Source organism: Phyllostomus discolor, chromosome 8 (genome assembly GCF_004126475.2).
Source record: "Phyllostomus discolor isolate MPI-MPIP mPhyDis1 chromosome 8, mPhyDis1.pri.v3, whole genome shotgun sequence".
NCBI lineage: Eukaryota > Metazoa > Chordata > Mammalia > Chiroptera > Phyllostomidae > Phyllostomus > Phyllostomus discolor.
Genome location: NC_040910.2, coordinates 59,558,073 through 59,630,161, shown reverse-complemented (window position 1 = coordinate 59,630,161; position 72,089 = coordinate 59,558,073). Strand labels below are relative to the sequence as shown.

General features: G+C 42.8%; 1 protein-coding gene across 1 annotated transcript; it reads left to right on the top strand.

Annotated features, from left to right (window-relative positions):
- Positions 1 to 46,892: 46,892 nt before the first annotated feature.
- On the top strand, positions 46,893 to 57,098 carry CHIT1 (chitinase 1). The gene is given in 15 exon segments (XM_028534682.1): positions 46,893 to 46,917; positions 47,834 to 47,860; positions 49,780 to 49,981; positions 50,510 to 50,566; positions 51,688 to 51,853; positions 52,089 to 52,187; positions 52,189 to 52,217; positions 52,751 to 52,874; positions 54,397 to 54,582; positions 54,859 to 54,868; positions 54,871 to 54,971; positions 56,182 to 56,305; positions 56,854 to 56,868; positions 56,871 to 57,019; positions 57,021 to 57,098. Coding segments are annotated over 15 exon segments (1,392 nt in total).
- The last annotated feature ends 14,991 nt before the right edge of the window (positions 57,099 to 72,089 follow it).

Here is a 72,089-nt window from a genome sequence, read left to right as displayed (position 1 = left end):
CTTGAACCTGGGTCTCATCAGTCTTTTGTGGCTAGAATGAGTAGGTCAGGGACTGTGAACTCTGTGGCCACTTCTCCCACAGAGGAAGGAAGTCTAGTTCTTTCGTTGGAGGCCAATGGACAGTCAACCTTCCAATGTCCTGTCTACTTGCAGAATGGACATGGTCCGGAAGGTAGCTGTGGGTTCAAGTAGAGCCTCACCCAATGTCCCTCCTTTCTGCACCTGTAACAGAGATCCCGGGAAGCCTCTGCCTGGGTAGGTTTCTTTCCTTTCCCTCAACCTCTGGGGGTTTGTTCCTGGAGAGCAGTGACAAGCATTAGGTATCTTGTGTTGTCTCTTTCCTGCCTTTCCTTTTCTCTGGCATTTTCTCTTTCTTTCTCTTTATCTCTCTTTTTTTTTGTTCTAGTTTATTCTCCTCCTTTCTGTTGTTGAATACCCAGAAAGTCATTTTAATTAGGTCCTCCAGATTTTGGAGCTTTTTCTGAATATCGGGTGCAAATTGACTTATGAAATGAATGTGAAGGTATAAGCTCCCTTCTGCAGAGGACTGGGTCCAGATGGTGTATTTGAGAACTGCCTCACTGAGGTGGCTCATGGAGGCCACAGGATTTTCATGTGGGTCCTGGGTGATCTCTAGAATTTTGTCATATTTTACACCCTTAAAACTAGCCTTCTTCATGCCTGCAATAATGCAGGTCAGGAAGTGTGACATGTTTCTAATATTGGGTAAATCTGGTCGATAATCCCAGTTTGGAGGGGTAGTATGAACTGCAACTATGCCCTGGGGGCGGGATGGGTCCTCAGCTTATATCTCCATCTGCATAGGTTGTAGCTTCAGGTAATTTCTCCTCTGGGGTTTGGGTTGAGGTGAGGATGACATTCATATCCTGATATGTAAGATCATATGTTTGAGGAAGTTATTAAACTCTGTAACATAGTTTGGGGGTGGTCCCCAGAAAAAGAGCCCAGCTTGCACTCAATTTGTGCTAAGTCTGAGAATGAAAAAAGGAACATGAACCCAAATTACTCCCTCTTGTCCTGCTGCTTGCCTGAGAGGAAACTCCCAAGGAGGCCTCAGTGAGGACAGACATTGAGGGGTTGAGACAGGCCCATGCAGAATGAGTGTGAAGCTGCCAAGGTAACAGGAAGATATGAGGGCTTTGTTCTGGGGGGTAGAAGAGTTAGGGATGGGAGGCTGTGCAGGTTTCCAAGTCCCCTGAAGGAGATAGGTTGCCTAAGAGTAGGGGAAGGACCTGCATAGGGCTGAGGGTGATTGGTGTGGTCAAAAGAGTGTGGCTGTTAAGGAGGTCAGGAGGGACTGGGGAAGGGGTTAGGGAGCTCAGACTGCGTGCCATTGCCACCACATGAAACTGTCAGATTTGTGAGGATGTTGAAATTGACGTTGAAAAGTGCCATTTTCTGGCTATCACTACAGTGCTGTTTTCTGGCTATGAAGAGGAGAGCAACGGTCAGAGTGAGGGTGGGAAGAGACCCAAACAGGGGAAAGACTGAGCAGCAAGATAGGTGTCCCTGTGTTGCTGCCGTAGGCTAGTGAGAAGAACAGCGTCTTCCCAGGTGTCCCTGGGAGTCATCTGCCTTGGCAAGAGAAATGAGGAGAGCTCTGACTGAACATTCATATTTTGAATAGTGAGTACCAGCAGACTGCTGTGGAAAGAGGAGACAGAGACAGAGTCCTCAGAGAGGCTGGTGGGAGGCTCAAATTCACCCTGTGGATTTGTGACCACTGTTGTCTGTTGAAGAGAGGTGCAGTGGCTAGGTGGTTCTGGATAGAGGAGATACATGGGATTAAGCAGCCAAGTGGAGAGCCCAAGCTGTGGACTCATGAGACCCTCAGCAGCTGTTGGTCCAGGAGTTGAATCTGGATCCAGCGGGGCCCAACTGGAGGGGGACTGCCTGGGAGACCTTGAATCTTGGGTTTCTGCACCAACAATGTGAGATCAGAGCCACTGAGAACCTATGAGAAGAGAGCAAAGCAAGTTGTAATTGAGAGCGCGGTCCCTCAAGAATAGCGGAGGAGGAGCAGCCCAAGCTGAGGCCAGTTCACAGCTTATACCCAGTTCTTGTCCTGGTGGTTCCCTGCAGGGTTTTTAAGACACCCTTCCCCCCACCCCCGCACTATTGAGTAGTCTTGTAAGTGGTTACTTTGAAACTGCTCTACTTTCTCTTATGAGGTGTTTTATCCAGTGGCTCTCTAGTTCTTGGGACTTGTTCCCATGGCTTTCTAGCACCTGGAACTAGTATATCCCTGACCAAAGTATGTGGATGCTGTCCCACCCTGGTCTCTTTGTTCTGGTATCCTGTCTTGCTGCTCTGGTGCTTCTAGACAAGGTCCAGCCTCTCATTACTTTTTTTTTTCTAACTTTTTTTAATTGTTCAAGTACAGTTTTACCTTCCCTCAACCTCGCCCCCACCCCCACCCCAGACCTACCCACCTCCTTGCCCTGTTTCCACCCACCTTGTTATTGTCCATGTATCCTTTTTTTTAAGAAGTAATTTTTAAAGTTTATTTTAATTGTTGTTTAAGTACAGTTTTCCTCCCTTTTTACTCCATCACAGACTCCCCCCAGTCCTTCCCCACCTCCCTCCCACTTCCACCCCCTTTGTTTTTGTCCATGTGTCCTTTATACTTGTTCCTGCAAACCCTTCCCCTTTTCCCTTGAAATTCCCTCCCCTCTCCCCTCTGGTCACTGTCAGCCTGTTCTCTATTTTAGTGTCTTGGTTATATTTTGCTTATTTGTTTGTTTTTGTTGTTTAGATTCCTGGTAAAGGTGAGATCATATGGTATTTGTCTTTCACCACATGGCTTACTACTTCACTTAGTGTAATGCTTTCCTGTTCCATCCACACTGTTGCAAGGGTAGGAGCTCCTTTCTTTATGCTGCATAGAATTCCATTGTGTAAATGTACCATAGTTTTTGATTCATTCATTTACCGATGGGCACCAGGTTCCAGCACTTGACTATTGTAAATTGTGCTGCTGTGAAATTGGGGTGCATAGGTCTTTTGGCTTGGTGTTTCAGGGTTCTTAGGATATTATCCTAGCAGTGGAATTGCCTGAGTCAAAGGCAGTTCCATTTTTAGTTTTCTTAGAACGTTCCATACTGTTTTCCCATAGTGGTTGTACCAGTCTGCAATCCCACCAACAGTGCACTAGGGTTCCCTTTTCTCTACAACCTCTCCAACACTTGCTTGTTGCTTGTTGCTTTGACCATTCTGACCAGTGTGAAGTGGTATCTCATTGTGGTTTTAATTTGCATCTCTCTGGTAGCTAGCAATACTGAACTTTTTCTTATGTGTCTCTGGATCCTCTGTATGTCCCTCCTTGGAGAAGTGTCTGTCAAGTCTTTTGCCTATTATTTAATTGGGTTTGCTTGTCTTCTTAGGGTGGAGTTATGTGAGTTCTTTATATATTTTGAAGATTAAACCCTTGTCTGAGGCATCATTGGCAAATATATTTTCCTGTACATTTGGTTCTCTTTTTATTTTGATACTATTTTCTTTAGCTGTGCAGAAGCTTTTATTTGATGAGGTACCATTTGTTTATCCTTTCTGTTTATGTCCCTTGCTCTAGGGGACATATCAGCGAAAATTTGTGCTGCATTAATGTCTGAGATTTTCCTGCCTATGTTTCTCCTCTAGGACTTTAATGTGTCACGACTTATATTTACATCTTTGATCCACCTTGAATTTATATTTGTGTATGGTGTAAGTTGCTGATTGAGTTTCATTTTTTCATGTAGCCATCCAGTTCTTCCCAACACCATTTGTTGAAGAGGCTATTTTGACTTCCATTTTACGTTGCTGCCCACTTTGTCAAATATTAATTGACTGTAGAGACTTGGGTTTATTTCTGGGCTCTCTGTTCTGTTCCATTGGTCTACGTGGCTGTTTTTATGCCAGTACCAGGCTGTTCTGATTACAGTGTTCTTGTAATACAGTTTGATATCAGGTATTGTGATCCCTCCTACTTTGCACTTTTTTTTTTTTGAAAATTGCAGCAGCTATTTGTGGTCATTTATGGTTCCATATAAATTTTTCAAGTGTTTGTTCTATGTCTGTGAAATATGCCACTGAACTTTAATAGGTATTACATTGAACCTATAAATTGCTTTGAGTAGTATGGACATTTTAATGATGTTAATTCTTTGGATCCATGAACACGGTATATGTTTTCATTTGTTTGTGTCTTCCTTGATTTCTTTTTTCACTGTTGTGTAGTTTGCTGAGTACAGGTCTTTATCTCCTTGGTTAGGTTTATTCCCTGGTATTTTATTTTTCTTGTTGCTATATCAAATGGGATTTATTTCTTGATGTCTGCTTCTGCTGTTTCATTGTTGGTGTACAAAAATGCCTTTGGTTTCTGAATACTGACTTTGTGTCCCACTCTTTTGCCAAATGCATTTATTAGGTCAAGCAGTTTTTTGGTGGAGTCTATAGGATTTTCTATGTACACTATCATGTCATCTGCAAACAATGACAATTTTGTTTCCTTCTTTACAATCTGGATGCATTTTATTTCCTTTTCTTGTCTGATCGCTGTGGCTAAAACTTCCAATACTATGTTGAATAGAAGTGGTGAAAGTGAACAACCTTGTCCTGTTCCTGACCTTAGTGGAAAAGATTTTAGTTTTTGTCCATTGAGTATGATGTTGGCTGTAGATCTCTCATATATGGCCTTTATTATGTTGAGAAATGCTCCCTCTATTCCCGCTTTGCTGGGTGATTTTTTTTATGAACAAATGGGGATGCTTTTTCCACATCTATTGATATGATTATGTGATGTTTGTCTTAGCTGTTTCTTTATGTGATGTATTACACTTATTGATTTGAGAATATTGCACCATCCTTGCATCTGTCGCATGAGTCCCACTTGGTCATGGTGTATGATCTTTTTAATGTATTGCTGGATGTGGTTTGCCAATATTTTGTTGAGGATTTTGGCATCTATGTTCATCAGTGATATTGACCTGAAGTTTTCTTTCTTTGTTGTGTCTTTATGGTTTTGGGATTAGGATGATGCTGGCTTCATAAAAAGAGTTTGGGAGTCTTCCATCATTTTGGATTTTTTGGAATATTCTGTGAAGGATAGGGGTTAGCTCTTCCTTAAATGTTTTATAGAACTGTCCTTTGAAACTGTCTGGTCCAGGGCTTTTGTGTGTTGGAAGTTTTTAGATTACTCCTTCAATTTCATCAGCTGTTATTGGTCTGTTCAGGTTTTCTGCTGCTTCTTCATTGAGTTTTGGAAGATTATATTTTTGTAGAAATTTGTCCATTTCTCCTAGGTTTTCAATTTTTTTTTTGCATATACTTCTTCATGGTAGTTTCTTACAATCCTTTGTATTTCTATGGTGTCAGTTGTAATCTTTCCTCTTTCATTTCTGAATGTGTTTATTTGTGTCCGTCTCTTTTATTCTTGATGAGGGCTGATTAAAGGCTTGTCAATTTTGTTTCTCTTTTTAAAGAACCAGCTCCTGGACTGATTGATCCTTAGAATTTTGCTTTTAGTCCTCTATGTCATTTAATTCTGCTCTGATCTTGGTACTTCCTTCCTTCTACTTGCTCTGGGCTGTCTTTGTTGTTGTTCTTTAGTTCTTGTAGGCATAGGACTAGGTTGTTTGTTTAAAATGTTTCTATCTTTTCTTGGTAGGCCTGTATGGATATGAACTTCCCTCTCAGGACTGCCTTCTCTGTGTTCCATAAGTTTTGGGTGTTGTGAATTCATTTTTGTTTGTTTTCAGAAACTTTTTGATTTCTTCCCTAATTTCATTCTTGACCCATTCATTGTTTAATAGTATGCTATTCAATCTCCATGATTTTGGGTGTTTTGGTTTTTTTCCTTTGGGGATGGTTTCTAGTTCCAGTCCCTTGTGGTCAGACAAAATGTTTGATATGATTTCAATTTTCTAGAATTTGTTGAAGCTTTTATTTTGTGTCTTATCATGTGGTCTATCTTTGAAAATGTTCCACATGCATTTGAAAAGAATGTGCATTTAGCTTCTTTGAGATGAAGGGCTCTATATATTAGGTAAAACTATTTCATCTAAGGCATTGTTCAATGCCACAATATCTTTGTTGATATTTTGTTTTGAAGATCTGTGTATTATTGACAGTGGGGTGTTAAAGTCTCCTACTATAATTGTGTTGCTGTCAATATCTTTCTTGAAGTCCTCTAAGAATTTCTTGATGTATTTGGGTGTTCCTATGTTGGGTGCATATATATTTACAATATTTATGTCTTCTTCATGGATTCTTCCCTTGAATATTATCAAGTGACCTTCTGGGTCTCTTTATGGCTCTTTTTCTTTTTAAGTCGTTTTTGTCTGATATGAGTATTGCTACCCCAGCTTTGTTTTCCTGTCTGTTTGCTTGTAAATTTGTTTCCAACCCTTCACTTTCAGTCTGTGTAGGGTCTTTTGTTCTGAGGTGTGTCTCTTGTAGGCAGCATATTTGTGGGTCATGCTTTCTTTTCCTTTCAGCTATTCTATGTCCTTTGATTAGAGCATTTAATCCATTTACGTTTAAGGTTATTACTGATAGGTACTTATTCATTGTCATTTTCCTACCTGTGTTCCAATATCACTCCTCTCCTCTCTCCCTCTCTCTCCCTCCCTCCCTCCCTCCCTCTCTCTCTCTCTCTCTTTCTCTCTCTCCCTTCCTTCCTTTACTTAAAGCAGTCCCTTTAGCATGTCTTGCAGAGCTGGTTTGGTGGAGGTGTATTCTTTTAGACTTCTTTTGTCTGGGAAGCTCCTTACTTGTCCTTCTATCTTGATTGAGAGCGTTGCTGGGTAAAGTAGCCTTGGTTGCAGGCCTCTGGCTCTCATTACTTGGAATATTTCTTGCTATTCTCTTCTGGCTTAGAGTGTTTCCTTTGAGAAGTCAGCTGCTAACCTTATTGGGGCTCCCTTGTATATTATTTCCTGTTTCTCCCTTGCTACCTTTAAGATTCTCTCTTTGTCTTGAAATTTTGCCATTTTAATGATGATGTGTCTTGAAGTGGCTCTCTTTGGGTTCCTCTTGGTTGGAACTCCCTTTGTTTCCTGGATTTGTGTGACTCTTTCTCTCATCAAATTAGGGAATTTTTCCATCATTACTTTTTCAAATGAGTTTTCTATCCCTTGGTCTTCTCCTTCTGGTATCCCTATTATACAGATATTATTATGTTTCATATTGTCTTGTACTTCTCTTAATCCCTCCTCATTCTTTCTGAGCCTCTTTTCCTTTTCCAGCTCTTTCTGGGTGTTTTTTTCCACTTTGTCCTCCAGCTCACTGATCCGATCTTCTGCTTCATTGATGCTGCTTTTGATTCCTTCTACTGTGTTCTTCATTTCAGAAATTGTATTTTTCATTTCCTCTTGGCCTTTGTTGATAGTTTCTATTTCCTTTTTCATGTTGACATAGTTTACAGCGAGTTCATTGTAATTTCCCTGTCATTTCTAGTAATTCTCATTGAGCTTTCTGATAACCATTGCTTTGAACTCTGTATCTGATAGTTGAGTTGCATCTATTTCATTTAGCATTCTTTCTGAGGTTTCCTCCTTTCCTTTCATTTGGGGATTGTTTCTTTGTCTTCCCATTGTTTGTGAGACTCTTCTTGTTAGCCTCAGCTTCTTAAATTGATCTGTTCTGTCTCCCTGGGTTTATCGTGTGAATTTCTATGGTAGTATACCTGTGAGATTCAGTGGTGTCGTATCCTTGATCTACCAAGCTCACTGGTGTTGGGCTGTCATTTATGTTGGCTCTGTGTTTGTCTTTGGGTTTTGATTGTTGTTGAGTCTTTCTTTGGTGGGTCCTTCCCACCAGCTGGTTAACTGAGGGTCACTCTGTCCACCACCTCTTGTATTTTGTTGTGCTGGTGTGGGCAGGTTGTGTTGAAGCTGTTTCTTCAGTGGGTACAAGGTTTTGAGGATTCTCTCTTGCTCTTGTTCAGTTGTTTGTTGTGGCTAATTTCTCTGCTATTTAGTTGTATTTCCAGATAGGTCCTGGATTGAGGTTTGTGTGGTTTCCATTCCCTCCTTCACCTTCTTCTGTTGTTATCTGTTGGTGGTTCCTTTGTTGGTGGGTTTCCTCTTCCAGTGGGTATCCTGGTGTTCACAGCTTCACCTGTTGTGGACTGCCCTGCCTGATCTCAGGAAGCTGTAAACCCCCATGACTTAGGCTGAGTGAGAGACCTCTGGACCAGGAGCCACTAAGGAGACAAAAACTTATTTCCCTGGCATGAACGCTGCCTGTTCTGTGCCTGACCTCCTAAGCTTGATCAGTTAGCCAATGGTGGGTAAGATTTCCCATGGAGGGAATCGCCTAAGACAGGCATGATCACATGGAGGCTTCTGGGAAGAGTCTCAGGGCTGTAGAAATGAAGGAGTGATGGACATCAACCCCTGCTACCTCAGCTTTGTCAAAGCCTGAGTCCTTGTTCTTACATGTGAGAAATCCAAGTCTCCTGGCTGCCTTTGTCTTCTCTGTTAACTTAGGCCTGTGGAAATAGCAGGGCCGATGCAGCCCAGACCAGAAATGGGGGACCCCTGGGGTAATCACACCTGGGATATAGAATATGCAAGATCCTGTGAGATCTGTTTGCTGGAGGATGTTATTAGATTAGAATTTGAAGGCACAGACAGGAAATCAAAACTAGACCTTTGAGCCCTGTTAGACCTTTCAAATGATAAAATTCCAACCTCTGCCCAGAATCACAGCATGAGTTCTGTTTGTACCTTTGTAAGTCACCTACTTCTTTTGATCTTTTCTGCCAGACTGTGAATCCACAAACTAAATCTGTTTTCTCAATAAAAATCTGCTTGGGAATGGTTATGTGACTCTCCCCACTAGAGAGAGTGGCCATTCTGTCCCTATTCCCCCACAGGACCTGGTTGTCTCTGTGTATGTTTTTCTCGTCTTCTGATGAACATCTGCAGCAGAATGGATACTGCTGGCTAGTATCCACCACATCCACCTACTCTTTTTTGTGATCACTTGGAGAGGGAAGGCAAAATGGTTTAAGACAAGAGTGTATGCTATGATAGTTACAGTAGCAGCCCATAGAGAAGAGATGGGAGATCCTTTGGCTATGTGTAGTGTTAACCATGATCTTCCACCCAACTAGCCACTTTTTAGAAAGGATGGGAAGAAAGTAAGACTCTTGTTGGGGAGGGAAGGATTGTGAATTGGATCAAGAAAGCAGTGAGTTTGTGGAGGCCAGATTCTGAGGTTAAATAAGAGTAAATCATAGTAAATAGGTGTAGTGTGTGAGAGAATAGAGTTAAGCACTATAGTAATAGAGTTCAGGAAACCATGAAGTGGGCTAAGATCTGGGAAGGGTGTTATGTAGTATTTACAGTTGTATGGAACAGCTATTATTTACAATAATAATGGAGCAACAATCACATGACAGAACCTATGTGATCTGGATAACAAGAATACGGAGTATAGTACCTTGAGCAAGTGTGCTAATGGAACACAACTGAAGTGAAAGACAGTAAAGTAACAATACACTATGGAAAAGAGAACAAAGGAAATCAGTCAAACAATACAATTTAACCAGCCAAACAAAGAAGACTAAACAGAAAGAAGAGGAATACAAAAATACTATTAAAATTGAAGATGTAAGAATAATGAAAAAATAATAATACAAATATGCAGTAACTTGCAGGTTCCCTGTAATCAGAAAGTGAAATTTCTCTCACTGTCTCAACTGTTGGGATGACTCCTTTTTGGGTCCAACTCTGGTCTTTTCACAGTTCCAGGTTTGTTTGTTTTTTTCTTACTTGTGGGAATTAAAAAAAAAAAGAAGAAGAAGGAAGAAGAGACAAAAATGGAAAGAAAGAAAGAAGAAATAAAACAAGAAGGAAGGAAAGACAGGAAAAAGGAGTTGAAAGATAAAAAAATAATAACAATACAAAATAAAGAATTACATTAAAAAATCCTCTTGCTGGTTTCAAACTGGTGAAACCAGTTTTGCTGGTCTTGGTGGCTGCAGTAGGCTGAGGGGTGATTGGTTTCACTTTTCTCCCTTCCTGATCCCCCCACCACTCAGTCAGCTTTGGGTGCATACTCTCCCCAGGGCTAGCCTGGTACCTCTCCCCGGGGCTTTGGGTGTGGGGTCTAGGCCTTCTGCAGAGCATTCTCTTCCCAGGTTGCCGGCTTGCACACTTGGCCAGGCCATCTCCAGTCCTACAAGTTCAGGCGCACACTCTTCCCAGGGCTATGGGGGCACTCAGGGCCTTCTGAGCCACCTCAGGATTGCTGCCTGGCTGGGTGACGAGGACGCCAGAGTGGCTGCTGCAGGAGACTTCCCCAAACAGTGCCTCTTTTTTCACTTTTTCTTTTTGAAAAATTCCTCCTACTCAAGCCTGCTTGTCTGTACAGAGGCCTGGCCTCTCACACAGCCCAATTCTCCAACCAGTCTGGGGACTATCTGCATCATGGCCTGTCACGACCCAACTCTCAACTCTCCCCAATTCTCAACTCTCCCCAGTTGGCATCCACAGACTCTGTGGGTGTTCACAGCCCTTGTGTGTTTGCCATTTAGTTCTTATTCCCCTCTCTGTGACTTCAAGCAACCAGGTCTCTCCCAGTGCTGCTCAAACCTTGTTTAGCTGGGGAGGGAGCCATTGACCTGGCTCTCTCCCAAGAACCCTATGGCAGTTCCAGTGTTGGGCCTGGGGCTGCAGCTGCCATGGTCCCAGGGACCTTATTGTCCTGAAGCACTCTCCTTACCATCTGGTTTTTCAATGTCCACTACAATTTTTGTTCTCCTATCTTCATGTATGCTGGGGTACTGTTGTGTGTTCCCCTGTAGGTCAGCTAGGTTTTTCTCCCATGTATAGGGGGGAGGGGAATCCACTCCATCCTACCTCGCCACCATTTTCCTCCTTCCTGTCTAAGTGTATTCTTCCCCATGTGCCCTTTATAATTGTTCCTGTAAACCCTTCACCCTTTCACCCCCACAATCCCCTCACCTCTCTTCTCTCTGGTCACTGTCTGCCTGTTCTCAATTTTAATGTCTTTGGTTATACTTTGCTTGCTTGTTTGTTTTGTTGATTAGGTTCCAGTTAAAGGTGAGATCATATGGTATTTGTCTTTCACTGCCTGGCTTATTTCACTTACCATAATGCTCTTCAATCCCATCCATGCTGTTGCAAAGGGTAGGAGCTCCTTCTTTCTTTATGCTGTGTAGTATTTTATTGCGTAAATGTACCACAGATTTTTGATCCACTCATTTACTGATAGGCACTTAGGTTGCCTCCAGCACTTGGCTATTGTAAATTGTGTTGCTATGAACATTGGGATACATAGGTTCTTTTGGCTTGGTGTTTCAGGGTTCTTAGGATATAATCCTAGCAGTGGAATTGCTGGGTCAAAAGGCAATTGCATTTTTCGTTTTCTTAGTACATTCCATACTGTTTTCCATAGTGGTTGCACCAGTCTGCAATCCCACCAACAGTGCACTAGGGTTCCCTTTTCTCCACAACCTCTCCAACACTTGTTTGTTGCTTTGTTTATGATGACCATTCTTACCAGTGTAAAGTGGTATCTCATTGTGGTTTTAATTTGTATCTCTCTGATGGCTAGTAATGCTGAGCATCCTTTTACATGTCTCTGGATCCTCTGTACGTCCTCCTTGGAGAAGTGTCTGTCAAGTCCTTTGCCTATTATTTAATCGAATTGTTTGTCTTCTTAGAGTGGAGTTATGTTGAGTTTTTTTTTTAATATATTTTGGAGATCAAACCCTTGTCTGAGGTATCATTGGCAAATATGTTTTCCTATACATTTGGTCTGATGCAGACTCTGGCCCTCCAGAGTCTGTGTTTTGTGGATGTGGTACATAAATTCACATATACAGCACGACCACTCTTTCAAGGGGAGAGCACCTTTGAGTGTCTTGACCACTTTCTCAAGAGGAGAGCACCCCAAACCTTGCCTGGACAGGCTTTTATTTGTTTCCAATTGTATTACATGAAAGATGGTTCTCATTATTTCTAGATTTAGTTAACTGATTACTTCTTATAGATAACAAAAAAGAAGGAAAAGTTGCAAATGCAAGGGAATGATAAAAGTGATTGATTTGGTTACATTTCGTCGTTGGGACGTCTTAGCACAGACTTTAGGGTGTTGCTTCAGAGATACACATTAAACATCTGCAGTCTTAACTCAGAGTGAGGGCGTTTTAGCAAAAGCAAGTCTAATAGCAGCCTAGGAACAATGCAGGCCTGATTCTCCATGGGAAAGCCAATCTGCACACCTGGCTCCTGTGTGCCGCCTCACACTGATCAGTTTTCTGGATCAATATTGGGCTACACTGGCCATTGCCATGGTGATGGGTTCCTTATATTGGTCCTCTTTTCATTTTAATACGTTTCTTTAGCCACAGAGAAGCTTTTCGTTTAGATGAGATCCCATTTGTTTATTCTTTCCTTTATGTCCCTTGCTCTGGGGGACATAGCAGTGAAAATATTGCTGTGTGGATATCAGAGATTTTTGTACCTATGTTCTCCTCTAGGACTTTAATGATGTCACAACTTATATTTAAATCTTTTATCTACCTTAAATTTACTTTTGTATATGGTGTAGGTTGGTAATAAAGTTCCATTTTTTTTTTTTTGTATGTAGCTGTCTAGCTCTCCCAACACCATTTGTTGAAGAGGCTATTTTTGCTCCATTTATTCTGCTGCCCACTTTGTCAAATATTAATTGACTGTAGAGACTTGGGTTTATTTCTGGGCTCTCTATTCTTTTCCATTGGTCCATGTGTCTGTTCTTATGCTAGTACCAGATGTTTTTATTACAGTGGCCTTGTAATACATTTTGTTATTAGATACTGTGATCCCTCCTACTTTGTTCTTCTTCCTCAAAATTGCTGTAGCTCTTCAGAGTCATTTATGGTCCCATATAAATTTTTGAAGTGTTTGTTCTATATCTGTGAAATATGGCACTGGTACATTAATAGGTATTGCATTGAATCTATAAATTGCTTTGGGTAGTTTGGACATTTTGATGATGTCAGTTCTTCAGATCCATGAACACGGTATATGTTTCCTTTTGTTTGTGTCTTCCTTGATTTCTTTCTTCAGTGTTGTGTAGTTTTCTGAGTACAGGTCTTTATCTCCTTGGTTAGGTTTATTCCCTGGTATTTTATTTTTCTTGTTGCTATATCAAATAGGATTTTTTTTCCTGATTTGTGTTTCTATTTCATTGTTGATATGCAAAAATGCCTTTGATTTCTGGATATTGACTTTGTATCCCACTTTTTGCCAAATTCACTTGTTAGGTTGAGCAGTTTTTTGGCACTCTATAGGATTCTCTGTGTACACTGTCATGTGATCTGCAAACAATGACTGTATTGTTTTCTCCTTTTCAGTTTGGATGCCTTTTATTCCCTTTTCTTATGTGATTGCTGTGGCTAGGACTTCCAATACTATGTTGAATGGAAGTGGTGAAGGTGGACAAACTTGTCTTGTTCCTGATCTTGGTGGGAAAGTTTTTAGTTTTCCTCATTGAGGATGATGATGGCTGTAGGTCTCTCATATATGGCCTTTATTATGTTGAAGAATGCTCCTCTACTCCCACTTTGCTGAGTGCTTTTTGTCATAAATGGGTGCTATACCTTATCAAATGCTTTTTTCACATCTATTGATATGGTCATGTGCTCTTTGTCTTGGCTTTTGTTTATGTGATATATTACATTTATTGATTTGTGAATATCATATCATCTTTGCATCCCTGGGGTGAATCCCACTTAGTCATGGTGTATGATCTTTCTAATGTATTGCTGGATGTGGTTTGCCAATATTTTGTTGAGGATTTTGGCATCTATGTTCATCAGCGATATTGGCCTGAAGTTTTCTTTCTTTGTTGTGTCTTTATGGTTTTGGGATTAGGATGATGCTGGCTTCATAAAAAGAGTTTAGGAGCCTTTCATCATTTTGGATTTTTTGGAATATTCTGTGAAGGATAGAGGTTAGCTCTTCATTAAATGCTTTGTAGAACTCTCCTGTGAAACTGTCTGGTCCAGGGCTTTTGTGTGTTGGGAGTTTTTAGATTACTGTTTCAATTTCATCAGCTGTTATTGGTCTGTTCAGGCTTTCTGCTGCTTCTTCATTGGATTTTGGAAGATTTTATTTTTCTAGAAATTTGTCCATTTCTCCTAGGTTTTCAAATTATTTTGCATATACTTCCTCATGGTAGTTTCTTACAATCCTTTGTATTTCTATGGTGTCAGTTGTAATCTTTCCTCTTTCATTTCTGAATGTGTTTATTTGGATCCTGTCTCTTTTTTTCTTGATGATGCTGCTTAAAGGCTCATCAGTTTTGTTTATCTTTTCAAATGACCAGCTCCTGGATTTATTGATTCTTAGAATTTTGCTTTTAGTCTCTATGTCATTTAATTCTGCTCTTATCTTGGTTATTTCCTTCCTTCTATTTGCTCTGAGCTGCCTTTGTTGTTGTTCCTGGAGTTCTTGTAGGTGTAGTATAGGAGAATGCCCTGCATTGTGTGGGTCCAGTTCCCACTCAGAAAGTCTAGTGGAAAGTGAGTTCTGGTACACAAGACCCATGCCCACGGATAGGTTTCCCCACGGGGAATCAGGCCTGCATTGTATCTAGACTGCTCGAGACTTGCTTTCTGCTAAAACTCCCTCACCCTGAATTGAGGCAGCAAATGTTTACTCCATATCTTTAAAGTAACTTCCTAAAAATCTATGCTAGGCCTTCCAAGTATGAGTGTAACCAGTTCAACCACTTTTCCCTCATATCCTTCCTTTTTGATGTAATTAGCATCATCCTCTCCTTTGTGTTCTGTGAAAGGTAACCACCTAAAGTGAACCTGTGCATAGTAAATGAGGACCATCTTCAATGTAATGTGCCCAGAAAAGCAATAAAAGCTTGTCAAGGCAAGAGTTGGGGTGTTCTTCTCTTGAGAGAGTTTTTGAGGTGCTCTGAGGTGCTCTCCCCTTGAGAGAGTAGCCTTGCTGTCTCTGTCCTCCACAGGACTTGGTAGTCTGTGTGAATTTTTGTCGTCTCATCCACAACGCTGTGGACACTGCAGGCTGATGTCTGCATCAGTGTAGGGTTAGGTTGTTTATTTGAAATGTTTCTACCTTTTTTAGGTAGGCCTGTATTTCCATGAACCTCCCTCTCAGGACTTCCTTCTCTGTGTCCCATAAGTTTTGGTTTGTTGCAAGTTCATTTTTATTTGTTTCCATAAACTTTTTGATTTCTTCCATGATCTCATTCTTGACCCATTCATTGTTTAATAGCATGCTATTCAATCTCCATGACTTTGGGTGTTTTTTTTTTTTTTTCCCTTGGGGTTGGTTTCTAGTTTCAGTCCCTTGTGGTCAGACAAAATGCTTGATAAGATTTAAATTTTCCTGAATTTTGGGGGACTTGTTTTGTGTCCTATCATGTGGTCTATCTTTGAAAATGTTCCATGTGCACTTGAAAAGAATGTGTATTTTTGGGATGAATAGCTCTGTGTATATCAATTAAGTTCTTTTGATCTAGGGCATTATTCAATACCACAATATCTTTGTTGGTATTTTGCTTGAAAGATGTGCCCATTTTTGTCAGTGGAGTGTTGAAATACTTTACTATAATTGTGTTGTTGTCAGTATGTTTCTTGAAGTCCTCCAAGATTTTCTTGATGTATTTGGGTGTTCCGATGTTGGGTGCATATACATTTACAATGTTTATGTCTTCTTGGTGGATTCTCCCCTTGAGTATTATGAAGTGACCTTCTGGGTCTCTCTTTATGGCTCTTTTTTTGAAGTCTATTTTGTCTGGTATGAGTATTGCTACCCTGGCTTTTTTTGCCTGTCTGCTCTCTTGGAATAATTGTTTCCAGCCCTTCACTTTCAGCCTGTGTAGGTCTTTTGTTCTGAGGTGGGTCTCTTATAGGCAGCATGTGTGTGAGTCATGCTTTCTCCCATCCAAGTACTAACCAGTCCTGACTCTGCTTAGGTTCTGAGATTAGATGAGATCAGGCACAGTCAGGGTGGTATGGCCATAAACTGGGTCATACTTTCTTATCCATTCAGCTATTCTGTCTTTTGATTGGAGCATTTAATCCATTTACATTTAAGGTTATTATTTACAGGTACTATTCACTGCCATTTTTTCATATGTGTTTTCCTTTCTCTCTCACTCTTTTCCCTCCTTTCCCTAATGCAGTCCCTTTCACATTTCTTGCAGAGATGGTTTGGTGGAGGTGTATTCTTTTAGACATCTTTTGTCTGGAAAACTCCTTATTTGGCCTTCCATTTTAATTGAAAGCCTTGGTGGATAACATAGTCTTGGTTGCAGGCCTCTGGTTTTTATTACTTGGAATATGTCTTGCCATTCTCTTCTGGCTTGGAGTGTTTCCATTGATAAGTCAGCTGCTAGTCTTATCAAGGCTCCCTTGTGTGTTACTTCCTGTTTCTCTCTTGCTGCCTTTAAGATTATCTCTTTGTCTTGGAATTTTGTCATTTTAATTATGATGTACCTTCAAGTGGGCCTCTCTGGCTTCCTCTTGGTTGGTACTCTCTGTGTTTCCTGCATTTCTGTGACTCTTTCTCTCATCAAATTAGGAATGTTTTCCATCATTACTGATGTGGATCCTGGCCTGCAGGATCCCTGTGTTGTTGTTGCAAGACAAATACACATGGACTACAGAAATCCTTTGGAGAAGAAGGGATGACATGGCCACTCTTTGAGATAGAGATAGAGATAGAGATAGAGAGAGGGAGGGCCCTGGCCCCTGCATGGACAGGCTTTTATTTTTTTTCTGGGCACATTACATGGAGGGTAGTCCTCATTTACTATGCACAGTTCACTGCAGGGGATTACCTTTTACAGATAACAAAGAAAAGAATGCTGCTAATTACTTCAAAGAGAAAGATGTTGCAGACCAAGGGGAAAAGTGGTTTAACAGGTCACACTCCATACTTGGGAGTTTTAGCTCCAATTTTAAGAAGTTGCAGTAAGCACTTGATGCCTCAATTCAGGGTGAGTGAGTTTTAGCAAAAGCAAGTCTCATAGCAGTCTAGGTACAATGCAGGCCTGATTCTCCATGGGAAAACCTCTCCATGGGCATGGTCCTGCATGCAGTCACTCCCCACTGATTTTCCACATGGAGGCTGAGCTAAATTTCCATACCATGTGAATGGTTCCCTACACATTACTTTTTCAAACAGGGTTTCTATGCCTTGCTCTTCTCCTTCTCCTTCTGGTATCCCTAATATACAGATATTGCTACATTTCATGTTGCCCTGCACCTCCGTTACCACCTGTTAATTCTTTCTCAATCTCTTGTCCTTTTCTTGCACTATCTAGATGCATTTTTTCTACCTTGTTCTCCAGCTTGCTGATTTGATCCTCTGCATCATCCTGCCTGCTTGTAATTCCTTCTCATGTGTTTTTTATTTCTAAATTTTTATTGTTCATTTCTTCCTGTTTTTTTTGTTTATAGTTTCTATTTCCTTTTTCATGCTGATGTAGTTCTCATTCAGTTTCTTGTAGTTGTCTGTGAGTTCCTTGAGCATCTTTATAACCATTATTTTGAACTTTATATGTGATAGTTTGATTACCTCCATTTCATTTAGCTCTTTTAGTGGGGAGTCTTCCATTCCTTTTGATTGCATGTTCTTTTTTATCTCCCCATTTTAGGTGAGTCTTTTTGTTTGTTTCTGCATTTCCTGACATTTCACTTTGCTAGCTGTCTTTGTGGGGTGAACTTCTATGGTAAGAATTCTATGGGGTTTAGTGGTGTGGTCTCTTTGATCTCATTTCCTTGACACTCTAGGTTTCCCCTTTCTTCTGCTTGTGTGGGCTCTCTTGTACTTAAGTTTTTACCTTTTGATGGTTCCTTTGTTGGTGGTTTTTCTCCTCCATCAGGTCTAGTGATGTTTGCAGCTCCCACCTATTCTTGTATGTGATCAGTGGCAAGGGTTAGGCAAAATGGATGAATACAGCAGGAGAGTATTTTATGTGATTTAAAGTACCAGCAGGTAGAGAAGTGATAGGAGATTCTTTGGATAAATTTAGCATTATCTGTGATGTTTCACCCAACTACCCACTTTTTGTGAAAGGTGAAAGAGAGATAAGACTCTTGTTAGAGGGGAGGATGATTTGTGAGCTGAATCCAGAAAACAGAGCCTTGTGTAAGGTTAGAAGATGAGATATAGTGAGATTAAAGCATAGAAAGTGGGTATAATGTGAGAGAGAATAGAGTTAACCACAACAATAGTAATGTTCAGGATTAAAGTGAAGTGGACTTAGTCAAGGAGGGTTGCATCTGTTTTTCAATGTCCTCTGCAATTTTTGGCCTCCAAAGTTCATATAAACTGGGATTCCATTGGCTGTTTCCTCTGTTCCTCAGATGATCAGCTAAGTGTTCCAGTTGGGCACAGGTAGAACTGGGCTCTGCTACCACCTGCCTTATCATCATCTTCATTCCTTCCAGACTGTCATTACTTAAAACAAAGAATCTTACTCTGTGAGATTCCAGAATTCACCATTTAAAGCTCTCCTCTTGGAAAAAGTGGACATTTGCTATATTGTGTCTTCCTCAGATTACCTACATGGGACACATTTCCTCTAAAAAAATACTTGTGATCCCTGGCTGGTGTGGCTCAGTGGGTTGAGTACAGGCTTGTGAACCAAAGTGTCACTGGTTTGATTCCCAGTCAGGGCACATGCCTAGGTTGCAGGCCACATCCCCCATTTGGGGGTGTATGAGATGCAACCAGATATCGAAGTTTCTCTTTCTCTTTTTCCCTTACCCGCTTTCTGAAAATAAATAAATAAAATCTTAAAAATATTGAAAAGAAGTACAATTATACTGTCACCACCACAACCCACATTCTTTCATTTCTTAGCACTTTGTATTGCATAACACATATTTTCACATATTTGTGTTTGTTACTTATCTCTTCCATAAAAATAAAAGTTTCCTGAGCACAAGCATTTCTCAATTGGTGCTTTACTATTGTAAATCCAGTGAAGGGAGAACTACCACACTCACACTGGACTTTAATCAACTCTTGTTCAGTGAAATAAGTCATTTGTTATTTTTTAGTTTTTTAAATTGTTGTTCAAGTATAGTTGTCTGCATTTTCACCCCACCATGGTCCCCTGCCCCACCCATTCCTGCCTCCCACCCTCAAACCTACCCCCTTTGGCTTTGTCCATGTGTCCTTCATACATGTTCCTTGATGGACCTTCCCCCATTATCCCCGTTCCCATCCAGTAACTGTCAGTTCATTCTTTAATTTAATGTTTCTGATTATATTTTGCTTGCTTATTTCTTTTGTTGAATTGGTTCCACTTATAAGTGAGACCATATGGTATTTGTCTTTCACTGCCTGGCTTATTTCACTTAACATAATGCTCTCCAGTTCCATCCATGCTGTCGCAAAGGAGAAGAGATCCTTCTTTCTTTCTGCTGGGTAGTATTCCATTGTGTAAATGTACCAGTTTTTTTATCCACTCATTTACTGATGGGCACTTAGGTTGCTTCTAGCACTTGGCTATTGTAAATCATGCTGCTATGAACATTGGGGTGCACAGATTCTTTTGGATTGGTGTTACAGGGTTTTTAGGGTATAATCCCAGCATTGGTATTGCTGAGTCAAAAGGCAGTTCCATTTTTAGCTTTCTGAGAAAGTTCCATACTGTTTTCCACAGTGGGCTGCACTATTCTACATTCCCACTAACAGTACACTAGTGATCCCTTTTTTCCACAACCTCACCAGCACTTGTTTTTTGTTGCTTTGTTCATCATATGGCCACTCTGACTCGTGTGAAGTGGTATCTCACTGTGGTTTTAATTTGCATCTTTCTGATGGCTAGTGATGCTGAGCATCCTTTTATATGTCTCTGGGCCCTCTGTATGTCCTTTTTGGGGAAGTGACTGTTCAAGTCCTTTGCCCATTTTTTAACTGGGTTGTTTGTCTTCCTGTAGTGGAGTTGTGTGAGTTCTTTATGTGTTTTGAAGATCAAAATTTGCCAATTATGCCATGTTATTTTTTTATGTGTTTTTTACTCATGTTTGAATACAGTTGTTTTCATTTTCCCACCACCACTTTCCTTGGCCCTACCCACCCTCAATCCTACCCCCCTTTGGATACCTCATTCTTAAGTATATTCTTGAAAGTTCCAAATGCCATTACCTGCCTAGCCAAAACATATATGGAAATATTTATTAGTAATTATGACTAGTAATCAAAACAAAATTAAATAACACTTTGTCTTACCAATGATCAAACTGAGAAATGTATGAAGGACACCATAATTTCTTGTAGACATATTCAAGAGAATTTCATTACCTGCAAAAAATTTCATGGCTAACTAAATTGGATCTCTGAGGAAGCAACTATTTGTTTTAGTTGCAAAAAATTAGAAACTATGAATGATGACATCAAGAAGAAGTTGGACATTTGGAATGTTGCAATATGTTATTTGCCTAGAGTGATTATCCTACCATTTACTAAGACTTGATTTAGATATGCTTTTGAACCTCTCAAAGTGTTTGAGAGATTCATATTATATTGGCATGTTTCCCCACATTATTGATGTTTATAAAATTTGAGACACTTGGTAGTGCGTTCCAAGAACACTGCTTTTGTTTATCTGGGAAACTATTAAAATATTTTAAAACATGGAGTAAACTTCCTAAATAATTTATTTATAGACTCAAAATATGTGATTGAGAAAGCTTATGAAAACTAGAAGGCTTATGTGAAAGTGAATATCATCATTCTAGAAATAAGATAAAAAATTCATTGTCAACCAGACAAGTATTTAATAAAATAAGCACTAAATATGTATTAATTCCAGTGAATAACTCTTCTTCCAATTAAATACCCCCTACCTAATAGATACTAGACAATAGCAGAGGTCTGTGATCTATGATATCATTTGTACACACTAAATCTAAGCATAACTCAGCAAAGCACCATCAAGGAGAAAAGAAATACATTACAAATTAATGCAAAAGCACTCCAACTCATATCTATAATGATTGCTATATAGTAACACCAGTTTCATAATTATAAGTTTGCCCACATATCATCATTAAGGCTGAGGAATATTAGCCTCTTCAGTGTCCAACTAATTTTTAGATGAACCTTTTCCAATTATAATACTGATATGTCATTAACTATGACTTAATTTTGCACAAAAAAATAACTAAGAAGCAAATACTTGGCTCAAGTTGAAGTGAGTTGATGAATGAATGAATTCATCTATAATAAAATAACACTTGTCTTCACAATTTGGCCTGCTGTTATAACAGAACTGCCATATATCTGGTGGCTTATTAGCAACAGATTTTATTTCTCACAGGTTTTGAGGGTGGAAATCCAAGATTAAAGTAAAGCATCAGCATGGTCAAGTGAGAGTCCTCATCCAGGTTGCAGGCTTCTCTTTCTATCATCAAATGGCAGAAGGGACAAGCTAGCTCACTGGGTCTCTTTTATAAGGGCCCCAATTCCAATAATCAGAGCTGTGCAGTTATGACAGAATCACCTTTCAAAGGCTCCACCTCCCAATATCATCATCTTTGAGGACTGGGGTTTCAACATATGAATTTAAGGAAATACATTCAGACCACAGCAATATTCTTCTCCCCTTTTAATTGCATTTATTGGGGTTATACTGGTTAATAAAAGTGTATAGGTTTCAGGTGCACAATTCTACAATGCATCACCTGCACACTGTATTGTGTGTCACTCTCCCAAGTCAAGTTTCTGTCCATCACATTTTATTTCTCCTATAGTCTCCTTCACTTCCCCCACAAGCCTTTTGTCTGGGACCATGAGTTCTTTCTTTCCATTTTTCATTTTTCCCAATCCTTCTCTCCCCTTCCTAAATAACAGTGTCAGCTTATACTCTATGAGTCTGTCTCTATTTTGCTTTTAGTTTATTTTGTTCATTAGATTCCACACAAGAGTGAAATCAATGTACTTGTATTTCTCTTACTGGTTTATTCCACTTAGCATAATGTCATCCAAGTCCATCCATGCTGTCACAAACAGTAAGATTTCCTTCTTTCTTACAGCCAAGTAGTGTTCCATTGTGTAAATGTACCACAGCTACAGCAATACTCTAATTTGTTTTTTACAAAGCATTTTTTTATCTTATCCTATAACATACTATGAGACAGTGAACTGATTAGAGAAGACTCATTCTCTTTCTCTGTTGAAGAAATAGTGGCTTGGAAATGCATCTCAAAAGTATCAATAAAATAATTATTAAAATTCTCCCAGATATTTAAAGGTCTTTTACTGTTATCATTTTATTTTTATTTTTTTAAGGCCCAGAAATGAACTTTAATTTATTTTTATTATATATTATTGATTATGCTATTACAGTTGTCCAGATTTTTCCCCCCTTTCCCGCCCTCCACCCAGCATTCCCCACTCATCAGGCAATCCCCACATCATTGTTCATGTCCATGGACCATGGTTATAAGTCCTTTGGCCTCTCCATTTCCTATACTGTACTTTACATCCCCATGGGTATTCTGTAACTACCTATTAGTACTTCTTAAATTCCTCACCTCTTCACCCATTCCCCCACACCCTTCTCCCATCTGGCAACCATCTTATATCCATGATTCTGTCTCTGTTCTTGTTTCCTTACTTTTTTTTATAGTCCATTGATGACATATATTTATTGCCATTTTATTTTTCATAGTTTTGATCTTCTTTTCTTCAATAAGTCCCTTTAACATTTCATATAGTAATGGTTTGGTGATGATGAAATTCTTTAGTTTTTTCTTGTCTGGGAAGCTCTTTATCTGCCCTTTGATTCTAAATGGTAGCTTTACTGGGTTGAGAAATCTTGGCTATAGGTCCCTGCTTTCCATGACTTTGAATATTTCTTGTCAATCCCTTCTAACCTGCAAAGTTTCTTTTGAGAAATCAGCTGACAGTCTTATGGGTCCCCTGTAGGTTAACTAGCTTCTTTTCTCTTGTTGTTTTTAAGATTCCTGTTTATTTTTAACCTTTGGTATTTTGATTATGATGTGCCTTGGAGTGGTCCTCTTTGTATCTATCTTGTTTGGGACTCTCTATGTTTCCTGGACTTGTGTATCTATTTCTTTCATCAAATTAGGGAAGTTTTGAGCATGTCAGTGGCACTGAGATACTTCTTCCTGGCCATGCACAGCTCCAGCTGTTGAGGCACTTGCCTGATATTCTCAATTTCATCCAGCAGGTTCAGTACATGCTTACATTCATTTCCTTAAATCCACAATTTCTGAAGCTCATCTTGTTTGCCATGCAACAGCATCTTGCATGAAAGCAGATTTTCTTTGACTTGCTTTATTTTATTTCAGGAGTTGGTGGTGCACTCTATGATGATCTGGTATGTGTGAATAGCTGTTGTTAATTGTGTAGTGCTGCACAATCAATTCAACCAGGCCACAGTCACATTTCTTCTAGGTATCTTCCAAAAGACCCTTCTCATTTTCTCTGTCTTCAACATCATCACTGGTAGACAGAGTCCTGATGACAGAGATGAGCAGCCCTGATGAGCCTTTGATCTTGCTGATTGTGCTTCTGTACTTCCTACCAGCTGCTTCTGCCACTGTCTTGGCACTGGGTCTACTGTTATAATTTTAAATTAGTATGATTACAATTACATATTTTTAAGTATTTTATTATTTATTTATAGAGAGAAGGGAAGGGAGGGAGAAAGAAAGGCAGAGAAACATCAATGTGTGGTTGCCTCTTATGCATCCCTTATTGGGGACCTGGCCTGCAACCCAGGCATGTACCCTGACTGGGAATTGAACTGGAAACCCTTTGCCTCGCAGTCCAATGCTCAATCCACTAAGCCACACCAGCCAGAGGTAGTATTATTACAGTTATATTTTATAATCTATGCCTGACTCTATATTTGTGGGAGGAGCTCCATCTCGCAGAGCCCTCCTGGCCACCATGAATGAGAATAAATCTACCAAGACATGATCTACTTGGGGAGGAAAGGTGGCCAATCTCTCTGAGGAGAAGGGCCTTGAGCCTCTTTCTCAATGGGCTTTTACTGGGTTTAGTTTGCATAGGAATACAGGGCATGTACATAGGGCTCATCAGTCATTGTCAGGCAGTAATGATCAAGGAATAGATAACATTCAAAGAACTATAAGGGCTTATTCTAAGTCAGGGTCAGATAGATAGAGTGATGCCAAAGGGCCATAAAACTTTGGGAAACAAACTCATTTTATGCTTGGACCTTTAACATTTAAATTGAGGGTATTCTTAGCAAAGAAGGTTTCACAGGACTTTATTCATTCTTTGTTAGGCCTGATTACCCCCCTGTCCCCCACCAGGAACCGCCTGTTCTGGCACAGGGCTGCACCTCCCTTTGCCATTGTTTTAGGCCTGAATCAGGTGGGCAATGCAGAAAACCAATAGATTAGGAGACTTTTTATAGATAGAATGAGGACTCAAGCTATGACAAAGCCTAAGGGTGAGGGTCTTTTTAAAAAATTTTAAAATATATTTTATTGATTTGCTATTACAATTGTCCCATTTCCCCCTTCACTCCCCTCCACCCTGTACACCCTCTCCCACCCACATCTCCCCCTTTAGTTCATGTCCATGTGTCATACTTACAAGTTCTTTAGCTTCTACATTTCTCATACTATTCTTACCCTCCCCCTGTCTATTTTCAACCTACAATCTGTGCTACTTATTCTCTGTACCTTTTCCCCCTCTCTCCTCCTCCCACTCCCCTGTTGCTAACCCTCCACGTGATCTCCATTTCTGTGGTTCTGTTCCTGTTCTAGTTGTTTGCTTAGTTTCTTCTGGTTTTGCTTTAGGTGTGGTTGTTAATAATTGTGAGTTTGCTGTCCTTTTACTATACATTTTTTTAATCTTCTTTTCTTACATAAGTCCCTTTAACATTTCATAAAATAAGGGCTTGGTGGTGATGAACTCCTTTAACTTGACCTTATCTGAGAAGCACTTTATCTGCCCTTCCATTCTAAATCAAAGCTTTGCTGGATAGAGTAATCTGGGATATAGGTCCTTGCCTTTCATGACTGGGTATACTTCTTTCCAGTCCCTTCTTGCCTATAATTGCCTATAATCTTGCCTATAATGATTTCTCTTTTGAGAAAGCAGCTGACAGTCTGATGGGAACTCCTTTGTAGGTTACTGTCCCCTTATCTCTTGCTGCTTCTAGGATTCTCTCCTTCATTTTTACCTTGGCTAATGTAATTATGATGTGCCTTGGTGTGTTTCTTCTTGGGTTCAACTTCTTTGGGGCTCTCTGAGCTTCTTGGATTTCTTGGAAGACTATGAAAGGCCAGGAATAATGTTAGGATTATTGGGACAAAAATGAGGACCTAAGCTTAAAGTAATCGCCTACTTATTTCAGCAGCCAGACCCTACAGTTTGAGGCTGGCCTACACGCCTGAGGGCCCTGGCTGCCGCATTACAGCAGAGACCCAAGAATTAGAGGCTTACTTATTCTCAACCTGTAACTGTCTACTCCCCCCATGCAATAGCAGACTTAATTGCCAATCAGGAAGAAAAATTCTTGCATCCTTCAAGGCTACAGCAATTCTTCCTAACTGTACTCCAGGCATCTCATGTAAAAGTAGCTAGATGCACCACCATAAACCCTGCTGCACTCCTCCCCCTACCAGAAACCACAGGAGAGGAACATTCCTGCACTGGATTCCTGTCCACCATCATTTTGCCTTTTCCACATATTTCTGAATTGCCTCTTTTCCCCAGAAGACACCTGGTTCATACATGGGAGTTCATTTGTGAACATGAGTCAGCACAAGGCTCCATGTGCTATTGTATCCTCCACCGAAGTCATTGAGGCTAGCCCCCTTCTACCAGGGACATCCTCACAATGAGCTGAGCTCGTCACCTTCATTCAGACCCCCAGCTTGGCAAAGGACAGAAAAACCAACAATACACTGATTCCAAACATGCCTACCATGTTTTATACTCACATACCTCCATATGGGCAGAGAGGGTTTTTTTTTCACATCCAAAGAATCCCCCATCACCAATGCAGACCTCATCTCTAAACTCCTCTTAGCAGCACAGCAAACTTCTGAAATAGCAGTCATTCGTCGCAAAGGACACCAGGGTGACACATCTGCCATCCCAATCAGTAATGAGTGGGCAGACAAACATGCTAAATAAGCAGTCACCCTTCCCGCCTCTAAATACCATCTCCTAGCTCTCCCTACTCTAACACCAAGACATCCTCTGGAAGAAATTAAAAACTTGTACAAAAAGGAGCAGCCTGGGAAGGTGTGTGGCTCACCAAAGGAGGGCGATTAATACTTCCCCTAAACCAAACAGAAGAATTCCTCTCTCATTTCCACAAGGCCCTCCATGTAGGATTCCAGCTTCTCCTAGAATTTCTATAACCTCTAATTATATGCCATGAACTTCCCTCACTTTTCCAAACCATTACTCAGCAATGCCACATATGCACACACACTACCACACAAGGGGTAGTTAAACCTACCCCATCCTTTCCCACCCACCAAGCCTGAGGCCATGAACCAGGACAAGACTGGCAAATTGCTTTTACCTAAATAGCCCCTGTTAAAAAATACAAATACCTGCTGACAATGGTAGACACCTTTTCAGGGTGGGTCAAGGCTTACCCCACCACCTCAGAAAAGGCAGCTGAAGTTACCTGGGCTCTCCTTGAATCCATCATTCCCTGCTTTGGTTTGCCAACCACTCTGCAGTCAGATAATGGCCCTGCCTTTATATCTCGAATCACTCACGAGACAGACAGAGCCCTGAACATCCAATGGAAACTCCATATTCTGTACTGACCCCAGTCCTCTGGCAAGGTTGAAAAGGCCAACTCTATTCTTAAAACACACTTAATCAAACTAGTTCTAGAGCTCCATATAGACTGGATCTCTCTTCTTCCACAGTCACTAGCCAGAATAAGGTCCACTTCACAAGCCCCACATTCCTCAGCAGTTTTGAGTATGGCAGACCTTTTCTACCAGGAAACTTTCCTAACTCCCTGTCTCCCTTGGGAGATTACCTGCCCCACCACTGTTGACCTGATAAGACAGCTACTGCATGACCATGTAGACAGGGTACTACTCAAACCAACTAATAACACATTGGCTCCAACTTCCCTAGAGCCTGGGGATTGCATACTTTTAAAAACTCCCTTGAACTCAAAGGGGCCCCTTGTCCCTTGGTGAGAAGACCCCTTATGGCCCTCCTCACCACACCCATGGCTACCAAATTGGGGAGACTATGTCAATGGATTCTTTCTTCTAGGATCAAAAAGTCTTTACCACCTGTTATGAGTCCTGACACTAGCATCTCATCAAAGTCCAGTCTCCCGCAGTTCTAATCCAGCATCCTAACCCCCACATGCTCTGACTCATTTGAATACCAGAGGAAGACCAAAATAGCTTAGTACCCATGAACCCTCTGATCTTAGACTGCCTTCTCCTCGTCTTTCTCCTGACTGTTGTCCTTATCATAATATCCTCTAAAGATTAATGACTCCCACTTCTTCTCTCTCCCCACTGACTTCCCCAACACCTCCAGTAACCCTCCAGACATTCTTCTCCCTTGTCCTCAGTTTCCTTGCTCAATGCCCCACTCCCATCATGACAGAGAAGGACCTACTTACCTTTCTGTGGGATGCTTTTCTTCAGAGGGATTTCCAGAACTACTCCCCAAAACAGATTAAAACATGGCTTGAGCTCAGTTAGCCCTAACTGGCATTTCCCCCATTCTTCTGCCTAGATTTGTCTAAAACTCCCTTTAATCTGGTGGCTTGCTTTGCCCAATCCCTTGAACTAGTAGAATCCCGACTCCTGCTGGCTTTTCTTTTCTACCCGCAGCTGGGGACACATCCAACCCCTACTACCATCTCACTGCAAAAATATTTCTTGTAACCTCAGACTTGGCAACAATCATACACACATACATGGGGCTCTGGAATTCTTAATAGCTATGAGACCACATTATGGACAGGGCACTAAATGACATCCCTAAATGACATCCTCCCCAGGTCCCAGTGTTTTCTTACATCATTAATCACCTGGAAGCTAGCTATCCCTTCTGCATCAGGAATCAAAGGGGCACAGGAGTCCCAGTTGGCTTCATCAACCAAAAACTCAGTGAGGACCTCAGTGGCATAAGACAGATCTGGTCAGAAACAAAGGAAACACTAATTGAGATAGGAAACAAATTTTTCTACAATTAGGTCAATGTGTGTGTGTTGTGGTTGTCTGTTTATTATCTCACTAGACATATACATATATATTTTTCATTAAATTTTGGTTTTAACCTAATACTATATGCTTCCCCTCTCTTGCTCCATTCCTCCTTCCCTCCTCCCCTTTTTAGTTATGAAGTAAATTTTATTTTTTCCTGCTTTGCCTTGTCTCTATTCCATGCTCCTATTATTGTTCCTCCCTCTACCCTCAAAAAATATCTTCCTTTCAAAAATAAATATCATCTAATATTTATTTTTCTTTTCTTATAATAGTCTTACTCTTTTTTAAACCTTTGTTAATACTAGCTCATCTGCTGTTGATAGTGTAATTGTGGGTGGGGGTTATTTTTGTGGGTATAGGTCTGTTTCTTGGACTGTTTGGTTTTTGTTCTTACAGCACCTGTGCAACATTATACACCAGAGAGTCCTTATAAAAGGCTTAAGGGACAGCACAAGAATATCAAGCTCAGGTGATAAAGGAAACTGCACAACTGAGTCCCACAGGTCTCCTAGGAAAGAAGATTGCACCACAAAGACAGTGTCAAAGCAGATCAACTAACACACAGTAACAAGAAAGAAGAGTCCTATAAAATGGGCAGACAAAGGAACAACTCCCAATTGAAAGGAAAGGAAAGGAATCCCCAGAAAGACTGCTAAATGAAATCAAGGCAACCAAACAATTAGACATGAAGTTCAAAATAATGGTTATAAGGAGGCTCAAAGAGCTCAGTGAGAACTTCAAAGAACTCCAGGGAAGCCTCAAGGAATTTATTGAGAACTACAGCAGCATTAGAAAGGACATAGAAATTATCAGTAAGATCCAGGAGGAAATAAAAAATACAATATCTGAAATGAAGAGTACAGTGGAAGGAATTAAGAACAGGTTAAAGGAACCAGAGGGTTGAATCAACAAGCCGGAGGACAAGGTAGAAAGAAATACACAGGTAGGGCAACAAAATGAAAAAATACTCAAAAAGAACAAAGAGGGGTTAAGGGAACTGCAAGACAACATGAAACATAAAAATATTCATATAATATGGATTTTAGAAGGAGAAGAAGGGGAGCAAGGAATAGAAAACTTGTTTGAAAAAGTAATGACAGAAAACATCCGTAATTTGATAAGACAAAAAGTCATGTGAGTCCAGGTCCCAATCAAAATAAACCAACGTAGCCCACACCAAGACAGATAAGAATTAAAATGGCAAAATTCAAAGGCAAAGAGAAAATCTTAAAGGCAGCAAGGGAGAAACAGGAAGTAACATACAAGGAAACCTCAGTAAGGCTAGCACCTGACCTGTCAACAGAAACACCATAAGACAGAAGGAAATGGCAAGGAATATTCCAAGTAATGATAAGCAAAGGCCTGCAACCAAGACTACTTTACCCAGCAAGGCTCTTATTTAAATAGAAGGCAAAAATAAGTACCTATCAATAATAACCTTAAATAGTTCTGGCTGTTATGGTTCAGTGGACTGAATGCTGGCCTGTGAACCAAAGGATCACTGGTTTGATTCCCAGTCAGGGCACATGCCTAGGTTGTGGGCCAGTCCCCAGTAGAGGGTACATGAAAGGTACCACACATTGATGTTTCTCTCCCTCTCTTTCTCCTCTCCCTTCCTTCCCCTCTGTCTAAAAATAAATAAATAAAACATTTCAAAAAAAGAATAAATAGAAAATAATAACCTTAAATGTAGATGAATTAGGTGCTCCAGTCAAAAGACATAGGGTGTTTCAATGGATAAGAACACATGACACACACATATGCTGCCTACAAGAGACCCACCTCAGAACAAAAGACCTACACAGACTGAAAGTGAAGGGCTGGGAACAAATATTCCAAGCAAATGGGTAGTAAAAAAAAAAAGCCATGGTTGCAGTACTCAGACAAAATAGATTTCAAAACAAAGGCCATAAAAAGAGACAAAGAAGGACACTTCATGGTACTCAAGGATACATTCCATCAAGGAGATATAAACATGGTAAACATACATGCATGCAACATACAGCACTCAAATACATAAGGAAAATCTTAGAGGACTTCAAGAGTGACATAGACAGCAACACACATGCTAAGGGAATTTAATGCCACACTGTTAACAATGGACAGATCATCCAAAGAAAGAATCAGCAAGGATATTGTGGCACCGAATGACACTTTAGATCAAACTTTAGACTTAATTGATATATATAGAGCTTTTCATCCCGAAGGGGCATAATATACATTCTTTTCAAATGCACATGGAACATTTTCAAAGATAGGCCACATGATAGTACACAAAACAAGCCTCAACAAATTCAAGAAAACTGAAGTCATTTCAAGCATTTTCTGAGATCACAATATCTTGAAACTAGAAACCAACATCAAGGAAAAACATAAAAACAGTCAAATTCATGGAGATGGAATAGCATGCTATTAAACAATGAATGGATTAATAATAAGGTCAAGGAGGAAATCAAGTTTCTGAAAATAAATGAAAATGAACACAAAGCAGTTGCAAACCTATGGGATACTGCAAAGGCAGCACTGAGATGGAAGTTCATAACAATACAGGTCTATCTAAAAAGGATACAACCCTGGCTGGTGTGGCTCAGTAGATTGAGCACTGGCATGTGAAGCAAAGGGCTGCTGGTTTGATTCCCAGTCAAGGCACATGCCTGGGTTGTGGGCCAGGTCCTCAGCAAGGGGCGCATGAGAGGCAACCACACATTGATGTTTCTCTCCCTCTCTTCCTCCCTCCTCCCCCTCTCTCTACAAATAAATAAATTAAAACTTTGAACAAGTGTTAAAAAGATAGATACATTTAAAATAAACAACCTAACCCTATATCTATAAAAACTGGAGGAACAACAACAAATAAAGCCCAGAGTGAGTAGGAGGAAAGACATAATCAAGATTGGAGTAAATTAAATCACATAGAGACTAAAAGCACAATTCTAAGGATCAACAAACCCAGGAGCTGGCTCTCTGAAAAAAAAAAAAAGAAAAGAAAACAAAGAAAATTGACAAGGCTTTAACCAGACTCATCAAGAAAAACAGAGAAGACGCTAATAAATAAAATCAGAAATGAAGGAGGAGAAATTACAGCTGATACCACAGAAATACAAAGGATTGTAAAAAAGCACTATGAACAACTACATGCAAAGAAATTTGAAAACCTAGGCAAAATGGACAAATTTCTAGAAACACATAATCATCCAAAACTGAATCAAGAAGAAGCAGAAAGCCTGAACAGACCAATAACAGCTGATGAAATTGATTCAGTAATAGAAAAACTTTTATTTATGATAAAAACACTTAGCAAAGTGGGAATAGAGGGAGCATACCTCAACATAATAAAGGCCATATATGAGAAACCTACAGCCAACATCATATTGAATGGGCAAAACTATAACTTTCCTGCTAAGATCAGGAACAAGACAAGGGTGTTCACTTTCACCACTTCTATACAACATGGAATTGGAAGCTCTTGCCACAGTGATCAGACAAGAAAAAGAAATAAAAGGCATCCAAATTGGAAAGGTGGAAATAAACTGTCATTGTTTGCAGATGATATGATAGTGTGCATACAAAACCCTATAGACCACCAAAAAACTACTCAACTTAATAAACGAATTTGGCAAAAGACTGGAATGTGAAGTCAATATTCAGAAATTGAAGGTATTTTTGTATACCAACAATGGAATATCAGAAACAAAATAGAGGAAAAGATCCACTTACTATAGCAACAAGAAAAATAAACTGCCTATGAATAAGTTCAACTAAGGAGGTGAGACCTGTACTGAGAAATCTACAGAACACTAAAGATAGAAATTAAGGAAGACACAAATAAATGGAAGCATATACTATGTTCATGAATTCGAAGAATTAACATCATTAAAATGTCCATACCTCTCAAAGCAATCTATAAATTCAATGCAATCCCAATCAAAATACCAATGACACATTTCAAAGTTATAGAACAAATATTTCAAAAATTTATATGGAACCATAAACAACCACGAATAGCCTCAGCAATTTTGAGAAAGAAGAACAAAGTGGGAGGGATCACAATACCTGATATCAAACTATATTACAAGGTCACTGTTATCAAAACAGCCTTGTACTAATATAAGAACAAATACATAGATCAATGGAGTAGAATTAAGAGAGCCCAGAAATAAAACCAAGTCTTTATGGTCAATTAATATTTGGCAAAGGGGGCAGGAGGGCAGGTGGGTGGGGCACAGGAGAGCAATTGGGGAAAAATTGGGACAACTGTAATTGAATGCAAATAAAAAATAGAAGCCTAAAATTACTTATGAATGTAATCAATATAGGAAGAAATATATAAAATTAAAATAAATTAAAAAACCAGTGTTATGCCTATTTTGTATAGAATTTCTGAGTTGGTCTTGGATATGTTTAGTACAATGGTACCTTGGTACTCATCGTTAATTCTTTCTGGAACTCATGATGAGTGTCAAAACTGATGACCACCAAGCCGGTGATGAGTGATGAAGCATTTTCTCATGTGGGGTGACTTCTTGACTCATACAAGTTCTAGCAAATGCTGTGATCCCCAAGGAAGTGCCAAGTGCTGAAACATTTTTTTCTCATCAAAACTCAATGAGTACATGGTTTGACAAGCTCTGAAACCAAAAAGTACTGAGGTATGACTATATTTCTAAGGTTCCCACTAAATAGCACAAAAGAAGATCTTTTCCTAGTGACCTCCACTAAGGTGACTTTCCTGCCAGAATTCACACTAGATGACAGCATAAAGAAGCTTTTCTTGACAAATCAGGTGCTATTCTTAAGATGCACAATGGATGATGTCACAGAACCGCTTTTTCATGAAATACTCTCAGATGTTATTCATTTAGTTGCAGGTTAGATGGTAGCAGAAAACAGCTTTCCCTGGTGGCCTCCATTTAGGTGTTATTCCCAGTATACAGACTAGATGGCAGCATAGATGAGCTTTTCCCTGGTTATCTTTATGCAGGCATGATTTTCAAGATACACTAGATGACTATAGAGAAGAGGTTTTCCTACTAGCAAACTCAAGTGTTACTCCCAATTTGCACAGTGGGTGGCAGAAGAGAAGTGCGTCTTATAACCTGCACTACATGTTATTTCCAAGACACATAAATAGCAGCAGAGATGCGCTTTTCCTTATGACCTTCACTCTGCATTTTATTTTTTTAAAAAGATTTTTATCTATTTACTTTTAGAGAGAGGGCAAGAGAAGGAGAGAGGGAAACATCACTGTGTGGTTGCCTCTCACGCGCCCCCTGCTGGGGACGTGGCTCACAACCCAGGCATGTGCCCTGACTGGGAATCGAAATGCAGACCTTTTAGTTCGAAGCCCGCACGTAATCCACTGAGCCACACCAACCAGAGCTCTGGCATTATTTTCAAGGTGCACAATAGATAGCAGCAGAGAAATGCTTTTCCTTGTTATTTTTTACTCTGGTGTCATTCACTTGTTGCACATGACAGGGCAGCAAAGAGTACTACATTGTGACCTTGACTCAGGTGTTATTTATAAGCCGCACACTAAACCACAACAGAAAAGCACCAGGGTAACCCACACTGATGTTATTCTCAATATGCACACTAGATGGCAGCAGAGAAAACCTTTTCCTGGTGACTTCCTCTCTTTATCACATATGTGATAAACATATTTGTTTTGTAAATATTTTCTCACAGGCTGTGGCTTGCTTTTTCCCTCTGTTAACACTGTGTTTCACAGTGAAGAAGTTTTTAATTTTAATACATTTCAATTTAGCAATTCTTTCATGGATTGTGCTTTTGGTGTTTATGTAAAAAAGAATCATGTTTAAAACCTTAAGCGATGAGGAGTCTCAACTTTAACAGTTTGAGGGAAGGTAAGAAAAGTCTCAAGCCTGTGGTGGGGACCAACAATTCTTCCATCTGGTGAGAAGACGCGAACAGGTGAATGGCTCGGGGTTGCACCTCTCAAGAGCACTTGTATTTTGAGAAATGACCCCAGCGAAATGCGCTGCGAGTCCCACAGGGACAGGGCTGTGACTTTATCTCAGCATACCCAGCATCTGGCACAGTACTTACTATCAAAAAGGTATACAACCAACAAGTACATTCAACAGCTTTAAATAGTAAAAGTAGTAAGGGCTCCTTGTAAAGGTGCAGAACATACCTGTTTAAGGCCAGACGGCCAGAGGACCTCACTGCCACTCACTCCGACTCCTACCAGTCTTTCCTGTCTGTCTGTTTAGTCCATCTTTCACTGGTGACTATTTCCTCATGTGTCTTATAATCATGGATTTTCTTCCACATGCAACTGAGGTATTCAGGGCTGATTAAAAGCTCTGGGACCTGAGTGTCTTCTTTTCTCAGGGTCTCCCATTGGAGACATAGGAGCATGGCTATTGTGTTGGAGGCCTCCGATGTCATTAGAGTATCAGTAACTTATCTCTTAGATTGGTCAGTTTCTCTCAGAGGACATTTCTGAAGCCCTGCTTGAGGCTCCAGTGGAGGGAAGGCATGGTGAGTCTCAGCATTGCCCCCCAACCCCTCCCAACTCCATTCTCTGCTGGGCAAAGTATTCCTAAGTCCACAGCAACTCTGGTCCATCCCTGTATTTTACGGGGATGAAGAAGAGGATTTGGGGGTGGTCTAGCAGTTACACACCCACACATAACTGTTTTCAGGTTCACCCTTCACAATTTCCTTTTCCTTTTTTTTCAGACAGAGTATCTTTTTCAGTCTATTCAAAAAATCTTTTTTTTGAGTGATAGGGTTTATTTATTTTTGCATAGATGTATTTACTTTCATTTTAATCACATATCTTTCATACATTTCTTTTGGCTAAGAACAGGCTAAATCAATCAGGAAATCGATAGATAAAACAATATATCTTGCTTTTTGAATTAATATTTCTATAATGTTATTTACAGAAGATATTGTGAATCACTTGTTTCAAAGCTTATTATCTGAAGTATTAGAATAGCTGAATTACTTTTTAAATTATTTTGTTGTTGTTCAATTACAGTTGTCTGCATTTTCCCCCCACCACTCTTCGCCACCCCAGCCAAACCCACCTCCTTCCCTTGCTTCCACCCTCCCCCTTGGTTTTGTCCATGTGTCCTTTATAGTAGTTTCTGAAAATCCTTCCCCACATTGCCTCCTTTCTCCTCCATTCTGGTTATTGTTAGATTGTTCTTAATATCAACATCACTGGTTATATTTTGTTTGCTTTTTCTTTTGTTGATTACGTTCCAGTTAAAGGTGAGATCATATGATATTTGTCCCTTACTGCCTGGCTTATTTCACTTACCATAATGGTCTCCAGTTCCATCCACGTTGTTGCAAAGGGAAGGAGATCCTTCTTTCTCTCTGCTGCATAGTATTCCATTGTGTAAATGTACCATAGTTTCTTGATCCACTCATTTGCTGAAGGACACTTAGGTTGCTTCCAGCACTTCACTATTGTAAATCATGCTGCTATGAACATTGGGGTGCATAAGTTCTTTTGGATTGGTGTTTCAGGGTTCTTAGGCTATAATCCCAGCAGTGGAATTGCTGGTTCAAAAGGCAGATCCATTTTTAGTTTTCTGGGGAAATTCCATACTGTTTTCCACAGTGGCTCCACCCATCTGCATTCCCACCAACAGTACACTACAGCCTTCACAATTTTCTGCTAACAGCAGCGTCTCTCCAGATATCTTGCCATGGACCCAATGCTTCTTGTGGGTTCCCCACCTGCCAGCTGAGGTCTCGGACTTTTCAGATCTGCTGAACCAGTTGCCCTTGTGTGTTCTGTTTCATCTTTCACTTTTGGTCCCCCTTCCACTTTGTCCTAGTTGATTTATATCTTTTTATTCCTCTGGGTGTGTCTTGCAGACTGTCAAGGCCAGGCAGGTTCACTTGGGACTCAGGCAGACAGAAGAAAATGCATGGAGCTATTGGGATGCCAGACATGCGTTTATTCAAAGGTGGGATGATCCATGCTCACTGCAAGCTTCATGTCATGCAGCGAGAAGGCCCCAAGTCCCTTATAGACTAAATGCACACAAAGCCGGCAGGCTACCAAAATATTGTATAACACAGCATGATTCTGCCCATGTAGGACCACTGAAGAGTATGGAAGTTATGGGAATACAGTTTATTAGATCCTGCCTCAAGGCTTTGGAAACACTACTTATCTTAGCTACTCAGACATTGGGGTGAGGGAGCCAGACTGCCTCCACTTATCCTACAATCCACCCCCTCTGGGTTCCTCACTGCACAATCTATGTGAGTGTGTCTTCTCAAAGGTCTTTTGGCAAGGAGGGCGGAGCCCTGCACCCATAAACCACCACAACAGTATAAACTACAGCAACAAGCAACCAAAACACAAGTGCTGCTGCCTAAGACAATAAGGACCCATTGCCATTCAGTGGTTAGGGACAACCACCATTCCTGTAAAAGATCGTCTGTTAGGTGTGCAATGGCACAGATCTCAGGAGCTAATGCCCACAGAACGTGGTTAACATTGTGGTGGACATCAGGAACATATACACAACATTCAACCTGTACTAGGGCACATAGCCCAATCTGGGATACCGTGAGCATATATAAGGTCATATGATTTTGTAAGGCTACTTTTCTCAACTGATACACTTCCTCATTTAAGAGGCTTCAGATGGGGAATCATATGTTGCATTCAACACACAAGCAATGTGCAAAGCCAAAGCAGTTATCTCAGCCTCAGTTACCATAGAAGCAGCTTGAGGAGAAAAACAAAAAACAAAAAACAACCAGCTAATGGATAATACCACCAGGGAGTGTGCTTTCCCCAGTGTTGCATCTTAAACACTTTCTAGTTGGTTGACCAGATTGCAAGAGTTTTCTGAACTTGAGCAGGCAAATAGAGCCACCTCCAGGTACAGTAGCCAGCCCAATTTCCAGGCAGGTAAGGCCACCCATGTAAGCCACACATCCAGAGGGCCCCCATGGGAACTATAACCCATGCGTTTTTCTGCGCCTCCTAACAATGTCTATGAGTATGATACTGACACAGACCCATAGGAGTCCAGCCCACCTGGGCTTTTCCTTTGAAGTTTTCAATACAGAGGGGAGCTGGTCCATCCAGCTCTAAGGCCTCAGCTGTGAGACACCCTGAGTCATCTCATATGGAGTAGCCAACCGATGGTTGGGGCCAGTCATACTGCTATTCCACCTCAGTGTAGATGTCAGTCCAGGTAGTACTCCACAAGGGATGTTCAGTATTCCCCAGGTTCTGTAACCAGAGCCAATTTTAGGCAGAAATTGGAGAGATGAGCCATGGGAATCTGGCCAGCATGCTCAGGGGGAGTTCAGTGCAGACATGAGCATGCTGATTGGTTAACTACTGAGGCAGAGTATGAACCCAGTCCACTAGGGTGTTACTTTGCACTCTAAGGGTGAAATGACAAAGCAGTTATAGGCATCAAAAATGGTAAATTATGACTCTCAGGCAATATACAAGTAAGTTTCTGGTCAGCTGACAAGACAGTGGCTGGCATAGAGGGCCTTCTTGGGCAGGAATACCATATTTTGCTTGCCTCAACTGGGAACTCAGCATCTACTTGTAACAACAGTGGATAACTCATAATGGGCCATAGGGAAATCACAAAGGTGCCACAAAGAAGCATTTCATGGTCTGCTGGCCCTGGGCATGTCACTTTTAAGACTGGAGGCCATGCCCCAATCATCCAAGGCACTATTTGCAAGGTTCTCTCCGCCTCTTGTCCCCAAGGGGCCACAATAGCCACCAAATTCATGTGGGGGGTCTTTTATTTCCCAAGGCCACATCCAAGTGGCCATCTGTCCATGCTCCAGGCCCTCAGGTGCAGGCAAGAGAGTATTCCTGTTTTCCCATGCCTGCTTTCAGCAAGGCATCCTTAGTTTGTACCTGCAGCTGAACTGGTGCAGCAGTCCGGTGAAGCAGCATTTCCACCGGAGCTGGCCGAGTTCCCTCCCACTCCTCTCATTTAGTGTCCAGAGGACAGTCCATAAGCATTTCTTCCAACTCCCCAGTGTCGGAGTGGCAGCTGTGGCTCACAAGCCCTGCTTTTAATAAGCCATTATACTGTTCAATCATCCTGGAAACTTGGGGGTGATAGTCTACATAGAACTTGCAGTCAATCTGCAGGTCTTGAGCCCATTTTTGCACCAAGGCTCCAGTAAAATGTGTCCCCTGATCACTTTCAATGATCAATGTTCACCCATAGGCAGCACACAGCCGTTCCAGCACAGCAATTACTGCTCTCTGATCTGGGTGCTGTGCTGGGTAAGCAGCTAAAAGTCCTGTGGCCATGTCCACATGTGTGATTACATAACTATACCTCTCTGAACTAGGTAGGGGCCCAATTACATCCCCCTGCCATTGGGTCAGCAGTACCTGTCCCTGCACCACCTGTCCAGTAGTTCCTACAGGCCTCTAGGGATGTTCTCATGAGCAGACAGCACAGGTTTCACAAACTTCCTGCTCTTCTGCTAAGGCAACAGGCAATCCCCAAGTTTTTATAGTGGACCACATGACTTTCTGTCCAGCATGTAAGAGGCGACAGTGTAGTCACTGAGCTAATTCCCATTCTGACAGGCCAGAAGGCACCATTTCCAGGCAGCACACCTTTGCTAGAGTATCAGCCCAATCATTCCCAGGGGAATCAAGGGGTCCATGTCCAGTCACATGATATACAGTGATTTGTTTCTGGTGGCCTAACTCCCAGAGGTCTTGCCATAAGGACTTGTCCCTATAAGGGCTTATGCATTGTGGCAGACTCTGGCCAGCAGAGCCCACCTGTTATGACTGAAGATGAGAATAAATGCACAGGCTACAGCAATCCTGTGGAGAAAAAGGGGATGGCACAGCCACTCTCTCAAGAGGAGAGTGCCTCGACCCTTGCTTAGACAGGCTTTTATTGTTTTTCTTGGGTCTTACATCAAAGAAGGATTTATTATCTATCACATAGAATATTATTGTCTAAAACAATCAAGGAAATGAAAATAACACATGCAGAAGGGAAAGGTGGTGAGCTGATTACCTCTGTCCTTGGGAAAATGCATATAGGCTTTGGAAGTTACCTTGAAGATAGATGATACACATTTACTGTTTCAGACCAGGGTGAGGGAGTTTTAGCAAGAGCAAGCCATAACAGTCTATATGCATTTTCTAGGCCTGATTCCCACGGGAAAAGTTGGTTTGAAGTGTTCTGGCTCCTGCCCACCACCTCACTTCTGTCAGTTTTCTATACAGAACTGGGTCACATTCGCCAGACCAAAACAAACTGGTCTCCTACAATGCATAACCATCCATTTATTTGCATGCCATGTAGAGATCCACACTGATAGTCCCCGGTACACAGATTAACTATCTGTGCAAATGGTCAGGGGTAGTGCTTCATTGGCAGCCACACAACCCATAGTTCTGCCCACTGGCTACTCTGACCCTCGCCAGTGTCAAACCAGATCATGCCTGTCTTTTGTTGGATTGCCACTGCAGTCCGCACAGCAGGCTGACCCCTCCTGGACCCATCAGTGTTCCATGCATCTGAGGGAATAGGTGCCTGCCCTTCATGGAAGGGGTTAGCTTCCACTTCTCCTATAGGGACAGGACCAGTAGATTTCTCATCTACATAAATAACTGGACCTAACACATCCTGCAACTCGGCCCCTATGGGGTTAGTCAACAGAGTACTCCTTTATTGCAGATAAGCCCCCCACTTAGCTAATGTGGGCATCTGGGCCATCCCACTGCAAGTCTTGGCCATCCAGTCCCAGACCCACCCTGCAATGGGATATGTGGTCCTTACTCTCAGGGGACAGTTCCTATTATAGCCTCCAGGTCAACAGGGCAGCATACACCGCAGCCAACTGCTTTAATCAGGGAATACCATACCTCTGCTCCCTTCTGTAGTTGAGATCAGAAACCCAAGGGTCAATGTAGCCATTCTGATAGCTTCCACAGACCCTACACAAAGCCTTCCTGTGTCACATGCACATCTAGCTCACTGGGTCTAGCAGAATCCAGAGCATGCAAAGCCGGGGTGCACTTAACGATGCACTTCGGTCCTTGGAACTCTTGTTCCAAGGTTGGGGTCCAATCCCAGCTCATTCTCCTTTTCACCAAAGTGTACAAAAGGTGAATGATCTGTGCAAGGTGAGGCACAAACACTCTCTAGTACTCCAGCAGGCCCACAAATGTCTGGAGCTGTTTCACAGTGGTAGGGGGTCAGATATACCTGAATGTTATGTATCGCTGTATCAGGGATGACTTTTCTCTTACCTGACCAGACAACCCTCAAGAATTTAACAGATGGTCCAGGCCCTTGCAGCTTGGCTTCATTGACTGCCCAGCCGCAGGACTTCAGGTGTGGCAGCACTTGAGTCACTACTTCCTCTAATTCTGCAAGAGAATCACTGGTTAGCAAGATGTCATCAATGTAATGGGAACCGTGGCAACTTAGCCAGGTCTTCTGCCACAAGTCTGTGACAGATAGTTGGGCTGTTCAAGTACCCTTGAGGGAGCACTGTAAAGGTCCCCTGCCAGCCTTCCTGTGTGAAGGCAAACTGATCTTGACTCTCTGGAGCAATATCAATGGAGGCATTTGCTAGGTCAGCTATAAAGCGGTACATTCCCAGCTCATTAGTTAACTGGTCCATCAAGTCCACCACAGAGGGGGGTGCTGCATGTAGTGGAAAAACAACCTTACTGAGTTCCTAGTAATCAACTGTAATTCTCCAAGTGCCATCAGTCTTCCTCACAGGCCACGTGGGGGAGTTAAAGGGACTGTTAGCAGCCCTAATTATCCCTACCTTTTCCAACTCTCCTATAGTTGCCATAATTTCCTCACATCCCCTGGGCAACCAATATTGTTTCACCACCATTACCCGTAATGAGGGTGGCACCTGCATGGGGGGATGCTGAACATGTCCTCACAGAATGGCTTTTACCACTTGCACCCACAGGCAAAAGCCTCCTGCAGTTGTGTATAGCTAAAGTCCCTGGAGCACATCAATACCCAGGATATACTCAGGAATAGGGGATACATTAAAAATATACTCATGGGGAAGGCAAATGCCTGATACCCAGAGAGAGCTGCACATACTTCATCCTCACACCATGACCTCCATAACTACCAACAGAGAACTCAGGCCCTGGAAACTTCTCAGGGTTTCTGTGTAGGAGTATACATTCAGCTCCTATATCCATGAAAGCCAGTCGGGCCTGGACACTTGCAGGGAACCAATGAATAGCCAATCTGAGTTGCGGTCTCCTGTCTCCACCTGCCCCCTGTAGATGGGTTCCTCTGGTCCCCACCCACCCCCTGTAGACGGACCCCTTATGCAAATGTACAAAAGCTATCTCCTTCCTCTTCTCAGGAGCTTGACATTGCCAGGTAATCTTCCAGCCTGACTGGATGGGCCTCTCGGTTCCTGTCCCCAGGCTTCTTCTGCGCTGCCTTCTTCTTCTGGGGCTGCAGGAAACGTTGGTCAGCTCATAGCTGCTTCCAGAGCTCTAACAGGTAAGTGTTCAGTTTCTTATCAATCTTAGTTCAATCTACTCCAGCCCTAAAATATCTGATCACATCTATGTTCTGGTCACCTGCATAGGGGTGCTGTTTGACTGAGAAACAAAGGATCTTTGAGTTACTGCCCAAACTGGTTTTGTGGTGGTGGTGAGGCTCCACCTCCCCGAGACCGGCCACCATCATGGTGACATCATTAATACACCAGTTGACATATGGGGCTAGGATCACCATGAGGGATTCCACATCCCTGCTGTAAAACATTCATCATCAGGGCCCTGGGCCACTGAACATAGCCTGACACACGCCCAACTCCCATAGGATCTCCACTAAGTCAGCAGAGGATTGCCATTTGCTCACAGTGTCTGGCACACCTGCATTTGCCCAGACTATATGAACAATTGCCATGACCCACTCCAACAATGAGTGTGAGCCTTGCCCCTGCCGTGCTGCCTGCTATTCTGCAGTCAGTGGTGCAGAGAGGGGTGAGTTGTTATGGAAGCTAAATTTTCCATCTCATTATCAGTGCATATGATGTTACCCACCCCTAAATCATGTAGGCATAACAGCCACACTGCTAAGAGCTCCCTGGGTTGTTGGTAAAACTTATTCATGAGGTCAACTAGCTCAGCTTGCATGTAAGGACAGTAGGTGGCATTTTCAATCATCTGGGCGGGACCAGCCAGATTTCCCCTGGATGCCAAGCGTTGCTGGGACTTCATTTTTTGTAACACCATGGGCGGGCCTTTTGGATACTTGGTTCCTTATCGTTGTTGTCCTCTGCTTCCCACTCATCTACTATAGCTGGGGAGGGGGATTGTAGCTGCTCCAGGGCTCAGAGATCTTTCTCCAGGGTGCTGTTTCTGGCTTCCAGGGCTTCTCCTCCCCCTTGGAGTTCACATAATTTTGGCATTGTGAAGCACAGTCTCTGTCTCAGCTTGCAAAGCTGAAAGAAACACCCAGCCCATGGCCCCCCTTTCAGTTGCTTGGGTCCTGGGCTTTTCTAGGGCCTCCCTAACCACCTATAGGGCCTTCTGTATTGTGTCAGGAGTGCCGCTAACATTGGGCCACTCCTGGGGTGGGGCCCATGATGCCAGGACACTTGCCACTGGGAACCACATCCTGGTGACCAGCCACCTGTCCAGGCCCCCCTCTGGAAGTCCCCAAGGCTCCTCCATATTTGTACCATACTGAAATGAGTCCTGTCAAGCACTCTGATTGTCTTGCAGCCTATCAAGGCCAGGAAGGTTCACTCAGGACTCAGGCAGACAGAAGAAAATGTGTGGAGCTGTTGGGATGCCAGACATGCCTTTATTCCAGGGTAGAGTGATCCTTGCTCCCCGCCAGCTGTGTGTGGTGCAGTGAGAAGCCCCCAAATCCCTTATCTACTAAATGTACACAAAGCCAGTAGGGTGCCAAAATATTGTATAACATGGTGTGATTCTGCCCATGTGGGCCCATTGGAGGGTATGGAAGTTATAGGAATACAGTTTATTGGACCCTGTCTCAAGGCTATAGGAACACTACTTATCTTAGCTGCCCAGACATCAGGGTGAGGGAGCTGGACTGTGTCTATTTACCCTACAAGTGCAATTTCAGGGAACTGCAGAAGAGAGTGGAGATAAATGCCTGCATGCTGTCTGCCTTATATAACAGACAAACCATGCTTTTTTTCTTTTAATAATATATTGAGGAACTATTTATTTTATTTTGAGGAGGTATAGCATTCCAGGCTCCAAAAGGCAACACATAAGCCTGTCTTGTTGGGAATAAGGAAATGAAGAACTAAATTTCCTCTAATAGACAAGAACCACATTGTAGCTAAAAGGAAATGATAAGGGAGACACAGGGCAGTTAAGCAAACATCCCGTGTCTCGCAGATGCTCTCCCCTGGATAGGCTAGATAAGCAGTGCTTTGTAGTTTTTAATGAGAAAATAGAAAACTAGCTAGCTAGAGCCAGGAGATTACTAGGTTAATGAACAAACAGCCTGCCTTCCCGCCTTATGCAAGAATGCTTGGTTTGAAATTCCTGCATGCGGTCTTTATAAGCGAATTGCTAACTGCCACGTCTGCTTCTGTATAACGCTTGCTTGCCCACCCCTATATAAGAACGTAGTTGTAAGCGCTCGGGGCGTCTCTCGTTTGCAGCTCCTTGTGGGCACTGTGTCTCTGGACACTTTGAGAGTTCGCCCCTGCGCAGGTTAAACTTGGGCAATAAAGTAACATCTTTGATACCCTGAAAGTCTCCGATATTGGTTCTCGCATGTGCTGGATGCTACAATCTTAGATTTGTGCCATATAAAAAAATGGTGCAATGAATACAATGAACATTACTGTACATCAATAATTATATGTATAAATAAATGAAGGAGGGAAGAAGAGAGGAAGAAAGGGCTTTCTATGGAAAATCAGCATCTGAAGAAGGCAGGTTGAGGAGAGTCTTAGCCCGGTGGATGGGCTGTGGTACCAGTCTCTACCCACACTAGGGAGACCCAACACCCCCCTTCTTAGACCTGGTCTGAAGCATGCCAACTGCCTCCCACTTAAACGTGTTATTGTTGAGAGAAGTAGCTACCACTGCGATATGGTCCACCAGGATTAGGAGACAACCTGACATTTGGACAGGCAAATCCACAACCTGCATGGCCAGAGAGGACTCAATGTATCCTTTGTCTGAGGAGGGTAGTGAGGATTCTCAGATGTGGGTTTGAGCATGGCTGAAGGCCATATCAGCCAAGAGCCCCATCTCCACCCTTCCTAGGATTCAGGCCCTTCTGAAGGAGCACAGATTTCAAAGATTTTATTATTATTATTTTATTATTATTTATATTATTAAGATTTTATTATTATTAAATTTAATCCTAAGTATTTTACAGCTTTTGACATTTATTTGCCCTATTTCTATCTCAAATTGGTTATTGCTAATATAGAGAAGAGCTATTAATTTTTGTATATCTACTTAAATCCAGCCATCTTACCAAACTGTTATTATTTGTGATTTATTTTTTCTACAATCTAGAAAACCTACCTAAGCATTTCTAGATATACAAACATATCTAGAGCTATTAGCAATTGAACTCCTCATGTGTTTTTTTCCTTTTCTTAGTATAATAGCCATTTTTAAAAAAACAATGTTAAGCAATAGTGGTGAAAGACTTCCACGTAGGTTTATTCATTATTTTAAGGGACATTTCATTAGCATTTCAAGTTGATAATGTGTACTATTGGCTTTTAGGAAAGAGGGCATATATTCGCATTTGCAGTGGTACTTGTCTGAAGACCAGGCCTTCACTAGTGGGGTGCTCCGTGGTACCCCTTAGGAGCCTGTGAGGTGTTAATCTTAGAATCAAAGGGACAAAATTCAGAGTATCTCACCTTTACCATATTTTCACCAGATCTTGTTTCACTTATTAGGTTTCTATTAAATTTCCTTGAAAAAAATGGCCTGAGACAAAATTTTAAATAGTAATAATAATAATAATTAAGGAAGGTGAAAAATAGCTTAAATTACCCAATGTCATGATGCTCTTTGTAGGGCTGCTGGGCACACTGGGGCCCCTGGGTGACTGGGGGCCACTCAGAACCCTGGTACCACCATTCAGGGCCCTCTTGGTGACATGGAGCTGAGTCAGGAAATCCCAAGGCTGCCAGGCCAGTCCATACAAGGAGGCAGCCTGTGTCTCTGGAGAAGCCACCCACAGCCTTTTTGTCTTTGCTCTCAGAGTCAAGGGCCAGGTAGAGCCAGGAATGATAGCAGCCAACACGGATCCTTCCTGACAGTTCTGTTAGGGTTTCTTTTTCTAGGTAAAGAAATGAACTCAGAGAAATGAGGCAACTTGCCTGAGGTTACACATATAGTAAATCCAGAGTTGGGGTTCAAGTCCAGGAAACTTGAGTCTAGAACCTGCTGTCACAGGACATTTTCACTCAGTCATCCAGGCCATTCACATTAAAGCTAAGGACCAAGGATTGGATCCCCTAGAGGCTGCGGAGTTTTACTTGGGGCACTAGAGTCCACACAGGCATCAGACATTGTCTGCAGACAGAATAAGTAATACATGCCCAGTTATTTCCTGTGTGGGTTGAATGGTGTCCCCTCCAGAGAATAAGTATCTTTACCCAGAACATTAAAATATGATTTATTTGGAATAAGGGTCTTTGCAGATGTAAGTAAGGTGAGAATCTCAAAATGAAATTATCCTGGATCAGGGTGAGCCTTGGATCGAATGGTGAGTCTCTTTATAAGTGGCAGAAAAGGAACAGACACACAGGAACTCAGGGGAAAGGCCATGTGACAAAAGAGACAGAGATCTGAATTCTGCTGCCACAGCCCAGGAGCACCAGCAGCTGAGGACACGTGAAGCATCTTCCCTGGAGAATACCCTGCCAACACCTTGACTTCAGACTCCAGAACTGGGGGAGGAAAAAAAAATCCCTTGTTTTAAACATCCCATTTTGTGGTAGCTTGGTACAGCAGTCCCAGGACACCAACACAGGTCCCTATAATTCCTCACAGAAACACAGGCATTCACAACTATTACTAAGCTAATAGCTATTATTTATCATGATATGTTTTTCTCAGTCAATGGAGATAAAAATGTACTCTCATTTTCATAGTAATAAAAATATTACTATCATGAAAAGTATATACCATGAAATATATGTTATGCTTGCAAACCCATGGTCTTACAGAGAAGGCACTTGAGTTCCAGCAAGGGTCATGGAAAAGCAATGAGGTGGGTCTGGGACCAGCTCCCCTGATGGGTGAGTCCCTTCTCTTCTCCCAAATCCCATGACATTTGCAGCCTCGCATGGTCCTCATCAGCTCACACAAAGGAGATAAGAATCATGTTTGTCCAGCAGGAGGTTTGGAAACACTTCCTGCTTCCCTTGCTCTGCCTCCCCATTTGGCAACACTGAGTATTCAGTTTATAACTTGTGATTGTTTAGGAGTCAAAAATTGCTCAAGGCCTGATGTCAGGTTTGCCCAATTCCTGCAGTACCACACCACATCTTAGCTCATGTCTTTCCTCTGCCCCTCCCTTTTCAGGGACAGGCTGGTGAGAACCTCCAGCTGGTGAGAAAAGGAGGGCAGGGTCTGCAGAGCTGGTCACCAGGCTGAGTGCGTCCCAAAGGCAACACCATGGAGTCATCCCTGGCCTGGACAGGTGAGTGGGCACTGTCAGGAACCAGGGAAGTAGATGTGTGAAGCAGAGCCTTTGGAACAACCAGGGAGTAAGATTCATTTCTCTCTGTGCCTCTTGGCTTGCAGTCCCTTAATCTGCATTCTTGTGGGGTCCCCCTTGGGATCCATCCCTCAGCCCATGACTATTTGTGGTACAAGAAAAGGTTTTTCTCAACAGGCTGAAAATGACTTGTCTTCCTTCTGTCCTGGAAGCTAGAGTCAGTGAGCATTCCTTCATTGAGTAGTTTTGTGTCCTATGTTCCTAAGTCTTCATTCAAGAGGTTGCTGCTGCTAACCTTCCTGCCGGAAGGCATCCCAGGCCATGACCCTGAGTGTTCTTGCAAATTTCCGTGCACGTTTTATTAGGTTAAGGACACTAGAAAGGTGAAACAAGTCTTCTGTAGCGAGTCCTGCTGAGAGTCAGGTCTCTATGGACTCACCCCTCAGCTGCCCTCCATGGGGAATAGGGGAAAAGAAGCAGCTCTGAGCAGAGGCACCAGGCCTTATCTGGAGATGCAGTCTCCCATCCAGCCCTTCTGAAACAGCTCTTTCCAGTCCCAGACAGGTTTTCTTCTTATTCCCAAAGAGATACTTCTCTGAATGTCTCACAAGCCAGTGGTTTTCCTAGAATATTCCTAGACCCCTGTCCCCTACTGATGCTCTCAGGGGGCAGCCAGCTTAGGAAAACTGCCATCGGCCATGGGACAAACCCAAGGCCCTGCCATCGGGCTGGGGGATACATGGTCACAGTGCCCACCTGGGTTCCTCTGAACAGAGGAAGCTGCATTTGCAGGAAACCACTGCTCTGCCAACCTCCACCTCCTGTGCTTCCAAGACCACTGGGGCCAGGAAAGTGGGGACCTTGCCTTAACCTCTTCTTCTCTCTGGTGTTGCTGTAGGTCTGATGGCTCTGCTGATCCCATGGGGTAAGTGGCACCTTTCTGGAGGTTCTGCATTTGCTCAACCCCTTCCCTGGGATCTGCTGCAAGCCCCCCTCCCTCCTAGCTTTCATTGGGGTTCTTTCAAAGCTCATTGCCCTTGCAACTGTCCTTGACCCCTTAATGATCCTGCTATTCCTTCCTCTGGGAAGGATTTTGCCTCCTTGCCCAGCAGTCAAACTCCATATCCATGGGGCCAGGTCAACTCCAGCCTCTTTCAGGTATTTCCCAGGGTCAGAGCACTGATACACATTTACAGAATGTATCTGTGTTTCCAAGTGTTAGTGTAAGTGTCCTTTCCCAGCATACTCTGACCTATGGGGGTCAGAAGCCTGTCTTGTCCAACTCCATTTTCCAGCCTTGCAGGTCAGCAAGGAGAATGCAGTCACTCCAGTGTCTACTGAACTGATTGCATGTGGGGCTAGGGAGAGGCTGGGGGTTCCCCTTACACTGGGCAGAGCAGAGTTCTTGGGGGCATCTATAGCAACTTGGATCTGGGTTCTCTGCCCACCACCTTCCACTCCCTGTACCTCATGGCCCAAAGGTGCCTGCCCCTCAGACCATCCTTGTGAGTCTGGGCTCTGGGACTGGGCATCATTTCTTATCTGGGTCTCAGAGGAGGGATTGGCCAGGGGCCATAGAAATAACACATATGGGAAGATAGAGGCTGGGGATTTCCTCAGAAGCTCTAGCGCAAGCTACTTTTGGGTGTAAGGTCAAATAGATGTCTCCCAGCCCTGCTCTGAGTGATTACATATATTAACTTTTCACTTACAAAACTGCTGTGAGGAGCCATGGTTTTTCCTGCATACAGGAGGGAGCTGAGTTACCCTGAGCAACCAGAGTAAGTTGGTGAGCTGGGATTTCAACCCATCATTGATGTTTCAGAGTCCTTGCTCCTAACCACCAAGCTTACTGCCTCTGGGGGAGATGAACACATGGGTGAGATTTGATACAGTTATGACAGGAGGTGCTGTCTTACCCCTTCCTAGGTGGTCCCAGGGATGTGCTGTCTAGGTTAATTTCCTCTCTCCCTCATTTGCTTTGGAAAGCTTGCCAATCTTCCTCCTATAGCTCTGTAAACTACACACCTGGTCCCTGGCAGTGAGGTCCACAGTTGGGTGACCTCTCATTCTGACTCCTGCTACAGCCTTTTGTGTTCCCAGGGGAGGCTCAGCCAGCCTCTTGTGCTCTGGGTTCCCATAGAGCCTCACTCTCCTGCTCTCTCAGGGGCCACATGGGGGCAGGAGGGGATACAGAGTGACCCTGGCAGGGCAAAGGGAGGTCCCAGGGTGTAGACACTGGTTACAAATGTCCTACAGTACAAACTCACCATTCTACCAAATTCCTTGCATCACATGGTGACTTCCAAAATGACACCATGGTAGAATTGAGGCTGGGAGAGTCATTTTTCAATGATGACCCCTAAGCCAAAGCCAGAAAAGAGATCAGCATGCAGAGCTGAGAATGAAGACCAGCACACTTGCTTTCTGGTGCTCTGGCCAGCCAGCATGGTATTGACCTTGGTGGGGTCACCCCTGCAAGACCAGTCCCTGGAACAGAGGCCCATGCCAGAACATCCTCCCACACACTCTGGGGGATGACAGAAACAAGCTGCCTTTTTCTACCTAGAATAAGCTCTTCCTTTGAGCCTTATCAGTGATTAATAAACAAATTCTCTGTGAAAGGCAACAGGTAAACCCAAAACTCTTTAAAGCATTTAAAAAGCTTCCTCTCTGCTACTCTGTGAATCTGCATTTTAATTAATGTTCTGAAATGTTCCAAGTTGTGTTTTGAAAGTTCTGTCTCCCTGCCTGTCGGGCGTTCCCTGGCACTGTGGCATTGTGGTTCTAGTTCCCAGCAAGCTCTCTGGATTAGCATTTGTTTTCCTGTCCCCACCTGGCCAGGCTCTGTAGAGAAACTGGTCTGTTACTTCACCAACTGGGCCCAGTACAGACTAGGAGCTGCTCACTTCATGCCCAAGGATGTGGACCCCCATCTGTGCACCCACTGTCTCTATGCCTTTGCAGGCATGAACAGCCACCAGCTCAGCTCCATCAAGTGGGATGATCAGCACCTCTACCAGGAGTTCAATGGCCTGAAGCAGATGTGAGCTGCTGGTGGAGGGGGTATTGGGGTGGGAAATGCTGGTACTTCCTCTCAGAGCCAAACCTTTCCCAGCATGCAGTCTGGCTGCAGACCTGCTGTGCAGCTTTGGCCAAGTCACACCATGTCTCTGGGCCAAGCTTATATGGGAGAGGGGAGGGTGGGTAGGTACTCTGTAGGGCCCTCCAGTTTAGGTCTAAGTGGGATCTGGGCTGTGAAATGGTTTCCATCTGCTGGGAATGAATGCCCTTCCTCCTAAAATCTATTTGTCTTTGTCCAAATCTCTTGTTTCCTGAATTCTTAGTGTATCTGTCTACTCAGCCAGCTAGCAGGTCCTTGAAAACAGGATGTGTCTTTTCTTTCTCAGCCTAGAACATTCTCAGCAAAGGCTCTGTTCACAGGGGCTCACATGCACCCACCCCACCCCACCAACCCTGCCAGGGCTCCCACCTGCTCTGTGCTGCCCCGGTCAGTAAGGTGAGCCCTGGGAACAGCCTGGATCAGCTCTGCCCCTTCCCTTATCTTGTCCAGGGGTCCCAAGCTGAAGATGCTGCTGGCCATTGGGGGCTGGAACTTCAGCACTCAAAAGTGAGTGGATCATGAGTACCTGTGAGGCCGCTCTGGTCAGAGAATCAGGCCTGGCTGAGGTGTGGCCAGGGTGGGGGGCATGGGGGGGACTGCATTCTGGGGACTGACTCTCCTTCTGGGCTCTGGGTGTCTTATTGGGAAGGCAGCAAAATGGTCTTGTTCCAAGGGCTTTTATAGCCAGTCTTGCTCACAGTGCAAAGATTCTGACCCTTTTGGGGGCCTCAGTATCTTCCTCCATGAAATGGGTCAAAGGAGTGTCCCAGGTGACATATAGTGTCTACATTTTCTGAGCTCAGAAACAGAGATGTTGTCTGAGAATTTTTGTTCCATTTATGAGTGTCAAAGGCAGTCTGTGACATTGAGCTTGAATGCCAAAATATTGGCATGTCTAGGACATTTTTGATAATTTATGGAGATAATGGAATGGGCTGTTTAGAACTAGACTTTTTCTAGAGTACATGGGTCCCAGACTTCTGAACCAGTCCTTCTAAAACGTTTTTGGCTTAAACAATCTGATGAAATTCATGAATCATCTTCCCAAACGTTGCTCATGCACAACCAGGGTTCTTAGCCTGGGGCATCCAAGCACATGGCCCCCATTTAAGAACAGTAGTTTTTAATTGCTTTAAATTAAGAAAGTACCAAAAATAAAATTATATTAGTCTGTAAAAAAACCCAGGGACTTGTTACAGGGATATTGAGGAAGGAGGGTGTAGGGGTGTCCCTGGGGCAACATGAGCTCCCAGGGAGCACTGCATGAGTGACAGTGACAGAGCTGCTGGGAGTCAGAGGATGTGCCTGGCCACCCCACTAGGGAATTGCAGTAGCCAGGACCTGATGGCTCGGCTCCTCACCTCTTTATCTGAGAACATGATTGCACTGTTTGTAAGCCTCCACGAGGGATGGTTTGGCACTCCCTGCAAGTCCACGTGCCCCAGATGATATCAATGTTTGGGGTCAGGACACACTCCCAGATTGTTCTATTCCCTTCACCAGGCCCACCTTTCATCATCAAATGCCCTAGCAGCCCTGAAGCTTTCTGCTAGTCCAGTGCCAATATTCTGAGTAGTTTCTTGTCTCTGAGGAGCGGGTGGCCAGTCCTGCCTGCCATCATCCTACAGGTTGACAGACGTGGTGGCCACAGTCCACAGCCGTCAGACCTTGGTCACCTCAGCCATCACGTTTCTGTGCAAATATGACTTTGATGGCCTTGACCTTGACTGGGAGTATCTGGGAAGCTGGGGGAGCCCTCCCTCAGACAGGCAGCACTTTGCTGACATGGTGCAGGTCTGGCTGGGTGGGGTAGGGTTTCCCAAGCCTCCAGATCTGTGCCCCACAAGACATGGGGTTGTTGCTCTTCCCCTAGAGGCATTGCTCTTCCCCTAGAGGCAGCAGCTTTGTGTCTTTGCATAGCACAGACCAGCCTGGGTCAGTCTTCAGGCTCCTGAGGCTAAACCTTGCTTGGTGCTTCCAAAGGCCAGCTTGGTCCTGCTTCTGCATTCACTCTGAGCTTCCTCTGCAGAATCTGGCCAAGGCCTTCCAGCAGGAAGCCCAGATCTCAGGGAAGGAACCTCTCCTCTTGAGTGCAGCTGTCCCGGCAGGGCGACAGTACATAGATGCTGGCTGGATATGAGGTGGACAAAATTGCTCAGTGAGTCTCAGGCAGGCAGTGTGTCCCCTGTGTTCACTGGGGTGGCAGGGGCCAAAGGCAGGCTGGGCTCCCTAAGACTTGAGCAGGGTCCCCTCCAGGGAAGGGTTCTGGAAGCCCTGCCACCACCAGCACATCCAGGAAGCATCACTCACCTGCTCCACCCCTCCAGACTCCATCTTTCCTCTTTGTCCTTTTCCTTGGGAACTCAGTCTTAAAATGAAATGCCCCAGAGGGGACAGAGTTAAACCCCTTTGTCTCACAAGGAACTGGTCCTCAGGGTGCTGAGGAGACAACTAGGTGGGCAGATTCTATAGATGTGAACTGCCAACCTCACTGTTTGGATGTGAATGGCCTCAGGAGCAGGGGGGGCTGACTGGGGAGCACTGCCTACATCACCTTTCAGAGCAGATGTGAGGCTGTACCCCAGTCTTTCACCATGATGGCCTCTCCTAGGGTCACACTGCATGGGGGGAAAGAAAGGAGGGGGCCCTACCCTGCTCACCAGCCTTTCACACTTTCCATGTCCCTTGCAGGAGCCTGCATTCCATCAGTCTTATGACCTATGGCCTCCATGGCTCTTGGGAGAGGACCACAGGACATCCCAGCACCCTCTACAAAAGGCAGGGAGAGAGCAGGGCTGCAACTGAGCTCCATGTGGTAAGTGGCCGGAGGAAGGAAGCGGGGGCCCACTTCCACAGCCATCAGGTGGCCTTTTTTGAGCCCCAGGGAACCTCGTGGAAGAAAGGCAGGACAGTCCAGTGGGGCATGGAGAAGCTGGGGTGCTTTGTTTCTCAGTGGGCTTGTGTGCTTATTGGGTTGGTTTTCCTGTTTCATGCCGCAGCTGAGAGGAGGAGACCAGTACTCTGCGCAGCATCCTGGTTGATACCAGACCCAGCAAACTGATGGAAGGACCTCGGACAAGCCAATGGTAAGTTAGGAGGTTCTCTGAGCTCTTAGTTTCTAGCCAAAATGCCTCCTGCTTCCACACACACACACACACACACACACACACACACACACACACAATTTCAGGACTGTGGGGGAGCTTTGGCTCCCAGTCACTGATAGACTTTCTGGAAAGTGCTTTCAGAAGTAAGGGTGCCTCCCAGGGTAGAAGCCCCCACCCACAGCCAGCTCTGCCTCAGAAAAGGGTAGGGTCAGTGTTAGACTGGGCTGGGTTGGGGTTCTCACCCACCTCTCCCTCACTGAGCAGGGCAGATGTTTCTCACAAGCCCTGTCTAGATTTAAAAGTCAAGAACAACAAAAACCCACCTTACAATGCCTTCCACTCGGTGGAGTCCACACCTCTGTGATCAATGGTGAACATCTGGGGCTTCTGGGGCCCTTTCACAGCATCACTGGGCACTTGAGTCACAGTTCACAGGTCAAATGGATCTCGGCCCCTACTTATGGGGAAGAGGGTGGGTCCCAGGGAAGCCTGTCCCAGAGTGGGGCACTCCAACACCCTTTCTCTGCTGGGAGGTGAGGGGCTGGAGCCCTGTGGGCAGTGCTCCAGGCCCTGTACTATGGAAGCATGCCAGTCAGGAGGCTTCTGTCCTCTGCAAAGAGCTCTTCTATGCTCCATGCTACGTACCGGCGGTGTGTCTGGCCAGAGAGGCAACTTTTCCAGATGTGCACAAGTGACACAGAACTTAGCAGAGGAAGTGACCTCTCCCCTCAGAAAGCTCCAGTCTGATAAAAGATGAATCATGTAGACCAGCAAAAAGAAATAAATATAAATAGAGTGAAAACTGCGCTTGATCATAGCTGCTCCTTTTTGTATTATGGCAGACCTAACACATCCTTTAATCCTCACAATGCCCTTGGAAATATTGTTATCATTTCCACTTTATAGATAGGAAGCCCCAGGCTCAGCAATATTAGTAAGTTGCTGGGTGAGGTGGGGAACTCCGGCTATGTGGCTCACAGAGGTGTCCCAAGCATCTGAGTCAGTGCCTGGTGTGTGGTGGGTTGTTAGTAACTGTTTGCTCAGGGAACACCTGCCAGACTCAGGCTGCCGGCCGCAGCACCAGGCAGTGAGTCTCACTGAGACAAGATCTACAAATGGGGCAGGGCTGGAACTCTAGGCAAGGGCATGATGCTCCTCCGGAGCTCCCAGGATTGGTGACTGAGGGCTGAAAGCAAAGAAAATCAACCCTGACCCCTTCTCTACCACCAGGACTATGCCATGCAGCAGTGGCTGCAGAAGGGGACCCCAGCCAACAAACAGATACTTGGCATGCCCACCTACTGATGACCCTTCACCCTGGCATCCACATCAGACACTGGAGTGGGGGCCCTAGCCACAGGGCCTGGAGCCCCTGGCACCTTCACCAGAGCGGCAGGGTTGCTGGCTTACTATGAGGTAGGACACCTACAGCCATGTGAACCCTGAATTTCTGAGTGACGATGCCAGGCACAGCAATCCTGGCTAGGTGCATCCCATGCCATGTCTGTCACCTCAGGTTTATCTTTAAGTCCATGTGCCTCATTGACTGCAGGGTTTTAGGTCACTTGGTCTGGAACTTTTTAGGTCACTTGGTCTTGGTCCTAGGTTCCCCAGGCTCCCTCATACAGGAATTTTCCAATCTCTGGTCTGTGGTGCCCCCTCCTTCCCCAGCTCTGCCCCTTGTTCCCACAGGTGTGCTCCTGGTAGGGGCTGCTGAGTGCAGAATCCAGGACCAGAAGGTGCCCTATGCCTTCCACAGGGACCAGTGAGTGGGTTTTGATGATGTGGAGAGATTCAAAACCAAGGTGAGGCCCTGCTGGGAGGGGCCTTCTGGGCGGCCGAGGCCTCTCATAGCAACAAACAACAGCGCTCAGAACCTTTTCAAGGTAGAGTCTTTTAAAAATATGGCAGCATTTCACAGGTCACTATGGGACAGCATTTTGTACCTTTAGCATCTATTAAGAAAAGACACAATGACAAAAAATACTGTTTGACACTGAGTAGCACTCTTGGAAGAAACAGCTACAGGGAGGAAGATCGCTTTACTTCATCCACTGACAACGGTGGATTTGCTGCATATTCAAATGTTAGGCCTTCGATTTGTTTATATAACCTCAGCTGCTGCTCAGTTTTGATGGCGCAGAACTCTAGCGTGTTATCAGTTCCATGTGCCTCTCCAGTTGAGATGTCAGCTTCAGCATCTGGAGGGGCATGCCCACCTGCATCTCCTGTCTGTTATCCTGCAGGGCAGACAGGGGCAGGTCCTTGCAGAGGTGTAGAAGGGCTTCTCTGGGGGAACTGAGGAAGGAGTGTGATCCTGGCTGGAGACCTGGTCCCTGAGAGTCTGAACCCTGCAGGAGAGGGAAGGGGAGGATGTAGGCCCGCACACCTGGAAACCTGCAGCGGGACTGGTGTAGAAGGGGAGACAGCTGGACAGGGAGATTGGGGCCAGTAATGGTGCGAGCCCAGCCCATCCTCCACCTCTGCCTTACTCCAGGGGTGGCCATGGTGCCCCAGCAGTGTTGGGGGACAGGGAAGCCCTCTCTGAGGGAACACAGCCTTACCCTCAGGAAGCCTCAGGGACCTGTTGGAGCACAAAGGGCCTTTGGTGAGAGCAAGATCATGAAGGTACGAACTGAATCAGACCACTGGGGAAACTTAGTCTTCCCTCTGGTAACTGAACTCATAGAGACAAGCAGACAGTATGTACAAACACAGCACCACAGCACAGAAAGGCCAAGATGTCAACACTTCCAACCTAAGGGAGTCCTCATACCCATCTGCTCCTCACCCCACTCCAGGCTGTTGTTTGGTTAGGACAGGGACATTCCAGAATCACTCATGTCCAGCAGGGATGAGGACTCAGCTATCTAGGCTCTTAGTCCAGGGCTTGACCACATGTGGACTGGGGGTACTGAAGAAAAAGGGAACCCATCCAGATGAGAAAGCTGGGCTCTGGAGCTGGCCAGACCAGGCTCCCTGGGCTCTTCCACCTCCATCTCATTCCTCACCTAGGCTGGCTATCTGAAGCAGAAGGGACTGGGCAGGGCCATGGTCTGGGCACTGGACGTGGACGACTTCACTGGCTCCTTCTGTGGCCAGGGTGGGTACCCCCTCAAGACACTGCAGATGGAGCTAAGCAAGTAAGGGGCTGGGGACCAGAATTCAAGGGATAGAGTGTGAAACCCCTTCCTGAATTGCAGGTCCTGGCTCCTTCTGATGAAATAGCCTTACCACAAGGCTATGATTTCCCAAATTGCATGTAGCCACCAAAGCAGAGGAAACTGTTGAAATGATTCTTTCCATGCTCTTCTTCGTCTTTCTGCCTATAGCAAATGCCTGGCCGGGGAGCTGGTAGTCAGGGCTTCTCCCAAGGGGCCCTCAGCCTAGGATCAGTAACTTGATTCTCTTCTCAAGAAGCAAGCCCACACTCATTCTGGAGTGTGGGACCTCCTCAATCCCTCACTAGCAGATGGTAGTGATGGCAGAAGGCCACTGACTGCCTGTTACACCCACAGCCTCAGCACTTTCTATTGAGCTGTGCTGTGGTCATAGGTGTGGCTTTTGGGCTGTTCTTTGCTTGTGGGTGTGGGCCTGCTGCCTGCCTACAGTTGCTTACTGTGTGTGTGGCTTACGGGTTTGGGATCTCTTTAGGGAGCTTTAGCTGAACCTTAACTGTTTTCCCAGGTCTTCCACATATGCCTTAGGACCCCCACAGCCTGAGGTTCCCACATAAAACCAGCCCTCTGAAGCTGAGCATGGCCCTAGCCTTGGACAAGACACTTTCTGCCAGGGAAAAGCTGATGGACTCTACCCCAACCCTCTGGACCAGTCCAGCTACTACAGCTGTGCAGGGGGGGTGGCTGTTCCAACAAAGCTGCCCAAAGAATTTGGTGTTCAGCTCTTCCTGCAAATGATGCACCTGGAGTTGAGTCTCCAAGGTCCTTCAGCCCCAGCCCCCAGGCCGGTGCCAGGGCTCCCTCCATAGACTGCCTCTTCAGCTCTTCCTAGGGGTGATATCTAGCTCTTCAGCCTCTCTGTGGTCTTTTGATACCCAAGCTTTCTGCTGTCAGACCTGGGTTCCTTTTGCTCTGGTCGTCCTCAGAGATTTCTTTCAGATGCAGAATAAATCTTTGGTATGCACCCCACTGCTCCTGGGTGTGGTGGCTTACAGAGGCTCTCTAAGCACATTGTTAGTTCAGAACTTGCCCTGGAAAGGGTGGGGAGCCAAGAGAGGAGCGTTGCCTAAGGCATGCATAGGTAAGAGTTGGGTGAAAAGGTGTCAAGGAACATGGCAGGCCTCCACATTGCAGTGAGTAGCTTCCAGGGCACAGATGAGCACATCTGGGGCATGGCCCTGGGTCTAACACTTTCAATCATGTCTTTCTCATAGTTCAAGGGTGCCCCACTCCCTCATCAGGGAAGGACATCTGGTTTAATCTAAAACTACTGTAATCCCCAGAGTTACCTTCCCTCCTTCCCTCTTCTTACCAGTACAACACCAGAACACATACCTGTGGAGGATGTGCAAACTGACTTCACACAAAAGCTGGACTTACTAATATTTGTAGACACTTTCAGTGAATGGGTTGAAGCCTTTCCTACCAGAACAGAAAAAGTTTACTGAAGTAGCCAAGTACTCACTAAAAAAAACATTACCTGGGTTTAGACTACCAAAAACTTATGAAGTGATAATAGACCCTCTTTTGTAGCCAGAATTGCACAACAGATGACTCAAAATTTAAACATATCATACAAACCTCAATCCCCAGGTAAACTGAAAATAGCCGATCAAACCCTGGAAAGGACTCTAGCCAAACTATGCCAAAAAACTTCAAAGTCCTGGTAGTCTATGTTATCCATAAATCTCATGAAAATAAGAGCTACACTTAAAGTGAAGTTTCAATTGAGGCCCTTTGAACTCAACTATAGCAGGCCTTTTCTCAAAGCTGACCTGCTAAAAGATGAAAAACTCCTTCAGCTGTTATCTTGAACAAATACAAAAATCATCCCAGAAATATGGAAACAAACTTCTACCTGCCCCTCTGGTCCTTTGCTCATTGCTACTGAATTAGTCAATTCAGTGTAGGCAGACTGGATTCAATGGGTCTGGAGCTTTTGCCTCTACAAAGATCAACCCCGGAAAGTCCAGAAAAGGGGCGGGACAGTCTAGCCTTTCCCTACATCACCTTGGTGGGCAGTCTAGCCTCACCCCAGCATGTTTTTCCCTTTTCTGGTGGGGGATCAAGCCCACTAGCACAATACCATACTCTAGTTTAATCTCTTTTGCAAACACCTATGCAGTTGCTGAAAAATTCCCTATATTCAGACATTCTTCAATTTAAGGGGCAAAAGGGACTTGTGCTACAAATTTAAGCTCACTCCTACCATAATGTCATCTAGTGGCAATTCCATAGTCATCGTCTTATCCACACCCTTGCCCCACAACTGGGAGAGGTTGGCCAGGGCTCAGGAGAAGGAGAGATGGAAGGAGGCCCTGCACACCCAATTTTAGCCATGTTGCAGGACATTCACGGTCACATCATGTAGGCCCTGCACAGCCTGCTTCAAAAGACATTAAGTGGTGTGTATGCTGAGAGAGGGGGAATTGGACAAAAGAGTGTCCCAATTGTAACAAGCCTCTTCAAATGCCCTGCTTCAAATGCAAAACTATAGGCCATTGGGCAGCTCTCTGATCCCGGGACTGAAGGGTGTCTGGACCTGAGGCCACAATTGCCTTCAGGTGGAAATTCAGGACTAAGGCTGCCCACCAGTCAGCTCCACCTCACGAGGTCACCAGTACTGGGCTGGAGCCTAGGGTACATTTGGGTGTGACAAGTAGGACAATAACCTTCTTGTTAAATACTAGGGCCACCTCCTCTGTCCTTACTTCTTTTTCCAGACCCCTCTCCTCTCAATTCTACACCATTTTAGGAGTAACTGGAAAGCACACCACTAGAAACTTCACCCTTTCTTTAAGTTGCCACCATGGCAAGTATTACTTCATTCATTCATAGGTCCCTGAGTATCTGACCCCCTATACTTAGAGGAGACCTCCTTTAAATAAAGTGAAAGATGTGTCATATTTGCCAGTAGAGGGATCTATGTTTCCAAAGGTCTTGAAATGCATTCATAAAAGTTAGCTTAGCCCTGGCTTGTGTGGCTCAGCTGATTGAGTGCCAGCCTGTGAACCCAAAGGTTGCTAGTTTGATTCCCATTCAGGGCACATGCCTGGGTTGTGGTCCAGGTCCCCCCTGCCACCCTGATGGAGACATGTGAGAGGCAACCAATCAATGTATCTCTTGCACATTGATGTTTCTCTCCTTCTCTTTGTCCCTTCCTTTGTTTCTCTCTAAAAATGAATAAAATTAAGTAAGTCAGCCTAACAGATGCTGGTTGCTTATGTTTTGTCTATCATTGGAAATTAAGGTATATATGGCTTAAAAGTTCAAATTAAGTTTGAAGAATTATACAGTTTTAATAATAGAAGACATAAGACATGAAAATGCAATTTTAAAGGATAAGTATTGAAAGTAAATTATTCTGGAGATGCTTATTTCTGAATGGACAAGAGGGCATGTGTAAGTCAAACAGGGTCTGTGCAAGTTGAAGAAGGATTGTGTAGAGGGAAGGAGCAAAACCAGAAGGAACTGAGGAAGTAAAAAAGTGAGAAAGTATAAAGGAAAGAGATATACATATTATAAGAAGGAAGGAAGGACATTTGGAATAGGGAAACCAAGAAGGGAAATAGAAATGGGGGAAAAAGGAAATAGGAGAAGAAAAGGACATAGCTAGATAGTAAAACAAAGTGATGATTTAATAACAAATGAAAAAGCCAAAGGCTCCCTTTGATTTTCCAAAACCAATTGTTATTTCCCAACAGAAACCCCAGGTACAATTAGATATTGGGAAACAAATTAATTAATTCAAAAATTGATAAAAAAAAAAGCAAATTCCTTTGTTAATTTCATTACATTCTAATCTATAACCATATCATTTTAAATGTTTTTTTTTTTTTTTCATTTAGGAGACTGAAGATGGTGGTGAAGTAGGAGGGAGTGGATTCCACTTCCTCCTACACACAGGCGAAAAATCTAGCCAATCTATGGAGGAACAGAACAAACAGCCAACAGTACCCCAGCATTGATGAAGATAGGAGACCAAAAATTGTAGAGGGCATTGAAAAACCAGATGGTAAGGAGAGTGCTTCAGGGCAATAAGGTCCCTGGGACCAGCATGGGGACCAGGTCAGCGGTAGCCCCAGGCCTAGCACCCCACTGGACCTGCCACAGGGTTCTTGGGAGAGAGCTGAGTCAATGGTTCCTTCCCTTGCCAAACAAGGTTTGAGCAGCACCCTCCCCTGCCAAATAATGTTTGAGCATATGAGCAGCACTGGGAGAAACCTGGTTGCTTGAAGTTGAAGAGAGAGGAATGGGATTGCAGGCTGGTACAACCACTATGGAAAACAGTATAGAATGTTTTAGTTTTTTGCTCAAAAAACTAAAAATGGATGTGCCTTTTGACCTAGCAATTCCACTACTAGGATTATATCCTAAGACCCCTGAAACACCAATCCAAAAGAACCTATGCACCCCATTGTTCATAGCAGCACAATTTACAATAGCCAAGTGTTGGAAGCAACCTAGGTGCCCATCAATAAATGAATGGATCAAAAAACTATGGTACATTTACACAATGGAATTCTATGCAGCAGAAAGAAAGAAGGAGCTCCTACCCTTTGCAACAGCATGGATGCAACTGGAAAGCATTATGCTAAGCGAAATAAGCCAGGCGGTGAAAAACAAATACCATATGATCTCACCTTTACAGGAACCTAAAGAACAAAACAAAGAAACAAGCAAAATATAGTCAAAGACACTGAAATAGAGAACAGTCTAACAGTGTTCAGAGGGGATAGGAGGGGGAATTTCAGGGGAAAAGGGGAAGAGTTTACAGGAAGAAGTATAAAGGACACATGGATAAAAACTAGGGGTGGGTGGAAATGGAAGGGAGAAGGGGAGGGCTGGGTGGGTGGGTTGGGATGGGGGTAAAAGATAGAAAATTGTACTGCAACAACAATTAAAATTAAAAATATTAAAGAAATTAAAAAATAAAATAATTTTAAAAAAGAATTAAGTGGCAAATACACAGTGGCTGTGAGCACCCATGGAATCTGTGGACACAGGCTGGAAAGAGTTGAGAGTTGGGCTGTGACAGGCCCTGACCTGGATAGTCCCGATCTGGTTGGAGAATTGGGCTGTGTGAGAGGCCAGGCCTCTGTATGGAGAGGCAAGCTTGAGTAGGAGGAATTTCTCAAAAAGAAAAAGTCAAAAAAGAGATACTTAGCAGCTGTTTGGGGAATTCTCCACAGCAGCCACTCCAGTCTCCTCCCCACCCAGCAGTATAACACTCCCAAGGTGGTGCAGAAGGCCCTGGACACACTCCCATAGCCCTGGGAAGAGTGCTAGCCTGAACCTGAGGGACCAGAGGTGGCCTGGCCAAGTGCACAAGCTCACAGCCTGGGGGAGAGTGTGCTCTGAGGAAGGCCTGGCGCTCACATCCAAAGCCCTGGGAAGAGTGCGCACTGCTGAAAGCCCCTGAGCCCACATCTGTAGCCACAGGGACAGTGTCACCTGAACATGTGAAACCTGGGGGACCAGAGGCTGCTGGAGAACTGGGCTGGAAGCTGACTGAGTGCTGATCAGGAAGGGAGACAAGTGAAACCAATCACCCATCAGCCTGCTGCAGCCAGGAAGACAAGCAAAACCGGTTTGGCCAGTTTGAAGCCAGCAGGAGGCTTTTTTTTTTTTTAAAGTGATTCTTTATTTTTTATTTTTTATTATTTTTATATCTTTTAACTCCTTTTTCTTCTCTTACCTTATTTCTTGTTTTATTCCTTCTTCCTTTCTTTCCAATTTTATCTCTTCCTTTCTTCCTTCTTTTTTAAAAAATTTTTATTTACTTATTTATTTAATTCACACCAGTGAGACAAAAAAAAAAAAAAAGTGGAACTGTGAAAAGACCACAGGGGACCCAAATAGGGGACATACCAACAGCTGAGACAGTGAGACAATTTTCACTTTGCTACTACAGAGAACTTGCAAGGTATTGTATATTTGTATTATTTTTTCATTATTCTTACATCTTTTATTATAATAGAATTTTTGTATTCCTCTTCGTTCTATTTAGTCTTTTTCACTTGGCTGGTTAAATTGTACTGTTTAACTGGTTTCCCTTGTTCTCTCTTCCATAGTGTATTGTTACTTTACTGTCTTTCACTTCACTTGTGTTCCATTAGCACACTATTCTAGGTCCTATACTTCCTATTCTGGTTATCCAGATCATATAGATTCTGTCATATGATTGTTGCTCCATTATTATTGTAAATAATAGCTGTTCCATACAGTTGTAAATACTACACAGCACCCTTTCCAGATCTTAGCCCACTTCATGGTTTCCTGAACTCTATTACTGTTGTGGTTAACTCTGTTCTCTCACACACTACATCTATTTTCTATCATTTATTCTCACCTTACCTCAGAATCTAACCTTGCATAAGCTGACTGCTTTCTAGATCCAACTCACAACCCTTCCCTCTCCAACAAGAGTCTTATTTTCTTTCCATCCCTTCTAAAAAGGGACTAGTTCAGTGGAATATCATTGTTAACCCTATAAATAGCCAAAGGACCGCCTATCTTTTCCCTATAGGCTGCTACTGAAAATATCCTGGAATACACTCATGCTGTCTTAAACTGTTTTGCCTTCTCCCTCCAACTGATCACAAAAAAGAGTAGGTGGAAGCTGTGAACACCAGGATACCCACTGGAAGAGGAAACCCACCAACAAAGGAACCACCAAGAGACAACAACGGAAGGTGAAGGAGGGAGTGGAAGCCACACTAACTCTACCCAGGACCTATCTGGAAATACAATTAAATAGCAGAGAAATTACCCACAACAAACAACTGAACAATAGCAAGAGAGAATCCTGAAAACCTTGTACACACAGAAGAAACAGCTTCAAAACAATCTGTCCTCACCAGCACAACAAAATACAAGAGGTGATGGATAGAGTGACCCTGAGTTAACCAGCTGGTGGGAAGGATCCACCAAAGAAAGACCCAACAACAATCAAAACCCAAAGACAAACACAGAGCCAACATAAACAGCAGCACAAGACTAGTGAGCTCAGGAGATCAAGGAGATGGCACCACTGAATATCACAGGTATTCTACCATAGAAATTCATACCATAAACTCAGGGAGTCAAAACAGATCAATTTAAGAAGCTGAGGCTAACAAGAAGAGTCTCACAAACAATGGGAAGACAAAGAAAAAATCCCCAAATGAAAGGAAAGAAGGAAGCCTCAGAAAGAATGCTAAATGAAATAGATGTAACTCACCTATCAGATACTGAGTGTAAAGCAATGGTTATCAGGAAGCTCAATGAGCTCATAGAGAATTACCAAAAACTACAGAGAAGCTACAATGAGCTCACTGCAAACTATATCAACATGAAAAAGGAAATAGAAACTATCAACAAGGGGCAAGAGGAAATGAAGAATACAATTTCTGAACTGAAGAACACAGTAGAAGGAATCAAAAGCAGGCTAGCTGAAGCAGAGGATCCGGTCAGTGAGCTGGATGATAAGGTAGAAAAAAACACCCAGAATGAGCAAGACAAGGAAAAGAAGCTCAGAAAGAATGAAGAGGAGTTAAGGGAAATGCAGGACAATGTGAAACATAATAATATCCATATAATAGGGATACCAGAAGGAGAAGAAGAAGACCAAGGAATAGAAAACCTATTTGAAAAAGTACTGATGGAAAACTTTCCTAATTTGATGAGAGAAAAAGTCACACAAATCCAGAAACAGAGGGAGTCCCAATCAAGAGAAACCCAAAGAGGTCCACTTCAAGACACATCATCATTAAAATGGCAAAATTCCAAGATAAAGAGAGAATCTTAAAGGCAGCAAGGTAAAAACAGGAAGTAACATACAAGGGAGTCCAGATAAGACTAGTAGCTGACTTCTCAATGGGAATACTCCAAACCAAAAGGGAATGGCAAGAAATATTCCAAGAAATGAAAACCAAAGGCCTGCAACCAAGATTACTTTATCCAGCAAGGCTATCAATTAAAATGGAAGGTCAGATAAGGAGCTTCCCAGACAAAAGAAGCCTCAAAGAACATACCTCTTCCAAGCCAGCTCTGCAGAAGCTGCTAATGGGTTTGCTTTAAGAACAGGAAGAAAAACAATGAAAGAGAGAGGAACACAGGTACAAGAAAATGGCAATGAATAAGTACCTATCAATAATAATCTTAAATGTAAATGGATTTAATGCTCCAATCAAAAGCCACAGAATAGCACAATGGATAAGAAAACATGACCCACACATATGCTACCTACAAGAGATCCACCTCAGGATAAAAGACCTGTACAGGCTGAAAGTGAAGGACTGGAAACAAATTTTCCAAGCAAATGGACAGGAAAAAAAAAAAAAAAGCCAGGGTAGCAATACTCATATCAGACAAAATAGACTAAAAGAAAAGAACCCTAAAAAGAGATCCAGAAGGTCACTGTATGATACCCAAGGGAAGAATCCATCAAGAAGACATAAACATTGTAAATACATATGCACCCAACATAGGAACACCCAAATATTTAAAGAAAATCTTGGAGGATTTCAAGAAACATATTGATAGCAACACAATTATAGTAAGAGATTTTAACACCCCACTGTCAAAAATGAATAGATCTTCCAAACAAAATATCAACAAAGATAATCCAGCATTGAACAATGTCCCACATCAAATGGACTTAACTGGTATATACAGAGCCTTTCATTCCAAAGAAACAAAACACACATTTTTTTCAAATGTAAATGGAACATTTTCACAGATAAACCACATGATAGGACACAAAACAAGCCTCAACAAATTCAAGAAAATTGAAATCATATCAAACATTCTCTACAACCACAAGGAACTGAAACTAGAAACAAACTTCAAGGAAAAAAACTCCAAACACTCAAACTCATGAAGACTGAGTAGTCTGCTATGAGACAATGAATGGGTCAAGAATGAGATTAGGGAAGAAATAAAAAAAATTATGGAAACAAAAGAAAATGGATTCGTAGAAACCCAGAACATATGGGACACAGTGAAGGCAGTCCTGAGAGGGAAGTTCATAGTGATACAGGCCTGCCTAAAAAAGATAGAAACATGTCAAATAAACAGTCAAACTCTACATCTACAAGAACTCAAGGAACAGCAACAAAGACAACCCAGAGAAAGTGGAAGGAAATAACCAAGATCAGAGCAGAGTTAAATGACATAGAGACTAAAAGCACAATTCTAAGGATCAATGAATCCAGGAGCTGGCTCTTTGAAAAGATAAACAAAATCAAGCTTTTAAGTAGGCTCATCAAGAAAAAAAGAGAGAGGACCCAAACATACACAATCAGAATTGAAAGAGAAGAGATTACAACTGATACTACAGAAATACAAAGGATTGTGAGAAATTACTATGAAGAATGGTATGCCAAAAATTCTGGAAACCTAGATGAAATGAAAAAATTCCTAGAAAAATATAATCTAACAAAACTCAATAAAGAAGAAGCAGAAAGCCTGAACAGACCAATAATACCTGATGAAATTGAAACAATAATTAAAAGGCTTCCAACACACAAAAGCTCTGGACCAGATAGCTTCACAGGAGAAGTTTACAAAGCATTTAAGGTCATTAAAGCATTATGGAGAGCTAACTTCCATACTTCACAGATTATTTCAAAAATTCAAGCAGATGGAAGACCTCCAAACTCTTTTTATGAAGCCAGCATCATTCTAATCCCAAAACCAGATAAAGCCATAACAAAGGAAGGAAACTTCAGGCCAATATCACTGATGAACATAGATGCTAAAATCCTCAACAAATACTGACAAATAGCATCCAGCAATACATGAAAAAGATCATACACCATGACCAAGTGGGATCCATCCCAAGGATAAAAGGATGGTACAATATTCATAAATCAATAAACATAAACAAAATGAAAGAAAAATCACATGATCATATCAATAGATGTGGAAAAAGCATTGGATAAGGCACAGTACCCATTTATGATAAAAATACTCAGCAAAGTGGGAACAGAGGGAGCATTCCTCAACATAATAAAGGCCATATATGAGAGGCCTACAGCTAATATACTCAATGGACAAACACAGAGCTTGTTCCTTAAGATCAGGAACAACACAAGGATGCACACTTTCACCACTCCTATTCAGCATACTATTGGAAGTCCTAGCCACAGCAATCAGACAAGAAAAGGAAATAAAAGACATCAAAATTGGAAAGGAGGAAACAAAACTGTCATTGTTTGCAGATGACATGATGGTGTACATAGAAAATCCTATATACTCGGCCAAAAAACTGCTTGACCTAATAAATGAATTTGGCAAAGCAGTGGGATACAAAGTCAATATCCAGAAATCAAAGGCATTTTTGTACACCAACAATGAAACATCAGAAACAAAAATCATGAAAAAAATCCATTTGATATAGCAACAAGAAAAATAAAGTACCTAGGAATAAACCTAACCAAGGAGGTAAAAGACCTGTACTCAGAAAACTACACAACACTGAAGAATGAAATTAAGGAAGACACAAATGGAAGCATGTACCATGCTCATGGATTGGAAGGATTAACATCATCAAATTGGCCATAATACCCAAAGCAATTTATAGATCAATGCAATCCTTATTGAAGTACCCATGACATATTTGACAGATATAAACAAACATTCCAGAAATTTATATGGAACCATAAACAACCCAAAATAGCTGCAGCAATTTTGCAAAAGAAGAACAAAGCAGGAGGGATCACAATACCTGATACCAAACTGTATTACAAGGCCACTGTAATCAAAACATCCTGGTACTGCATAAAAACAGGCACATAGACCAATGGAACAGAATAGAAAGCCCTGAAATAAACCCAAGTCTCTACTGTCAATTGATATTTGACAAAGGGGGAAGAAGCATAAAATGGAGCAAAAATAGCCTCTGCAACAAATGGTGTTGGGAGAACTGGACAGCTACATACAAAAAAATGAAATTTGATCAGCAACTTATGCCATGCACAAAAATAAATTCAAGGTGCATAAAAGACTTAAATATAAGTCATGACACCATAAAAATCATAGAGGAAAATGTTGGCAGGAAAATCTCAGACATTCCACACAGCTACATCTTCATGGATATGTCCCCTAAAGCAAAGTACATAAAGGAAAGAATAAACAAATGTGACCTCATCAAATGAAAAATCTTCTGCATGGCTAAAGAAAATAGCATTAAAATGAAAAGAGAACCAACTGTATGGGAAAACATATTTGCCAGTGACATCTTGGACAAGGCCTTGATCTCCAAAATATATAAAGAACTCACATAACTCCACTCCAGGAAGACAAACGACCCAATTAAAAAATGGGCAAAGGACTTGAACAGACACTTCTCCAAGGAGGACATACAGAGGGTCTAGAAACATAATAAAAGATGTTCAGTGTTACTAGCTATCAAAGAGATGCAAATTAAAACCACAATGAGATACTACCTCATTCCTGTCAGAATGGCCAACATAAACAAATCAACTAACAAGTGTTGGAGAGGATGTGGAGAAAAGGGAACCCTAGTGCACTGTTGGTGGGAATGGAGACTGGTGGAGCCACTGTGGTAAACAGTATGGAATTTCGGCAGAAAACTAAAAATGGAACTGCCATTTGAACCAGCAATTCCACTGCTGGGATTATACTCTAAGGGTTCTGAAACCCCAGTTCAAAAGAACTTATGCACCCAACATTCATAGCAGCACAATTTATAATATAGCCAAGTGCTGGAAGCAACCTAAGTGCCCATCAGCAAATGAGAGGATCAAGAAACTGTGGTACATTTGAACAAACACTTCAAAAATTTATATGGAATCATAAACGACCCTGAATAGCTGCTGCAATTTTGAGAAAGAAGAGTAAAGTAGGAGGGATCACAATACCTGACACTAAACTACACTACAAGGCCACTGTAATCAAAACAGCCTGGTACTGGCATAAAAACAAGCACATGGACCAATGGAACAGAACAGAGAGCCCAGAAATAAACCCAAGTCTCTATGGTCAACTAATATTTGACAAAGGAGGCAGCAACATAAAATGGAGTAAAAATAGCCTCTTCAACAAATGGTGTTTGGAGAACTGGACAGCTACGTGCAAATAATGAAATTAGAGCACCAACTTACACCTTACACAAAAATAATTCAAGGTGGATAAAGGACTTAAATATAAGCCGTGACACCATTAAAGTCCTAGAGGAGAATGTAGGTAGGAAAATGTCAGATATTTCACTCAGAAACTTTTTTACTGACATGTCCCCTAGAGCAAGGGACATAAAAGAAAGAATAAACAAATGGGACCTCACCAAAATAAAAATCTTCTGCACAGCTAAAGAAAACAGTATCAAAATTAAAAGAGAACCAACTGTATGGGAAGATATATTTGTCAATGAAACCTCAGACAAGGGTTTAATCTCCAAAATATATAAAGAACTTACACAACTCCACTCTAAGAAGACAAACAACCTATTAAAAAATGGGCAAAGGACTTGAACAAACACTTCTCCAAGGAGGACATATAGAAAATCCAAAGACACATGAAACAATGTTCAATATCGCTAGTTATCAGAGAGATGCAAATTAAAACCACAATGAGATACCACTTCACACCAGTCAGAATGGCCATCATAAACAGAGCAACAAACAACAAGTGTTGGAGAGGCTGTGGAGAAAAGGGGACCCTGGTGCACTGTTGGTGGGACTGCAGACTGGTACAACCACTATGGAAAGCTGTATGGAACTTCCTCAGAAAACTAAAAATAGATCTGCCTTTTGACCCAGCAATTCCACTACTGGGACTATATCCTAAGAACACTAAAATACCAATCCAAAAGAACCTTTGCACCCCATTGTTCATAGCAGCACAATTTACAATAGCCAAGTGTTGGAAGCAACCTAGGTGCCCATCAGTAAATGAATGGATCAAAAAACTATGGTACATTTACACAATGGAATTCTACACAGCAGAAAGAAAGAAGGAGCTCCTACCCTTTGCAACAGCTTGGATGCAACTGGAAAGCATTATGTTAAGCGAGATTAGTCAGGCAGTGAAAGACAAATACCATGTGATCTCACCTTTAACAGGAATCTAATCAACAAAACAAAGAAACAAGCAAAATATAGTCAAAGACACTGAAGTAGAGGACAGGCTGACAGTGACCAGAGGGGAGAGAAGAGGGAATTTCAGGGGAGAATGGGAAGGGTTTACAGGACAAATTTAAAGGACACATGGACAAAAACTAAGGGGAGGGTGGTAATGGGAGGGAGTGGCGAGGGTTGGGTGAGTTGGCTGGAATGGGTGTAAAAGGGAGAAAACTGTTCTTGAACAATGATTAAAATAAAAATAAAAAAGAAACTATGGTACATTTACACAATGGAATACTAAGCAGCAGAAGAAAGAAGGGTCTTATACTCTTTGCTACAGCATGGATGGAACTGGAGAGCATTATGCTAAGTGAAATAAACCAGGTGGTGAGAGTCAAATACCATATGATCTCACCTTTAACTGGAACATAATCAACAAAAGAAAAAAGCAAATGAAATATAACCAGAGTCACTGAAAATAAGAATAGTCTAACAATAGCCAGAGGGGAACTGGGGACAGTGGGGAGAAGGGTTTTCTGGAACTACTATGAAGGACACATGGACAAAACTAATGGGGAGGGTGGAAGCAAGGGAGGGAGGTGGTTTGGAGGGGGTGGGGGAGGGTTGGGGAGAAAATACAGAAAAGTGTAACTGAGCAACAGTAAAATGAAACAAAACAATATATATATATATATATATTTTCATTTAAAGACAGAAATTGTTATCCACTTGCAGAATGTCACATCCTGCGACTTATTCTAAAGGTAAATTTTGAACATATGCCTTTAAATAAGACAGGGACTCATAGGACTCTAAGGAATGACTGAATTGGTAGCAACCTAAGTGCCTCATCCTGTGCTCATTCAGTGCCCCAAGTCAGGAACTGGAAGCCTTGTGCTGGGTCATCAGCTGTACTGTCAGGAGCCACAACCTGAGACCTATGTTTGTGAACCCATCAAGGACCTCAAACTCCTCTTAGAAACTCATGTTGCAGATAATTAAGATAATAAGTGGGCTTTAATATAATTGTCATTCTCATATTTCTGATACTCTTTCTACCAGCTGTAAATATGCTCAGCCTCCTCCCCAGGAAGAAATTTCTCTATACCTGTTGGATTTAACTCTTATTGGATAAAGTCCCAGGTCCTCCAATCTACTAATCTTCTGGTCAAATTTGTTGCCTCTAGGATACAGTAGTTACTATTGACTCCTGGGACCTCTTGCTCTGAATCCTATCATGAACCGATTGATGGATACTTCCCTCCACCTCCCCCAACTGACAGTTAGCAAGGAGATTGAGCACAAAGAAACCTCAATGTCCCCTTTATAGCAGGAAGCAGCCAGAACGGTAGTCACCCCAAATCCCCAAAGATTTGGGTTCTGAATGCTTGAGGGGAAAATCTTAGGTAGGATAGATAGTAAACCAAGGCAGGGAGGAGGAGGGAGACATGTCTCACCCCCTACCTAAGCACTCCTGAGCCTGGTCCAATTATTGCCAGGTGTTCCAACATCACAAGAAACAGCAGGATAACACCTTGAAATTTTATGTATTGTTTCCACTATCTGGTAAAGAAAGACTTTGAAATTGTGTATTCATTCCAAGGAAGGTGGGAGGGGGTCCACAGCCCTCAAAGAAAGGGCCCCTAAGACAACTTTGGTTAGTTTCCTGCCTCTGGTCACTATCTGTTTTATTAGAGGGCTCCTAGTGCTTATAAAAAGAGCCCATAAATAACTTGGGGTAACTGCCTCAACTTTAAGTAACTCCCTTTTGTCATGTATCTGTTTTACAATAAGATGAACAAATGTGATCTGGAGCAAGATAACTCTGGACTATTAGACTCTCCCAAACACCTACATTTGGGTAGTCATGTTTGCTCCTCTGCCCTGGAAGCTGGCTTCACCTTTACCCATCAATCAATATGTAACTACCTCCCTCCCATCCTGCCAACTATAGAAGTCATCAGGATGAAGGACCAGATGATTTTGATGCCCTTACCGCACCCTGCCCTGAACCTATGCCTTTCACTCCCACCTTAGCAAGGCCTGTTCTCTTCCATGAGAATGTATCACTAATAAACCCTGCTAACAGACTTGCTGATCTGTAATGTCCACAAGAGGAACTGAGTTTCTCCCATAAGAATAAGTTAATTAATAATTAAATGAAATAGCAACAGGATTCTTAGCATTTTAAATGAGTTCAGGACCTGAAGCAATGGTGTTCTAGAAATCAGGAGTAGTTTGTAGGTAAAATTGTGCCTCTTGTAGATTATCTGAGGAAGTTACCATATCGCAAATGTTCACATTTTCAAAGAGGAGAATGTTAGATGGTGAATTCTGGAATCTAGAGGAGTAACATGATAGATTCTAAGTAAGTTTAGGAAACAGTTATTGAAGAATGATTAATGGGCAATGAAGAAGAAGCAGTGACCCTTAGATGTGTGCTGTGATTTATCACAGTGTGGTTCAGTCTCCTAAGGTGTCAGGTCTTCCTTAGCTTCTGAGCTTTTGTAGATGTCTTTTACACAAGGACACTCCTCCCCAGTCTTTGAAAGATGGCTCAATTTTTGTTGTTGTTTTTTAGCTTTCAGCTTCCAAGCTGTCCAAAGAGAGGTATTTCTGATCTTGGGTGCAAAGTTACATGCTGTTTCTATTCTAATTGACTCTTCATCATGTTCCA